A 60,948-nucleotide genomic window follows, 5' to 3' on the forward strand; every position below is an offset into this window, starting at 1 on the left:
ATCCCCTTGCTGAGCGCTAGGTCTGAGTCCTCCAGGGCCAGCCATGCTTTTGGAATCCCCACTGTTCAGAGCTGAAAAAAAACAGTAAGAATATATACTATATATTGCACAATGGCATCAAGGGTCTGAGGCAGGGCCCCGAAATCAAATACATCAACATTTCTACAGCCCGATTCATCCCACTAAGTGGGAGAAATAGCCCATAAATACTATTACAACTGGCTTCCGGCTGATTTATATAGTCATAAAGTAATTCATGAAATGCTGAACTAACTGGAGACAATACATTTTCTAGCACTTCTTATCTGCAAGGGAAGCATTCGGCAAAGCTTCAAATACGCACCACCCCGGCAAGGCGGCCTGCCTGCGCGCACACATGCAATGGGCTGCTCGTGAGTCTGGCTGCCTGAAGGCCTTGCTGTCACATGGCTGTGGCCCTAGCTGCGGGAGCAAGTCTCAGGTCCTGGGGCAGCACCTACGAGCTGCTGTCCTCTCCCAGAGTCACCGGTCCCATAACTGAGCCATCTGCAGCTCAGTCATTGCCTGCTCGCTGATAAATGTCCTTGAAGCCAGCAATTAGCAGCTCACACACTATTACAACGCAGTCTAGGCGTCCTTGATGTCTGCATCATCAGCAACTTCTCTGTCCCTCAAGGAGGCACAAGAGGAACTTCATTCCCATGCTTCCAGGTCACTTTCTCCTAACTCACACTGTTGGTTGCTAACTTTTAACTTTTGGGATGTAAAACAAAAGCTGCTGTCTCCCTTCCCCTTGGCCTGCCTTAATCTCCAGGCCCCCCTCAGGCAGTGCTTAGCATCAGCATCGGTACCAAGGGGAGCTGTCCGTGCCACCCAGGCTCCGGGCTGTGTCAGCACATCCCACAGTTGAACTTATTCAGGAAGCCCGGGCTCCATCAGACGCAGGAGGCCTACATTTACCCACCCATGCCCAAAAAAACAGGTAGAGTCCCTCTTCTTGGAGTGTGGAACTCCCTTCACAAGCCTGGGAAAAGGTGAATGTCAAAAACATTACTTTTCAAAAGACATTCAGGAAGGGGATGCATTGAGCAGTCGTGCAGAAATAATCAACGTTCGTTTTCTTCCAGTTCAGCTTATCTGCAACGAACTCATGGTGCTGATAGAGACAGATTATCAGACCAGGCAGAACACACTTCTTAGACTATAAATTCATTTGCATAACAGAACTTGGGGACGCGGCACGTGCCCCACAACCTGCGGCTTTTCCTGTCACACTCGGCTGTGTGCTGGGTCAGCCGGTGCTTTGCATCCTGGAGTCCCGTCCTGCACCCTGTTGGCCCCTCTAAGGCCTTTCAAGAAATGGGGCCCAGGACCCAGCTGCCTTGTCAGCACCAAAGATGTGTTCAGATTGAGGTTTTCATCCCAAATAATCTTAACAAATTCATCACCATAATTTTCAGATGTTTCCCAATCGAAAGTTTTTTCACCAGATAGGCAGATTGTCTTACATCTTGACGCTTCTTCCATTTCCACAGCCAGCCTCCTGCACATTCCCGCTCACCTTTAAAGCTCAGTTCTCCCGGCTGTAGCCGGGCTGTTTTGTGACCAGCACAGCGCACTCCTTGGCACATGCCACTTCCTCCTTGCCAAGGCCACTCACTCTGCTCCCACTGAGCCTCGGGCCTCCCTCCCCACCCGCTGTTTTCCAGTTCCCTTGGGTTCTTGCTCATCTCGGAGACTGTACAACTTCAGCAGCTCATCCTTGGGTGTCCTAAGTCGCATGCCCTGGTGGGTCCCACTACTGACAAGGACAGAATTTCTATGTGCCCCTCCCACAGCGGCAATGGGTGTCTTTAACTCTTTTTTACGCATTCATAGTGCAATTGAACCCAAAGTCACAGAAGGAAAAATGAATTCAGAACACAATGTCAATGACCAGCAGAGAAGCCCGTGCCGTCAACTCTATGCCTGCGTCCGCTCAGCTCCTGCAGCAGCTTGAATCTTGGCCCCAAATTCACAGGAAAAAACTTGCAGTTTTCAGAACTTTTTGCATTTTAGAACTGCAGGTAAGGGACTGTGGGTCTGTTCCACCAGGGAATCAAGGAAGAGAGAGACTCAGGGTCTTGGGAGAGCCCACAGCCTAGCAGGAGAGAGCTGTCACATAGGGTCAGAGTGCGTTCAAGGAGCAGCAGCTGTGGTCCAGTGAGCAGCTGTGGAACACCGGGCTCTGGGCCCAGACCACTCCCCAAGGCAGGCATCATGGATGCAGTTAATGGATGGAAACTGCGTCCAGAGCAGGTTACACCCATGTGCTACACTAGCCACCAGTGTGCTGGTATTTGGAGGGAAAATGGGATTTGGAGATGGTCGGGGCAGCTGTTCCCATCACAGGCAGACTGCACAGGCCTGGGGGCAGGTGGTGTCAAAGGGAGGGCCACAGGCACCTGGGGACCTCAGTTTGTGCTGCCCCCACGCACCCCAGGGCCCAGCCTCTCGGCCGACCCAGGTACAGCACAGGCCTCCCCAAGCAGAGCCGTGGGGCATGGCTGTCTCTCCACCTAGATTTCAGAGGACAGAGCCTCCAGGCAGAGCTGAGGCTCAGGACCCCAATCCCAGAGAGCCACTGTGGAGGCAGGGCCAGGCCGAGATGCCGTAGGGGTGGGGACACCCAAAATCATGGGGGCAGGGCCACTCAGAGTCTTAGGGGCACAACCCCTGCCCAGCAAAGCCTGGGTGCAGGACCCCTGCCCCAGCAGTCGGGAGGGCAGAGTTTCCAGCCAAGGAGGATTATTCCCAAGCCTCAAACTCTCATGGACTTTGCTGTGATTTGCCCAGCCCTGTGACCCCTTCCTTCTTTATGACTGCTCCCTTTGGGACGGGCCTGTGCCACCCCACCACTGTATTCAGCAAGCACACGACTTGTCCTGGTGACACAGGAGAGGAATCAGCCTTGGGGTGAATGTACCTAGACTCACCCAGACCTGATGTAGGTGAGATTGAAATGAGCCTCTGGCCTCAGACTTCAGGCCAGGCCTACCTGTGCAGGCCTGGGGGCAGGGAGGTGTCAAAGGAGGGGCCATGGACACCAGGGGACCTCATTCCAGTCAGACTTCGGGCAACTGGGGTGGGGGTGAGTGTGTTTGGTGCTAAGAAGGACATGAATTTTGGGGGCTGGGGGCAGAATGCCACAGACTGAATGTGTCCTCCCAAAATTCCTATGCTGAGGCCCTGACCCCGAAGGTGATGGTGTCAGGAGGCGGGCCTCTGGGAGGGGACGGGGTCATGAGCGAGGGGCCTCAGGGTGGTTGGGGCCCTTGTGAAAAGGACCCCAGGGAGTGCCTGCCCCTACGTGAGGACATAGGGAGAAGGTGGTCATGGGAAGAGGGAACCAGGAAGCAGCCCTCACAGACATGGGAGCCGCAGGCGCCTGGTTCTCAGACCTGCCTGCTCTCAGACCCCGGCCTCCAGGGCCGTGAGGAGGGAATGTCTGTTGTTCATGAGTCCCCGTCTGGGCTCCAGCGAGGGTTCTGGTTTGCTGATCTGTTAAGGCAGCCTGAACGGACTGAGGCACCACAGATGCTGCTGGAGCGGCAAAGCAGGGTTTCAAATCCAGGTCTGCAGGCGAGGAGGGAGAACTGTGAGAAGCCAGTGAGCCAGGCCCCAGCAGGAAAGGTGGCCTGAGGCTGCGGACAGTCTCAAAGGACCAGCGGGGTGTTGAAGGGAGGGGGGCAGCCGAGCAGCAGATGCAGCACATGTGAGGCCTTGCCAAGCCCAGGTGCTCGGGAGCCACAGAGGGCTCCAGGCAGGGAGTGACAGGGCAAATGTGCATCTTCTGCAGAGCCTGTCAGAGGATGAACAGCCCACTGGGAAAGAAAAGGGGGAGATGGCTGTTGTGGACTGAATATATCTACCCAAAATTCCTGTGTCAAAACCCTAATCCCCTGTTAAAAAACTAAATTCAACTGAGTAAATCTGTATATCTAATTGGCTTTATTCAATGATTCATGAATCAATTGGGCAGCATCTCGTCTACCAAGCCGAGGGGAGCTCTGAGGGGTTGCACAAACTGGACAGATTTTAAAGGCAGGGAGGCAGAAAAAAATTAATTTATTAGCAAGGGATATATTGCTTTAGACAAGGTCACCATCCTCAGGGGAAGGAAAGGGTCTACGGTTCTACCACCGACCAGGAAATTCCAGTTTGACTGGTCAAAGGCTACATTCCTGGGGCAGGAGTTGAAACTGTAGTTAGGTTAAGTATTAAGTCTTGGTTTACTGATGTGGGGCCTTAAAGTGATGACACTTTGAGCTTTGTTTTTTTAATACCCAATGTGATGGTATTTGGAGGCAGGGTTTTCAAGAGGAGACGAGGTCCTAAGGGTGGGTGGAGCCCTCACCATTGAATTACTGCCCCTGTAAGGGACGTGAGAGAGCCTGTCCCCCCCCCCCCTGCTTCTGCCATATGAGAACACACAAGACAGCCATCTGCAAACCAGGAGGACAGCCCCACCAGGAACCAGGTCGGCCAGCATCTTGATCCTGGACTTCCCAGCCTCCAGCGGGGTGAGAAATGAGCATCGGAGCCACAGCCCGTGCGTGGTCTCAGCAGCCTGAGTGGACCGGGGCAACAGTACAGATCCTCCTGCGGCCCAGGCACACCAGCGCACGGCCACACGCAGAGGCCAGTGAGAGAAGCTGGAATGGGTGCGAGAGGAAGGGAACCAGACAAGCAAGGACAACCGCGAGGACCTCTGGTCTGGACGACTGACGTGGCCTACATGCTGAGCAGGAGGTCTGGGGGTGAACACAGTGGCCAGTGGCTGTTAGATTAGCTGGAGACATGCTGAACTCAAGGTGTGTCTGGCGGACTTGAAAGCGGAGATCTGTCTTCCAGTTTGGGCGCCTGCCTCTGAATTTGGCAGATCAGATATGCCCCCCAAATATCAGGTAGTGGATGGACAGATGGATGGATGTGAGGACAGATGGACAGACGGGGGGATGCATGCATAGGTGGACGGATGGATGGACAAAGGGATGAAGGGCACTCTCACATCAGTTCCTTGTTGTACAGCCTTGCACTTTGGCTCAGCTCCCACCCACCGACCTTTCTCTGCTTCTGCCACTTCTCCCAGAGACCCCACAGATAACCCCCTATTTCCCTCCCTGGCCCGCGTCCTGCTGCTGCACCCTCTGGATGCAGTGCTACCTGCTGGACTGGCATCTGAGTTGTCACTTATCTGCCCTCACCCTTGAGTCCCTGCTTTGCCTAAGCGAGGGTTCTGGTTTGCTGATCCAACTCTTCCCCAGCTGGGGGATGCTCTGCTGCCAAAAGAGATGCTATTCAAACAAGTGGATTCATCCACACATTGGGGCTCAGCAAACAGCACCCGCCCAAGCACAATGACTCAAGCTCCTGCTTCTTGCACAGCCTGCTTCCTGACCGCCTGCTTCCTGACCACATCTTGCCACCTGTGCTGTGAGGCTGCTTCTGAGACCATCCAGTCCCCTAGTGTCTTGCCAATGGGTTTCAGCCCCAGGCAAGTTCACTATGGATTCAATGTGACCAAAGAAATTGACAGCAAAACGTTCTTGGGGTGAAAGGGTTATACCCAACTTTATTTCCAGGTGGCAGTTCAGTCACTAAAATTCGGTTCACTCAGAGCAAGTCTGCATGCAGCAAGCTGGTCTCTGCCTCTGGGCCCCTCTGCCGTACAGCCGCCCCACACAGCCACCCTCCGGGCCTCTCTGCACAGTCGTCTTGCACAGCCGTCCCGCACAGCCGTCCTCTGGGCCTCTGTCCTCGGTGCTGCCACCACTCCAGCTTCTGCTCTGCTCTCCTGCAGCCTTGTAGCCCTGCCACTGTGTCGTGCCCAGAGCACTGGACAGAGCTCTTTTTAAAGAGTTAACAGCCATGTGTGCAGTGAGCTAGTCAACCACAGTCAGGTGAGAATCCTGGCCACAGGAACTCTCATTTTATCCACACCTGGCTTCCTGACTCTGGCTTGCTCACTGCCCAGGCTCCTCTGAGGGGTCCTGCTGTGGCCCCCAACACTGCTGCTCCTTTGTCTGTGGCCCTCAACCTGCTTTCTCAATAATTGGGTTCTTAACCAGCAGGCAACATCCAGGACCCTCAAGGCTTGGGATTCCTCTTAACTTTGAGGGTAAAGACCTCTTTGGGGATCTGACAAAATTATGGACTGTTTCCCCCAGGAAAACACACTTGAACTACAATTGTGTATACATGCTCCAGGGTTCCGTATATATATGCTAACTGTATACACATGAATGAATCCCAAGGATGTCACTCACCTGGGCCCCTCCCCTGAACTTCAGATGCTTACACACCTGTGCTGTCTGGTATAGCAGTCGGTAGCCACATGTGGCTACTTATGTTTAAATGCACATTAATTAGAATTAAATAAAATCTAAAATCGGGCACCTTAATCACACTAGCTTCATTCCAAGTGCCCAAAAGCCACAACAGCCAGTGGCCATCATGTCCTTGGACAGCACAGATGTTGGGCATTTCCATCATCACAGAACATTCCACCTGGCAGTTTGTTGCTATGTATTAATGCTGCTGGTCATTTCAACTTGAACGTCTGATAGGCCACTCACACATACGCTGCATCAGTCATCTGTCCTGCAGGGATGCTATGGGACAACGCTAAAACCTCAGTGGCTTCCAGAAACAAATATCCTCCCAGCTCCCTTGCTTGCAGGGCCCCTGGTGGCTGATTCCAGCTGCAGGTGTGGTCAGCCTGTCCCACGTGGTTCTCATGCAGGGCCCCATCAGCAGGGAGCAGACACCTGAAACCTGCTCTTTCAGATGTAGCTGGCATTATATCCTCTCACATTTCATGAGCCGAATCGAGGTGCAGAGCCAAGTCCCAAAGCCGTGGATGGGTCATAACGTGTCCTCTGCCTGTGGGGACCCAGGGGCAGGCAGGTAGGACAGGTGAGGTGAGGTCATACAAAGATAACCCCATCTCCCAGGAGGCCAGAACCACCACCCCCCAGGGCCACTCCCCCTCAGCTCCTGCTGGATGGTATGTATGGTGGCATCAGAGCTGGCAAACCAGCTCCCCCAGCAATGAGGTGAATCGTCCGAGCTCCTTACAATCCCTTTGAAGCACCAGGAACACACAGCTTAAACAACAGACATTCATTCTTTCTCCGTCCTGCAGGCTGAACATCCAAGACCCAGGTGCGGGCAGGGCTGGTTCCTCTGAGGCCTCTCTCCTGGGCGTAGAGACTCCACCTCCCGTGTCCTCATGTGGTTGTCCCCAAGCCCACCCCCGTGTCCCCCCGTGTGCACCCTTCTCATAACCTTTTCTTATAAAGATACCAGTCAGATTGGATCAGGGCCCACCCTAGACATCTCATTTTAACTCACCTCTCTCAAGACCCCACCTCCACATCACATTCTGATGTGAGAGTGAGGGCTTCCACACATGAATTCAGGGGGACACAGTTCAGCCCATCACAGTAGCCGTGGTGTAACTTGCAGCCCAGGGTTCTGACAACTGCACTGGCCCCCAGCACTGCTGCTCCTTGGTCTGTGGCCCTCAACCTGCTTTCTGCAATACTTGGGGTTCTTAACCAGCAGGCAACTTGCTTTCTGCAATACTTGGGGTTCTTAACCAGCAGGCAACTTCCAGGACCCTCAAGGGCGTGGAATTCCTCTTAACTTTTGAGGGTAAAGACCCCTTTGGGGATCTGACAAAATATGGACTGTTTGCCCCCAAGAAAACACACTTACCTAAATTAAGTAGGCCTCACTTCTCCCCTGCCTACCTCCTCCTCTAACCCCTTCTCACCCCTGCTCTTGTGCCCCTCACATCCGGGCAGGACTCTGATGACATGCCCCCTGAGAGTCTCGTCCTTGGTTATCCAATCAAACACCCAGATAAGGACTGCAATGATGAGACTCCACTGATGTAACGAAGGTTGCAGGCCTTAAAGTGGGGAGATTATCCAGGACTATGCAGGTAGGCCCAGCCTAGTAACTGGAGCCCTTAAAAGCAGAGCAATGCCCCTGACTAGAGGCAAAGGTCGACGAGACAAGAGGCCCAAAGCATGAGAACAACACAACCCAGTCTCTGAAGGGAGCCGTAAGCCAGGCAGCACAGGTGGCACCTAGAAGCTGACCCACTGCCAGCAAGGAAATAGCAAATTCAGCCCTCTTGACTACACGGCCTCAAGTCCTACCAACAACCTGAGTGAGCCTGAAAACAATTCTTCCCTGGAGCCCCCCAAGAGTCGGGTCTGGCCAGCCCCTTGATTGCAGCCTTGAGGGGTCCAGGGTGGAGAAGCCTTGGAGACTACCAGATTTCTGAACTGCAGAACTGAGATACTCAGTACGGCAACAATAGGAAACTAACACACCATCCTTCACACAGCCCTGGGTGATCCTTCTAAAGCACCAGTGTGAAAACAGCTCCCTCTTGAAATTCCCCGATACCCACCACCTACGGTGGTTCTCAAATTGTGTCCAAAGGAACCCCAGGGAGCCTCACAGCGGCTTGAGATTACATAAGCATAGGATTATCATGTCTTCACATCCACCCATTTTCAAACCTGTTCTATATCAAACTTGAACACACTACAGACTCCCAAAATATTAAAACATTTATTCCAGGATAACTTATTTTTGTGCAGTCTTCATCCCAGAATAAAACCGGTGTTGTTCATCTATTTAATTATCAAGGCCCTTATGTTGCAAAGCAGGATGCATTTGTCCCCTGTACTAAAGAGCGCACGCAGGCTAGCAGGCTATTGGCGGCATGACTGCTAGGAAAGCGCTCGGGGCAGCGGCCTCCAGCTGGATGGTCACAGGCAAAAGCGCAAGGCGGATGAAAAGGAGGGACTCAAACCGTATCTTCTTGCTTCAAAAAAATAAAAACAAAATAAGCTAGAAAAATTGGAAATGGCCACGTCTGGAGCGGCAGGGCCTCGCGTTCCCTCGGTCTGTGACCCGAGCTCGGGATTTCAACGAGAGCGCGCCCCGGGCGCTCCCGGTGTCCCCAGGCCCACTGCGGCAACGGCTCTGCGGGCACCGCCCTCCGAAACCCGTCGGGCCTTCCCGAGAACGGTCCCGAGGGCAGCAGGGGCGGGCATCTTCGCCCGCGGCGGGGGCTCGGGAGACGACGCCCCCCGGAAAGCAAGCACCTGCAGGAGGGCGCCCGCGGAACCCGCCAGCGGCCCCGGCGCCTGCGCGGAGATGCCCACCCGCGCCCGCTTCTCCTCCGCGCCTACTTCCCCCGGGACGGTTGGCCCGCGCAGCTCGCCGAGGCGGGCACCGGCAGAAGGTGCCGGCGGGCGGCTCGCGGCTCCGTGGCGGAGAGGGCGGCACTGCCTGCGCGCTCCAAGTCCCGCCCACGCGGAGACAGCGCCTCGCCCGATTGGGCAGAGCCACACGCCGCCGGAGCGGGAGAGCGTCGTCGCGTCCGTGACGTGTCCCGCGGGCGTCGGGCAGGGACGGCGGCGTCGGCAGCAGTGTCGGCGGCGGCGGGTGGGAAATGGCGGAGTACTTGGCGTCCATCTTCGGCACCGAGAAAGACAAGTGAGTGAGAACCGCCTTCCGGGGCTCGGGCCGGGAAGACGGGCGAGCGCGGGCGGGCGCGGCGGCGGGGCCGGGGCTGCGGCGGGCAGGCGGGCGGGGGAGGGGCGCGGCGGCCCTTCCGGCCTCGGAAGCCGCTCGCCGCCGCCTCGTGGGCTCTCGGGCGGGCGGCGGGCTTCCGCTCGGCGGCGCGGCGCGGTCTCGGTGGACTGGGGTTCCTCGGGGCCCGCTCGCCTGTGGGCGACTCCGGGCCCGCGCCCCCGGCTCTCGGAAGCGGTCTCGAGTTGTGCTGAAGTTGTCAGTATTAACCGGGTTCTCCAACTTTGAGCCTTCAGTGTCGAGTAGGGTACGCTGGGGTACAAACCTCGCCCCTGTTAAGCCGTTAGGTAACTTAAGGTTCTGTTAGGGTTGTATCCGCTTAACAAGCCTTTTGCGTGTTTAAGCTATGATCGGGCCGGTCATAAGAACCCTTGATTGGACTGGGTTAAGTAGTCATAAAAGACGTAGGCTGCTTTTAAGATGTACAATTCAAATATATGGAAAAAGGTATCCTCCCCGCCCTTTTAAAGATTGCATGCCTTCCCCAATCGGGTTAAAGGTAAAATTTTTTAAATTTTATTTCGTCACCTTGGCATGTATTCATTTCCAGTGGATTGAAGTTTAGACTACCGGAAATGTTTTCGGACATTTGGAAGATAATTCTTACTTTGAAAATCTAAAGACTAAGCATCTGGCTTGATCTACTTTTTGAACAGTGTACCATCTTGGCGTTCTTCACAGTTGTACAAGAATTATGTGAATATACGTTCGTAACGGGAAACCCTAAGTTTGTCACAATGTTTCATACCACTTTTTCAAACGCTATTTAAGTTGTTTCTGTTTTACAGGGTGCAGTCTGGTAAAATGTCTTACACGTGATTGACTCTCCTGTGTTGCTTGGAGAGGGGGTTATATTTTTTCTTAGCAAAAATCACAAGAGAAAGTCATAATCACTCTAGAAGTATTTATTGGATGTCATGCCAAAGCCAATTTCTGGGGACTCAAAGTGGATAAAATCTAGATCTTGTTCTCAAGGAATTCAAGGAGAGAAGGGATACTTGTCCTGTAAAAGATACCTCTATGCGTTAAATTTAACTGAAAGGGGTTTAAATGCAAAAAAAAACAAAACGTGTAAACTGTTGTGGAAGGGGTGTGCTCCCTGGATGCTGTGGGCTCGCAGAGAAGGCATTTGGGGGAACGTGCTTTGAAACATGATCTTGAATGAATGGATCAGATGTGCTGGGAAAAGAGGCTTCTCTGAGCATAAGCCGAAGTACATGTGTGGATAATTTCACCCTTTAGCTTATTTTCCTATGGGTCCTGTTTTCTGCTCCATGAGGTTTATTTTCCTTGTTCTTGTAAAAAGCTATGTATCAGGTGGTATCTTCACTCTTATTCTATAAAACTCAGAACTTTATTCCAATAACATTTTTTATATTCCTGCTATACATAACCACATTTCAGCCTGTCAGAGCTATATGGTAGAAGTCATGACTTTATTTCAGGACTAGATTATTTAATCCAGGTTACTCATATTCTCATTTTAGGGAGATGGGGGTTTTAGTTGCCAAGAAACCAATATCAACTCCTAAAAAGTGATGATGATGATTCTTGGTAACTTTTAAGCTAGAGGTAAAATATGTCTCTACAAATTAAAAGTAGGTAAATTATACTTTCAACATTAAGGACATTTTCTAAGTGCAATTATAGATTAATCTTTCTAATATGTAATAGTCACACCTTTTATATCTTTTTGTTTTATTTCAGTAGTTTAATAAACATCACTGAAGTTTATTGCTAGAAAAGTCGGGACTAATACACTAAACTCAATCATTAACTGGACAGTATGAAATGAAAGCTATTTCTGGAAGTGCAGTAACAAGGACTGTTTTAATTCCATAGAATAGTTGGATATTAATTTGTTCAGGCAGGGATTTTGCCCATTCTGGGTATTTTTTAAGTAAACTCTTTTTTTTTTTTTTGAGTGGACTCCCTGAAGACATAATGTTATATATATACAAGTTAGATGATCTAAACTAAGATCTAAAAGTTTGCAAGTAAATACATAATAATTATTTTCCTCTCCTGATAAATTCAGGTGTTTTCATCTTTATTGCTAACTAATAATAAATTAATAGCTAGTTTGATCTTCATGGTCCATCAGATTTCATTGAGATCCTTCAGTCTTACCTCTGGATTGGCTACCTAAACATGGCACTTGCTAAAAAAATGAATCTATAGGGTAACCTTCCTGCCTCTGCAAGTCTAAATTTGAATGGGACCCATCTAATAAGATTTCATAATCCATCACAGATCTTCCAAGCCACCTGGTACTGCTGTTACACTGGCTGGATTGCTAATTTTGATCTGAATTGTCTGAGTATTTAACAGTATTAAGGGATGGCTTTTCTTTGGTGACAGAAGATGACCTTAGATAGTTCTACAGGCAGGTTGAGTTCCCTACTGGGTCTTCTCAAGTGTATTTAAACCAAGAGAATTACTACTTTAGGCCTATTTTTGGATGTTTGCTATTGGTCTAGTGTCATTGTTGAGAGGAGCTAGAGTTTGTTTTTTTATTTAAGTAATTGCATTTAATGAGCACTGTGAAGGAGGCTCCCGTGCATTATGTCCAATCCTCAGGATAATGCCAGGTTGGCATTTTCCTCATTTTATAGATGGCCCCTGAGACCCAGAGAGGTGGGTGGCTTGCTCCAACCCACTCAGCCAGTAGCAGAGTCCGGATCTTGACCCTCCCTGCACTGCGTTGGTGTCTTTGAGAGAGGGGAAGACTAGAGAACAGAGATTCTAAGTGAAATTCAGTCTTAGACTCATTCAATACATGTTCAAGAGAAAACAAGCGATCAGTGAAAGTAGTTGAAAGGAGGGGGTTTGAAAGAGAAGGAATGGGTAGAATTAGAGCCCTTTGCATTGACAGCGGTGTATTTGCAGTGAGCCAAGTGAAGCTAAGTGGTCCTAAACCACTGGAAGGGGGAGGGTCTTGCCACCAATAAAAAACCACATACCTATGTTTTTGTGAAGTAAAAGAAGAATACTTTGATAGCCTATATCATGCTTATGTATCTCCTTCTGTTGGTTATTGTCTCAGGAAAATAATCAGCTCTTATTTTCCTTTACAGAGTCAACTGTTCATTTTATTTCAAAATTGGAGCATGTCGTCATGGAGACAGATGCTCTCGGTTGCACAATAAACCGACCTTTAGCCAGGTTTGTTTGTTTTTCTTTTTTTTTTTCTGTTTTCATGTAAATTATCAAAACTTCATGTACTTTACAGAGGCAGTTAATAATTCCCATGTGTTAAGCAGGTCACTTTTTTTCTCTAGGTGTTTTATTTTCCACTCGTGTTCATAAGTGAATGTCTTATTTAAATGGGAATGAGGCAGGTGAACCACCCACAGTAGAATGTATGAGAGCACCAGTTCCTCTTCAAAGTTCTTTTTAAAAACTTTAAAAAGAGGTTTTAACGTTTGCATGTTGGCTGTGACTGGCACTCTCTGCCTTGTCACCTTCCCTGCCCCTCTAATAGACATGGGTCCAGAGGGGCAGCCACACCAGCATTGACGTGGCCTCTTTCCACTCTTTCCGGTAGGTGCAGAGCGGGCTTTCTGCCCTTTGCCCTCTCCAGGCAGTAGAGGTGGCCTGTCAGCAGACCCACCATGCTGTGCACTTGGGTCCCTGGTTCTCCTGGGTATGTCCTCTATAGATCTCTAGTTGAGGGAACAGCAAGTTGCATTGTAACACAGAAACATTAAAAATTAAACTTAACATTGGACATTTATTTTGTTATTTGTAGCCATTCCGTTCAGCTCATAGACCAGTACCTGTTCTCTTGGGCTTAGCTCTGTTGTGAGTTCAGATCAATCAAAAATAGTGATTTTTGATGTTTACTTTTGGTTAATTGAAGAAAAGGCAGGGGTTTGCACCCATGCATGATCACTGACAAATGAAAGGGGGAAAGCACCTCTCATAGGAACAGAAGACCCCGCCCATGTTTACCCAAACATTGGGAATTAGAAAAATCTACATATTGGTCTTTCTAGACTGAGGTCTGTTGAGCAGCTCCTAGCCAGCCCTAAGGTCTGGGTGTGAGCCGCTGAACCATGGGGTCACTGTTTTGTGTGGCCCTTGGAAGTTGCTGGACTCTGCCCTGGAGCGCACATCTTTCTGTTCATGTTTTAAACTCCTAACAGAGCAGACATTATGTTTTACTATAAGTATTTAGGAAAATCAGCCAATTGCTGTAAGAAAGAGAGATTAGTATTTTCTAGTTTAAGCCCATAGAAAACCCCATAGTTTAATGTATTTTTAGAAGGGGTGGTGATGGCTTCCTTCCCCCACTACCCCGATGGCCAAATGGTTAGTATAACAAGAATCTGCCTTTTAATGGTTTTGAATATATCTGTTCTTTGAATTTCAAAGTATTGGAGAACTTGCTTTAAATTGTCTGCTTACTGTAAATTTTTTTTTAAGTGCTTTGACTCATGAACCAAATCTCCCCAGCAATCCAGTGGCTGTAGATTGGGCAGTAACCAAGCATCTTAAGTGGCCACTGAATTCTTTGATTGGAGGGGCATTACTTGGAGATGTACCAGGTGTTGGGCTGAGAAATTGTCCCTTTACAGAAGTTTTCTCTAAGCTACCCCAGAGATGCTTGGTTTGTTTTCTTTCTGGGTCCATGACTACCTCAGCAGTTAATATGAGTATGTGGGCAAAACAGGGCGGTGGTTCCATCCAGTTGGGTGGGTGAGTTGTAGGTGTGAACATGGGTATCATGCTTGGATTTGCCTGGTTGGGTGGTTGGTTTTAGGTGGTCCTGCCCACCCCTGATTTTAGTGGAACTGCATTGCTCCCTTTAATTAAACAGCCACTGCCAGATGGCCTGAATGAGAACAAAAATGAATTTCCTATTGTGACTGGGCTCAGTAAAACTTACGCCAGAGTTGTCACACACTTGTGATTCCAGCTGAAAATTGAGTCAGGTCAGCTTTGGGAAGCTTCCAAGGCCTGAGATAAGTTGACTCCGGGCAGTGCTCACAGCTGGGAGAAGATGCCAGGCCCTGAATGGAGGGTCTGCATGCCACGCCTGGGCCGTCTGGCTTTTGGGCGCTCCTCCCAAGCGGGACTCCTTTCCCGCAGCAGGCCTGTGCCAGGGGGGTACCTACACGGCCTCTCCCCTAAAACATAACTAGAAATGGGGCTGACTGGTGTCTGTGAAACCACTTATAGAAGGCTTTGACAGGTGTTGAGACATTTTTCCTAAATCATTTGGTTTATTGGTTCAGCCTGTAAGTCTCTGTGGGTTTCTTTTTAAGCTGCTTGCAGTGATGTGGACATTAAGATTCATGTACTATATTAGCCTACTAACTTAAACATGGTTTGTTTTTTCAGACAACTTGATATTAAGAAGAACGGTACAATGTAAGGTTTCAAGTCTGCCTGATCCAGTTTAAAGCACAAGGGCTAAAAGGATTTTTCCCTTAAAAGAAGGATTGGAAAAGAACAAATGTTTAAGCTATTGTATTATGTAAACAGAGGTCCTGCCAAGCAAATGTAACGTGATATGTGTCTGTGATGCTCAGGAAACCCATTGGGTGCACCTGTTTCCTGCGAGACCAGAGAGCTTGATGGACTGCATACAGTTGACTTACACATTTGGTTTTTAAAAATAATTTTGTATTGGGAATATGATTATAAGGTGAATTTTTTTACATCTTAGTGGCTGCTAGCTTGAAGTATAAGAAAACGTTAGTGTTGCATTATTTATCTTGGATTAAAATACTTCAATAATGTGGGACTACTCAAAAATAATTTCTTCTTGGTTGCTGGCTGACTTGACCTAAGTCACTGCTCAAACTCTGTTTTCATAATATGATGGTTTGGGTGTATTCTTCAGAAGACAAGTGTCTGGCTTGCGGGAAACAACAAACAAGCATTGAGCCATTTGCAAACAAGTTGTCTCTTTGCAATTGTCTGATATATGCACAGCAGCCAGTAGAATTCCCCTTTTTATTTTTTTTTCCCCGCAGACCATCTTGATTCAAAACATCTATCGTAACCCCCAAAACAGTGCACAGACGGCTGACGGCTCACACTGTAAGTCCCACAGTTGGAGAAATTTTTTTCAAACAATGGTGTTAAAGAGCCCACTCTTAATTGAGACAAATAGTGTTGGCTTCTGAGCTGCTGACATAGAGCTGTTGCAAACAGGACAAGGCGATGGACCCAGGCCCTGGTGCATACAGCAAGAACTTGATAGTCGGCCACGTTCAGGAGGCTGTGCTAGGGAAGGTTGCTGGCTGGGCTGCCGCCTCTTGTTGGCATTTGTTACTGAGAAGGGGCCTGGCCATGTGACATTTGAGCATTGTCAGCCAATCATTGGTCTTTACAGTGACTGGACCCCTGGCTTTATTAAGTTCTTTCTGTAACATTAAAAATCTTAGGAGTATTTAGGAATCAATAAGGTAAGTTGCCCAATAAGTGTGGGTTTTATTTCACCATTACAATTTTTCTTCCAGGAAGTGGAGATTTCATGATATGTAATTATTGTATTTCTCTAATGCAGTAGTTTTGTCATCAGTTTGGCACTTTGCTTTCTCAGTTTGTTAAAAGTTTTCTGTAACCTCTAAGAATATTTTGGTAGTAGTCTCCCAAGTTGTTTGCACTCGTAACTGGATTGGAACTTTGAAATAGAGAGTTTTTACATTCTGTTACCAGAAATACAATATCAGCATATCATGGAATCTCTGTCATCGCAGAGTTAGGGTGCTCCAAGACAGCCATCAGCTAAAGAGAACATCTCTGCTTCAAAAGAAAATAACTTACTCTTTTTTCAGCACTGAGTCTTGACTGAAGTGATCGCCACAGGAAACCGGTTAAGTGTTTAAATTTAATTTTCCATAATATAAAGTTGTTGCGTTTTGTATTTCAGACCATTGCCCTCTTGAACATTTACCGTAACCCTCAAAACTCTTCCCAGTCTGCTGACGGTTTGCGCTGTAAGTTCATACAAGTTCCTTCCCTGGTTCCCTGGGCTTGCGTGTCAGAGCTCAGTGTCCACTCCATCAGTCTGCCGCTGTAGTGTCAAGGACCGCCTTCGCTAGAGGTGTTGCGAGCTTTTGTCCCACTGACCCCATGGAAACCTGTTTGAGATTGGGGCTCCTGCCCACCTATTTAAGAATGAGCAAAGTGGCTGGAAAAGATGCCCTCTCCAACGGCCTGGAGCCGCTGCTCTTTCTTCCCTTATTTACCTTGACCGTCATCCCAGGGGGAGAATGTACTTGGAAGTAAATGTGGAGTTACATTCTTCCCTCTTAAAAGCAACAGTATTTGAAAGTTTCTTTTACTTTAAAAAGATTGTTCTGAAAATATTTTTCAGGTTTTATTAGACTTTTTTCCTTAGACTCCATTTCGAGGTCATGGTGTAATTGTGAGAGCATCATTCAGAGGTGCTTCTCCAGTGAGGGCCTTCTGAGTTGCACTGATCCCCTGAATTGTCCTCAGCACCAGCCCTGTGCCAACTATCTCCAAGTTCAGGAGCTAGTCCATTACATTTGGTGGGGAAAGAGAGCAAAACCGGGCATTCAGCACATTACCAATTTCTTCCCATAGTGGGAAATGCTAAATTTCAGTTATGCACATTGCATTTACTGCGGGGTATCTTTTAGAGAACAGACTATGTATTACTGCGATTGTAAATGTCGAGAAAGCTAAAACTTAAACTTATAACTCTTGAGCTGTAGATTCAATTTAATCCTCTGGATAAATTGAACTGAATATTGTGGACTCTTGTTAAATTCAAGGGGTCCAAATCAAAAGGTAGATGCTTCTCATTCACCCATTTGTTCAAAGCTGTAAAAATGAACAGATGGCACTCTGACAAGGCACCCCTGAACAGCCCAGACCCAGATCAAGTATCCTGGGCCTGGCGCCCCTCAGTTTGTAGGTTGACCCATACTGGGTAAAATTACCCCAACAGGCACCCCCTGGGGCCAGCTGGTAGGCGCCCTGGTTATGTGCATGGGCAGGTATGTCTGTGCACGGGGTACTTGTAAATTTTCCTGCCAAGACACTAACTGGTTTTTATTGCTAATCCTGACCTAAATAGTAGAGAGTTAGTTTCTTATCTGAACCTAGTGGTAGTGGGATTTATTTGGTAGCCCTTGGTTCAAAACACCTGGTTTTTGTTATATTTCTTAAGGAAATAAGAAACTTCCTACTGAGGTGGAGGGGAATGTTTATATATGGACTTATTAAATAGTTTTTGTACAGCCCTGCCCTGGAGTAAAAATGAATGAAAGTAGATAACTGAGTAACAACAATTAATAATCCTTTGCCCTGATGGTCTACGTGGGGACTGCATATGCTTTATTGACAGAAGAATGTCGTGTTAGTTTCTTTGTGTCTTTATCTGCAATGCACAGTACTCTGATTTTGCGTATGCTACAAAATCAAAGCTTAGCCATACTAAATTGTCCAATTCTGGGGTCCAGATTGTACAAATTAAATGAAGTCCTGAGTTTGCACTCTAGGAAGAAAATCAATCTAAGTTGATAGAAACATTTGGCAACAAACTTTTCCAATTAAATTTCAACCAGGCAGTTCATCATTTTCCTAAAATGACTGGCTTTTTAACACATCTTTTCATCTGTAGAAAAATAAACCTCTTGTGTTTGGATTAACCTGAAATATGAATCCCAGTTTAAGAATGTTTCTGTAAGAAAACTGGGTATTTTTCAAGTTGTATTAATTAAAAATAATATATATTGAGTCATGTACATGATTTTTCAGTTGACCATGTACATGATTTATCAGTTGACCAGTTTTAATCACTCATCTCTGCCTTTCAAGTCATTTTGCTTGACTCAACAAAATTTAAGCAGAGGGCAGAAGATAAAATGTATCAAGCATTTTCCAAAACCAACTTTCCAGAAGTTGCTGAAATACAGTCATCTGTTACATAGTAACAGGATAAAAAAAATCACCAGAACTGCTCATCACTGCTAAAATTTTGAGCATGTAAACATTTATCTCTTCTCATTTTTTTCTGGTGTGAAGAAGGAAATTAATTTTGAACATTAAAATATGCCCTTTGGATTGGGCTTTGCTGGACTAGCGTCTCTGTTGTTTAGTTAATTCCTACTCAGGGAAGGAGATAAGTACGTTCGTGATGGCTCTTAAATTGACTGGGCTGTCAGGAGGAGGGGTTGCCTGATTCATTCAATAAACTGTGGGTTCTAAAGCAAGCTGGATTCCTGGAAATTCAGAAGTTCCTAAAATGCAGGGAGGCCAGCACCCCACCCACTACAGATTAGAAAGCACATGTCAATCATTTTCACAATCAGAAGTTTGAAGTTCTTAGCCTTAAACTTAACAAGGTTATCAAGAGAGCTGGGATGCTGCTCGAAGGCACACAGTCTGGAGGGAGCCCTGTGCCACAGCCCAGATGCCCTCGGTGGCACATGCTGGATGAGGCTGCCAGTCCAGGAGTGTGGCCCATGGGTGGGAACAAGTGAGGCTAAGCTGGCCCAGCCTCGAAGCTGCTCAGGCCTTTGCAGCCTCCCTGACCATCAGTTTACTGACACACCAGCCTTATGGCTTCTCAGATTTAGGTTGAGAGAACTCTAGAATTTGAATGGTAAAGTTTGGTAGAGAGAATGACAGTGGGGATAGAATGTAAATTTGCAAAATCTACCCACAACTGAACATGATTTCACTTAGTACATGTGAATTATGAAGAATAAACCTGGAGAACTAGTTTTGGAACGTAAAATAAGAATGCTTTCTTCAACAAAGCATTGTAACCTTCCCTTCATTCAGAGGACATTCAAAATACTGTAATTGAACTTGGTAATTACACTACTGAGTCTTTATGGTCATTTGGGTTTTAATCACATCAGAAAACTCTATAGTATTCTGTGTGGCTGATAATCTGTGAAGGAAACTAGTCAGGAACATAAGCTCTTAATCACTTACCCTGATTTCGGTTTTCATTTTAACCTAATAAAGCAGGGGAAAGCAGTGATTACTTGGCCTCTATTTTAAATCTTAAAAAGAAGAAAATTTTCATTTAAAAATTTACTAATTTGAGAGCAACTTTTTCCTCACACTTTCTGAAAATGTGGCCCTTTGATGCTGATTAAAACTTGTGATTTTAATAGCCAGAATTGAGACTGTCGTAAGGGGCATTTAAAAATCTGGCCACACTTCAGAATTTTAACAGTGAGCTGTGATGCAGTATCTCCAGTGCTTGGGGAGAAGGCAGCTCTGTTGTTTCTCTCTAGATAACCTAATGTGTCACTGTAGCAGTTTGAGTTTGAGCACAGAGCTTGTGTGCCTGGTTCCCTGTCTAACCAGCAAGACCTCTGTTGTTTGCAGGCGCTGTGAGCGATGTCGAGATGCAGGAACACTATGATGAGTTTTTTGAGGTGAGATACTATTTGAAACCAATAGACCTGTTTACCTTCTGTAGTTAGAATTACAGAAGGGGTTAAAACTTCTCCACTAGTAAAAATATTTAAACATGAATTATGTTCATTGACTTACCTTTAGTCTCTGATCCTTAAACCACTGTTCCTCCTTGCAGGAGGTTTTCACAGAAATGGAGGAGAAGTATGGTGAAGTCGAGGAGATGAACGTCTGTGACAACCTTGGAGACCACCTCGTTGGGAACGTGTATGTCAAGGTAGGGAAAGTTCACGCGTAGGAGTGGAGATAAGGATGCTCGCCTTAACTCTCAGCTGTTAACCTTGTGGTCGCCAGTGGTCAGTACTGTTCATGGACTGGGGTGCACTGGCTCAGGCCTCCACAGGCTGTGGCCCGTACATGGCCTGGGGGTGCCAGGAGGATAGAGGGCACCGTGGGCATTGTCCTCTCAGTCTCGGGTATTGTTGCAGGTTTGGGTTACAAGCTGTCTCAACTGGGGGACAGAAGCTGGTATATGTTTGTTTGTTTTTTTAAACTTTCATTACCTACACAGAGCATCCCATTTGCTCTTTTTGACCAATTGAATTTGGAAATCAAGGCGACATTTACTGTGGTGTTGGACCGGCACAGAATGAATCTAATTGTAAATACAGGCTCTTAGTTTTCAAGTTGCTCTGCATCATTCCACCTTAGTTACTTCGCACAAGCATACTTGGATCGGTATTTGAAAATGTGTCACTACAGTGTGGGTGCCAACCGTTTTTGTGTCATCTTCTCAGTTCCGCCGCGAAGAAGATGCAGAAAAGGCTGTGATTGACTTAAACAACCGTTGGTTTAATGGACAGCCTATCCATGCCGAGCTCTCCCCTGTGACCGACTTCAGGGAAGCCTGCTGCCGCCAGTATGAGATGGGGTAGGTGTCGGGGATGCTTCCCCGGCATCAGGATGCGGGAGGGACGTGACGGCGGGCGTGACGTGACAGTGGGCGTGACGTGACGGCAGTCGGTTCTTGCCCACAGAGAGTGTACTCGCGGAGGCTTCTGCAACTTCATGCACTTGAAGCCCATCTCCAGAGAGCTGCGGCGGGAGCTGTATGGGCGCCGGCGCAAGAAGTGAGTACAGCCATGTATGTGGTGGGCACGTGGCTGTGTTCTGGGGGTCCCAGAACGTTTTTTGAGCAAAGCTTGGCTGAAGTGTCATTTTTGTTCTTTAAAAGGCACTGCCTAGAATGCAGTGCATATTTTAAAATACAAAAACGGGCTTCTTAAAGAAGAATTTCCCCTGTACACACTTTCCTGCTTCTCAGGTAGGGATCAGATCTTCGGAACGAACCATAAAAATCAGGTTCATGCGTGCAGTATTTAATTTTCTCAGGCCTCATAACTCCCCTTACAGTGTGTTTCTGTTGGGGTGTCTTGATCTGTGTTGATCTGGGCACGGGCCTTTGGTGGATGTCGGGGGGAGGGGGTTGGCAAGGCCCCTGTGGCCCACAGCAGAATCAGGTACAGCCTGCGTCTGTCTAGTCCTGGTGTTTAAATGCAAACCGTGTGCCACAGGGCAGAGAAAACCAAGACATCAATATAAAGAATCACTTGTTCTTCCTCAGGTGAAGCACAGGCCCCAGAGCGGTCCTCATCCCTCTCCTGTTAGACACATACCAGCAAATGCAGACGTTGTTGGTGATTCTGTTTTACTGTCAACAAAAGGCATGGGGGGGAAAGAACCCCGTTCTCCCCTGCAAAACTGGCCTGATGGACACAGTTGCTAGTGAGCGTCTGAGGGGAGGAACCTGTGTGTGTCAAGGTCACCTTAAATTTAAATCTTGATTTCTGTGACTGCTCGAGTGGGTGCTCCAGAGGCAGCCGCCACAGCCCGGGTGTCCTCCCCTCCAGGCGCCTGCCGCTGGCAGTCGCACAGGGGTCAGGGTGCCCCTCGGTTGGCGCCGGCCGTTCAGTGAGCATGTTTCTCTTCCATGAGTGTCACTAATTCCGTGAAATCCATTGTAAAACATTGGCACCGTGCCTTCTGCTGCCTCCTTGGTGTGAATGCCATGGCTTTGTGTCTCTCCCTCCATTGCAGGCACAGGTCCAGGTCCCGGTCCCGGGAGCGTCGCTCTCGGTCTAGAGACCGTGGCCGCGGTGGTGGCGGTGGCGGCGGGGGACGAGAGCGCGACAGGAGGCGGTCAAGAGATCGTGAAAGATCTGGGCGATTCTGAGCCATGCCGTTTTTACCGTATGTCTGCTAGAAAGTGTTGTAATTGATTGACCAAACCAGTTCATAATGGGAATTTTTTTTAAAAAACAACAAAAAAAAACAAAGATGGGTTTCTGAATAAAATTTGTAGTGATACAGTATTCGTGGTGTAAATTTTTTCTGGCGGGAAGTCTTTCCTGTAAATCCGTCTTCCTTTACAGGCCTGCACATCGTCCGTCCTTGAGGTAACGATCAATATCCATCATCACTTTGTGTGTTTTTAAACTTAAAACACCCGTCCAGTGAGGGGAATCCCTCTGGGGAGAAGTCCCACCTACCTGGTGTCTGTGGTGACAGGTACCCAGTGTCTCTCCCCCAAGCTGCTGTGAAGCCTGGCCTGGGCACCTGCTGTGCACCCTTCCTAGTTTTAAATAAATGCTCAGGTGTAACTGTGCACCATGCTGGCATCTGTAGGAAAGCCAGTCTTGATAAAATGCAGTCAGTCAACCCGTCAGTGTTACGTTTTTTTTCGTCTACTCATGAGTTTTCTAGTTTTCAAGAACTGCCACACCTTCCTGAATGTAAGTGGGACATGAACCCACTGTCTGTCTCTGGGTCGCACTGTCGCTGATGCTGCAGCGTGCAGCTCATATCCCAGCTGGCAGTGACACACATGGCCTTTCTGCACACCCTCCTGCCCTGTACTGCTCCCTGCACTGTCTGCATCTTGAGTGCTTGGAGCAGTCTGGGTGCAGGGAGCTGTCACCCTGTTCCAGGTCACACTCGCCTCAGCTGGGAGCAGAGAAGGTCATGCCTAAAGGCAGACCCAAACAGGACCCCAAACGCACGTCTCCTGCCCTGCTGGGCATTCGTGTTCCATCATGGGACCCCAACACAGCATCAGCGAGCATCTGCCCCGTGTCCTGTTGGCAGCAGCAGGAGCTCGGAGTGGGCATTATCTCCGTTCTTGGTCTAGGAGGATATACCTCTGTGCCTAACTGCAGGCCTGGGTGTTTGGAAGGAAGCGTCGCTTCATCTGTTTGTCTTAGGAAAGTGGTTTTGTGGTGAGATTGGAAAAAGTGATTGTAGTGGCTGAGCAAGAGTTTTGTTCAGTTTTGGGGTCTGCTAAGATGAAGTTTCATGTATTTTTGTGCTGGTGGGTAGGTGGGTTTGAAGAAAGCAGTGGCCATTTTGGGTTGGTGATCTTGTTTAAATCCTTTTAACTCCAGATCCCTGGACAGTCAGTCCCAGCACTTCAGTTTTTCTGCCTAAGTTTGATCTAAGTTGTGCAGATTGCATCATGTCCACTGTGTCTCGGGGAGGAAATATGCAAAGATTTTCTTTGTATTAACTTTCATTAGAACTCCCTTTTCCTGTGAAAGTCTATTTAAAATGTACATGAAAACCCTGTCAGAAGTGGTGTAAACAGTACCGCTGAACTTGGCTGACCAAGAGGAGCAGGAACAGTGCCTGCATGCCATGTGGGGTGAGGGTGCTCAGGTACTGGATGCCAGCTGTGTGGGCAGAGCAGCCCAGTGCAGGAGCCTGGGCGCCCTGGTGCCGAGCTGTGTCTTTCACACGGGCCCTGAGTCCAGAGAGGTCATCAGAGGTAAGAAAATCCCCTGAAAATAACCGATTTGTAACATGCTCAGGCCCAGACGGCACCCTGGGCATTCCTGTCCTGACTGCGATGCCCGTGGGGACCGCGACCGCACAGGGAGCAGCTGCTGCGCTGAGCTCAACAAGGGGCCCGCGTCTTGGCTGACTTGAGTGGGACTAGGTTTGCTTGCAGTTCTGGTGTGTGAGGTGTGAACAGTAAGCTCACTGATTGCATGTGTGTGGCAGTTAGGAAAGATCAGTTTTAGGTGTGTGACTGATGAGTGGAGTCACCAGTGCCCCCTCACCGTGATACTCACTCCCTTGGCACTAGTATTGGAGGCGTGGTTGGCGACATGAACTGCAGGGTTTAAACTTCAGTGGTTAATGACCACTGCCTCACTTCTCAAGTCAGGATTCCTTATTTAGCAAAAGAGGATAAAACTGCAAATTATTTCTTAAAAAAAAAAAGGCCTTGACTGAAAGAAAGCATGTGAGCCTGTTCTGAATAATACTGCACATCTACCCTCCAGGGCTCCGCTGTGGGCACTCAGGCTGGGGTCTTGGTGCCCAGAAGTCACGGGGACCTGGAGGGTGGCACCCCCTAACAGTGTCACTGTTTTGCCCAGTGGTTCCCAGGCTTGTGGACTTGAACAGACCATGTAAATTTTCCCAAAGACACAAACCTGGTGGCCAACATAAGGGTCTGACTTGTAACCTGCCAAGCGGGTGTTCTGTGATCGCTCTCTTCAAATTTCACCATTTAGTGAAGGAGCACGTGAAATTTTTACAACAGAAAATGTTAGACAAAAGGAGAGTCTGGGAGTGAGGCCCCAGGTACTTCAGCCTCATGTACTTGAGTCTGCACCCCTCACACGCGGCGAGGCCTTCCGTACTGCAGTCTCGGAAGCGAGGCCCTCGAGTCAGCCGCTCGGCCCCAGGAACATGTCCCCACAGTGCCTGCCTCACCTCTTTCCCTGGTCTGGGTTTGGCATCCGTGGGCTTGGGTAGCACCCTCGGGGAGGCATATATGTGCCTACCACAAGTCAGCAAAATGGAATAAATAGCTGGTTAGCATTTAGAATATTCCAGCTGGCCCTTTGGGGCAAAAACAGGCAAGGCTGTACTCCGGAGCAGTGGCTGCCCAGACAGAGGAGGCGGTTCAGAAGCAGCCTCTCCTGAGAACTCTCGGGACCAGACGGGGAGCTTGGGGCCGAGTCTGGGCCCATTCGGGGCCAAGTGGGTCAGAGTCTCTGAAGGCGTCTATGAAGGCTTTGGAAGGAGCAGAAGGACTGGCTGTGAAGTCTGACTCCCTCGCCACTCCAGACAGGCAGGGGATGTTGTAGCAGCCATGCCCCAAGGCAGGAGGGACCTTGTCGGATTGGGCTCTGTCACAGTGCATCCTCATAGCCTTTGGGAAACAGGAACAGCTTTGGGAACACTGGGTGAATTGACCAGGCTGTCCCTGTGTGAGTAACAGACAATACAGAGGCAGTTTCAGCCACAGCAATAGAAGGGATGATGAGTGCCCAGAGGCGGCCTGAGCACTAGCTTCCTCGGCCTGGTCCGGCTGCCCTGTGGCTTGCAACACCGCAGGGGAGGAGCATGGGGGCTGCAGCTTCTTGAGGCCTCAGGCTGACGTGGGCAGGCACAGCTGCTTCTGCCCGGAACACCCAGCATCTGCCCATCTCGTTGACCCAAACTGGTGGTACTTGTTTTCCTAATCAGAAAATGAACAGCTTCCAGACCGTTTACATGAATATGATACTGATAAAACCTCACAAACAGGACAAACTGCAGGGGAGTCGATTCTGAATGTGGATGCAAAACCCTAAATAAAGTATTAGCAAGCAATCCAGAGGCATATTGAATGTGTCAGTTAAATGGGACTTCCTCTAGGAATTCCCAAATATTTATTTGTCCTGTTCACGTTTTCTTAAACTCCCAGTTGTGCTTATGTTGCATCTCTTAGCTGGCTCCCTGGCTGCCATACTTCTCATGAGATGCGTGACTCACACAGCAAAGTACTGAAAACAAGTCACTCTAGAGCAGTGACGAGGCAGACGTCCCAGGGAGAAGCCCCGACTCCAGAGGCGGCCGCCGCCAACAGCCCACTCAACCCTCAGCTGGCCCGGCTCTCCGTCCTGGAGGGAACAGCCCTCTCCACATTATAATCACTGCAGTGTCGTGGCCTCACTGAGCTTGAGAGTTTCACCCGCATTTGGGTGCCAAAGAATGCCATTTGGTCTCGCTTTGGCTCAGCTTGTTTGCAACATTGAATACGTTGTTGGACACACGATTTGAATTGTATCTTGAGATGTGTCCGTGTAAGAAGGGCGTAGAGTGGTTAACCTGTGGTGCTGCCCAGCCGAGAAGCTGAGAAAACAGGAGAGGAGGCACAGGGGGCAGGACCGGTGGGCTGGCTGTGCGGTGCCACCAGCCCTGACCCCTCTGAGCTGTGTCCCCTCCCCGCCTGCCCAGGAGGACTGCGCCTGCCTGCGGTGCAGAGAGCGAGGAACCCCTTGCTGGCCCTTCAAGCCATCTGATCAGAGCAACGCGGGGACTTCCTTCCACACGTCAGTGGTCAAAGCAAGTCACGTGGCCTCGGGACCGTGCGGGGGCTGGGACACGGCGGCGCACCTGCAGCTCCCGGGCCACAGCCGCTGGAGAGCAGGAAGGAGACGTGGTTTACAGGGCCTGGAGGCCCAGGGAGGCCGGAGGGCGGGTTATTCTGAGTGGTGCCAAGGGTTTGTGCAGGAGGAGGCATGTTCTGACCCCGTGTTTCAAGGAGCATCTCACGGCTGTGGGGGCCTGCTTAGCCCGGGGAGGGCCAGCTGGGGGGCCCACCGAGGATGCAGTCTGCTTGGTCTGTAAGGCCCCATGGAGGGGGCACGGTGACAGCCACGACGGCTTTACATCTCACACCCCTGATGGGCCAAGAGCCCACACCCGCTGCCGTTGGCCGTCTGCACAGCTCTCTGAAGCACCTGTTCAAGGTTTGCCCCGTTTTTAAAAATTGAGTGGTTTTCTTTTTCTTACTGATTCCTAGGAGTCCTTCACAGACTGCCTGGAGAGGACCCTTTGCTGGTGCTGCATGCGTCCCGGTTTGTGACCGGCTTCTCCCTCTCTCAGTGGTGTCTGATGAACACGTGTCCTTAAACGTGACCTGGTCCCGTGTGCCTGTCTTTTCTTCTGAAGCACCATCCTGGTTAAGACAGCTTCGCCTCCCCAAACTCCTGCTGATGCTCTGTCCTCGCCATCAGCTCTGGCGGCTCACCTTTCCCACGGAGGTCTGTGACGTAGCTTCGGTCACTTCGTGGGTGCGGGTGAGACTGCGTGACGTCCAGCTACTCCAGCACCGTTGCTTCAGTGTGAGAGCACCTTTCCCTGCCGGGCTGAGGGTGCCTTTGTGGGGAATCGGGTCACCACACTATGCAGACGGGTCCCTCTGGGTTCTCCCCCATCCCGTGAGCCTCTTCCATATCCTTGTGCCCAGCATATGTTTGAAATAAGATTCAATAGGATTTGCTGGCAGGTCAGATGTGGGATGCCAGAGAAGGGGCAAGGCTGCCTCCTGGCCTTTAACCTCTGTGAACGTTTTTCCTTTGGCCTTTACCAGCTTTATTACTGATAAAGCCGATTGGAGAACATGAATTTGGGTTCTAAGGCCTAAGAACTTGTAACTGCCTCCAACCATTGTTTGACCTGGGACAGCCCAGCCTGAAGGACAGCCTGGGTCCACGGAGTGCACAGTCACCAGGTGGCTGCCTTATGCTGGGTGTGGGAGGGCGTGGGAAAGAGCCAGCCCCCAGGTGGGCACCTTCCCAAAAGAGCAGTGCCCTGCAGTCCCGAATCGTGGGCACATCGGTGTCAGGGCCTCATCAGCCCCAGGTCAGCTGCTCTGTGCCGCCTCCCCTCGGAAGGGGCACCTCCAGGAATGGTCAGGGGTGTCCTTATGAGGTGCTACTTCCTCACAGAGGCACAATTCTGGGTTTAAAGCAGTGTGGCTGCCCCCACTGTATCCCCCCTCACCCACTGCCTGCCCATAGCTCCCCCACGGCTCCTGGCTCCACAATGGTTTTAAACAGGTGAGAACCTCACAGGAATTGCGTCAAAGGTCACCTACAGCCGAGGCTGGGACTCCCGTCTGCCCCATCTTTGAGGCACAGAGCCACTCCTGGAGGGTTCCCAGCAGCTGCACAAGAGCCCGAATGAAAACAGTGCAGCAACCCGAGACTGCCAGGATTGGGGAAACATGCCCCCCACCCAAGGCAGAGCCCAAGAGAGGGCACACAGAGCCGCCCATGTCAGAGCCCAAGAGAGAGCACACACAACCGACACCCCCTTCCCTCTTCACGGCGCGAGGCACTGAAGCTCAAGGCCCCTTCCTTCCCACACCTTATGTAATGGAATCTTCTCAAGCAAACAGTCCAGAGGCCAACCAGGTGCTGCCTTCCCTGCACCTATTCTAGAAGCAGCAGGACTGGCCATAAATAGCCACTGCAAGTGCATGTGGCCTGTCAGGTGAGGCCCCTGCCCTGGGATCTGCCCGACCAGCCCGTCCCTGGGGCGGGGGGGGTGGTGATTCCCGCAGGCTGGGTGACTCACAGATGGCACTGTATGGCTCGTAGGGGATATACCCTTTGTGCCCCTCAGGACTTGACATACAGTGAGCACAGGAGCTCTCACCCCGGGAAGGGGCCCATCTCAGGACAGACTCAGAGGAGGCAGGCATGTCCAGGCCTCCTTGGCTGGAGCCTCCAACTCAGAAAACCCACATCCACACCAGGCAGCCAGATACTCAGCCACCTGCTTCAAACCCCAGATCCCTTTTTTAAAACAAGTTAAATAACATGAAATTGCCAGTCTTTTGTAGGTCAAACACCAGTGACTTAACATTGTTCAACCTATCCCAAGGCTGGGTCGGCTGCCACGCAGGAGAGGCTAACTCCCACACCTTGGGCAAGCCACTCGTGGTCCCTGGGCCTCATCATCCTCTTCTGTAAGGTGATGGTTAAACAGTGCCCACCTCCTGTAATTGTTAGAGAGAGTCCATCCATTACCTGTGCAGCCAGTGCTCGGCTGATTGTTGTTAGTAGTAATAGTAACTGAAGATAGGGTTTGGGGACAAGAGCGGGCAGAAGGAATCACTAGCAACCTGGTAGGCATGCTTTACAGAGTGAGGATTGACAGGTGTGTAAAAACTTACTGAATACACACCTTACACTCTGGGAATGACAAAACACTGTTGGGAAGAGTAAAATGGACCCAAATAAATAGACATCGCATTCCCCATGTTCATGCCCAAATCCAAACAAACAAAATACTGAGGAATAAATTTAACCAAAGAAGTACAAGTATGTTGAAAATTCAAAACATTGCTGAAAGAAATTAAAGAAGACTTAAGTAAATGGGTAGACATCTCATATCCACGGATTGGAAGATTTAACATTGTTAAAAAGGTTGTACCCCTCCCCCAAAGCAATCTATAGATTCAACACAACCTCTGTCACAAGCCCAACAGCAATTTTTGCAGAAATGGAGACACTTATCATAAAAAGTTCATAGGAATTCCAAGGAAACCCACTGCCAAGACAATCGTGAAAAAGAACAAAGTTGGAAAACTTGCACTTCCCTATTTTAAACTTAGTACAAAGTTACAGTAATAAAAATAGTGTGGCCCTGGTATAAAGATAGACATTTAGATCACGGGAATAGAAATGCAGGTCCAGAAAGAAGCCCTTAGATTTATGGTCAGGTGATTTTTACAAGAACAGCAAGACCGGTCTTTTCAACAAATGCTGCTGGGACAACTGAAAATCCACATGCCAAAGAGTTCTTACGTCACACTATTTACAAAAAGTAACTCAAAATGAATTTAAAAACCTAAATAAAGAATTCAAACCATAAAACTAGTGGAAGACAACATGGGGGTGAATCTGCATGACCTTTGATTTGTCGGTGGTTTCTTAGGTATGACACCCAAAGCACAAGCAACAATAGCAAAACAAAAAACAAAAAACTGGTGTTCATCAATATTGAAAACTTTGGTGCATCCAGAAAGTGGAAAGACGTCCACAGTATGGGAGAAAATACTTGCAGGTCATATCTAACAAGGGTTCAGTATCCAGAGGAGATAAAGAACTTTTAGAGTTCAACAACAAAAGACAAACAACTCAATTTAAAAGTGGGCAAAGGACCTGAATAGACTTTTCTTCAAAGAAGATTTACAAATGGCCAATAAGTACATGAAAACCACTCACTGTCATTTCTCACCAGGGAAATGTAAATCAAAGCCACAGTCAGATACCCCCCCGCACCTCCAGGATGCCTGTGATCCGGACAACAAATGACAGCCCATGCGAGCAAGCCTGACGCACTGGGGGCCTCACACACTGCCAACTGGGCAACAGTCTCACAGCTTCTCAACAGTTTAAGCACAGACCTACCGTGTGACCCAGTAATTCTCTTCCTAGGTATACACCCAAAAGGAATGAAAACAAGTGTCCACACAAAAACCTGTGCGTGAGCATCACAGCCACATTAACCACAACCACCAACACAAATGTCCGTCATCTGAGGAATGGATAACAAAATGTGGCCCATCCACACAATGGCATTTCATGTGACAATGAAAAATGAAATACTGACACATGATACAATATGGAGGAACCTTGAAAACATGCCAAGTGGAGGAAGCCAGTCACGAAGGACCACATACTACACGGTTCCATCTGAATGAAATACCCAGAACAGGCAAACTGGGAGAAACAAGCAGATCAGTGGCTGCTGGGCCGGGGTGTGGAAGGTCTGGTGTGGGGTGAGGCTAAGGATGCAGGCTTCCTCTCTGTGAAGATGGTTGCCCCACACCGTGGAGATACCAAAAGCCACTCAACTGTGTGCACTTTATACAGGTGAGCTGTATGGTATGTGAACTGTGCCAAATAAACTTTCCAAAAAAAAAAGTCGGAACAAGAAATAGCAATTATTTTTATTGTTTAAAATATTGTCTAAAGCTTATAAATCAAGAAAAAGAAATACACAATATCATCTACATTATGGAGATGAATACCATAAGAATAAACACAAATAACAAAAACATGACCAAAGAGATTGGCTCGGAGACCTGGAGCCAGGCTTCATTGCGAGGTAGAAGTCTTTCATGCCCGCTGCACCATACCTGGGAACACCAGCCGCAGGTCCCATAGTGCAGCTGGCATCTCCCTGCTGGCTGGCACCCAGTCCAGTCACCTTTCCTAAGCTGCAAACCCTCCCGCCAGCATGGAGGGGCCTCTGGCTGGTGGGCAGCAAACTCCTCCCAGCAGACATCTGTTGTGTCAGTCCTGGAGGCTGCGGGTCCAAGATCAAGGTGCCGTCTGCAGAGCTGCATCCTCCGAGGCCCCTCCCTGGCATGTAGCTGGCTGGCTGCTCCCTGTCCTCACGCGCCTTTTCCTGTGTGGGCACATACCTGGTGTCTTTTGCATGTCTTACAAGGATGTCAGATGGGCTCTGGTCTGCTCTGAGCTGAATGTTGTGGTCCCTGACCCTGACCCCCCCCACACACATGGGTTGTTGAAGCCCTGACCCCCGTGTGATGGTGTCAGGAGGTGGGCCTTTGGGAGGTGATGAGGTCATGAGGATGGAGCCCTTGCGATGAGATTAGTGTTCCTGTAAGAAGAGCTAGCAGGGAGCCCCCCACCCTACTGTGTCTGTAAGCCAGGAAGCAGGCCCTCACCAGCCAGCACCTTGATCTTGGGCGTTCAGCCTCCAGAACTATGAGAAATGAATGTCTTTTGTTTAAGCCAGGGCCCTGCTCTTGTTAAAGAAGAAATAGCTGACAATTTTCAAACGGTAAGGAAGCCTTCAGAGATGGGACTGAACTTTGAACACCACAGGACAGCTGGACTTACAGCCAAGGGGCAGGGCGGGCCAGCGAGGGAGGGGTACCCAACAGCAAGGCCAGGCTGAGTCACGCTAAACTGACCCCACAGGCTTCTGCTGCAGGTGGGCCAAGGGCTCGCACATCAAAGGTGGGGGCCAAAGGTGGGGGCTGGGGCCGGGGCAGTTGGTCAGATTCGGAGAGTAATTAGATAGGGCAAGGTGGGGAGGGGTGGGGGTGCTGGTGAGGAAGAAGGTGCAGAGGCGCCTGAGCACAGCCGGGCACAGACACACCCTTAGTCACGCTAAGGGCCTCATTTTCCCCTCAGTCACCTCTGTAAACACTTTATCTCCAAACACATTCTCAGGTATGGGGGTTGGGACTTACATATGAATTTGGGCAGGACACAGTTCAGCCCATAACAAGGACCCATGGAGAAAGGTCCCATCCCCAGAGATGCTCAAAGAACAGTGGGAAATAAAAAAGACACAGGGTCTGGCTTGATATCCATGGCCTTGTTAGTGTCAGTGATGGTGGTAAAATAATCCATTAATAAGGCAAGAATACACGAATCCACTTGATAGAAAGTAATTGTTCCCCTGTGGCCAGAGGAGTGGGGGCTGCTGGCAGGCATAGGGCTTTCTCTGCAGTGACACAAACATTCAAGTTGAATTGTGGTGGCTGCACAACTCTGGGAATACTAAATATTAGTGTTTATAGACTGAAAACTGAAAGCCATTGGATTGCGCTGTCTCAATGATAGAATAAATATATATATTTAAAAAGGATCTATGAATCCACACTAGCATAAATAAATGAACAGATAAATAAGTGGGGAAGAAGAATGCCAAATAATAAATGTAGCAGTGATGAAATTAGAAAAATCACCACTGGGTGACCATTTTTATTGAACTTCATTCAGACACAAACCACTCATGGAAGCTAAAACCAGAGTGTTGGCTGAGAAATGGCAACGTATTTTCCATAGTTTCAAAGTATCTCCCCAAAGAATACTTATTACTTACAAAGAGTAAAGATAGTAACTTTACAGTGGAGAAACCCAGTGGTTTAAGTTGACGTTGCAGGAGACAGGATTCACCGACCACATGTGTCCTGACAGTGGACACCAATTTGGAGTCACTACGTTGGTCTCCCAACAAAGGGCATCCCTAGGGTCCAATCACAAGGAAACAGGCCAGGGGATGTTATATAAAACATCTGGCCTGTACACTTCAAAAACATCTGTGCCTTAATACAAAGAATGACTATGGAGATAGAGCTGCTGAACTCGGCATGTGGCAGTGATTCACTGTGGAGGGCGCTCCACATACTTGTTATCAATGTTAACTTTTGTTTTTAAAAGACCTTTTTGGAAACAGTTTTAGCTTAACTTCTTGATTCTGGCAGTTGTATTGTGGTTATGGAAAACAATCCTCTCTTTTCAGGAAATTCACATGAAGATAGTTAGAATAAAGGGACATCATGTCTGCAACTTCCCAGCCATTCAGGAAAACCAGATAGGGAGAGGATAAGGAGGTGACAGTTACTTAGATTCAAATCATGGGGACAGAGACAGGTGGAGTGTAAAGGGAATGTAGTAACAACTGGAAAATCTGGGCGAAAGGCCTCTGGGAACTCTTTGTACTATCCTTGCACTTTCTGAGTCTGAAGTGTGACCTGACACTTGCCAGCGTGCACGGCAAGGGACCCAATTGGCAGCCCTGCCCTTGACTTGTCAGTCCCTAGAGGCCACAAGGACCTGCGGGCCAGCCCGGGAGCCTCGGGAGGTGGGCTCCGTGGAGTCAGAGCACACTTGGGCTGGCATAACAAATTTCTGCAAACTTGGATAGATTGAACCAGCACAAATGTACTGTCTCTCATTTCCATAGGCTAGCAGCCCAAATCAAGGTGTGGGCAGGGCCCTGCTCCCTCTGAAGGCGCCAGTGGGGGTCCTTCCTGTCCCCCACCTTGTGGCTGCCAGTGGCCCTCACCTTGTGCCAGCACGACTGGGATCTCAGCCTGTGTTCACACCCATGGCCTTCTCTATGCAGCTGTCCAAATTTCCCTCTTATAAAAGGACACCAGTCCTGTCGGGTGTAGCAGCCCCCTTCCTTTAGCCAATGTGGCCTCATCTGAGGTCATTTATACCCTCAAAGACCCCAGTTCCAAATAAGGTCACCTCCACAGAGTACAGGGGTTTAAAAGTTTCACCTTTGCAGATCTATGTATCTGGGATTCTTATACTACTCTTGCCTCTTTGGGGGCAGTTTGTAATTGTGCCAAGATACCGTAATTCCGAGCATAATCAAACCTCCCCAGCTGGAAACCCTCCAAGGGCCCGTGTCATCAGAGCTGACGTCCAGATGCAGGCCTCTGCTCCAGGGTCCCCGAGGCCACGCCGCCCAGCCTCTCCAGCCACACGGACCTTCCCAACTCCTCTGACACCCTGAGCTGGTCCGGCCCCCATCACTGGCAACTGGCTGTGCACAGAAGGAAACAAAGGAAACAAAAAACGTGGCTCCTCGGGTCTCCACTCACGTGTCACCGTCAGAAACACGACCCGACCACTGACCTCACAGCGGCGCCCATGCCGGTCTCCCCACACTACCGGCTTTGTCCATCTTCAGATGAGTCCTCGGGGGCTCAGGTCTTATGTGGAACGACAGAAGCACCGCAGGGGCTTCCCTCCGACAGTGGCAGGGTGGCCAAGTTCGTGGGCGCGCAGCCCCAGCCCAGCGAGCACGGCAAGGGACCCAACTGGCGGCCCCGCCCTTGACTTGTCAGTCCCCGGAGGCCGCGAGGACCTGCGGGCCAGCCTGGGAGCCTCGGGAGGTGGGTTCCATGGGGTCAGAGCGCAAGGGTGGGTGCCCGGCTCCTTCCCGGCGCCAGCCTGGAGTGCGCGGCTGGCAGGGCGGCTTTGGAGCCTTCCCTGCCCCCCGGGAGCGCTCGCCCGGCTCGCCGGATTTGTGGACAGTGGGGGCGGGAAACGCACGCAGGTAACCCCGCCGCCGGCGCCCGGCGCCCACCGAGTGCGCGCCGGCCCCGCCCGCGGCTTCGGCTCCGGGGGTCCCGCGACCTGAGGGAAGCGAGCCCGGTGCCCGGAGGCCGTGCGACCAGGGCGGCGTGAGAACCCGGCAAGCAGGTCATGTACGGTTGTCCTCTCTCCAGGCAGCACGTTTCAAACTGACAATATTCATTTCGCTCTCGAAGAGCAGGCAGTCAACCAAGGAAAGCAGAATCGGAACGCGCAGTACAGAGCGATCACGGGCCCCGGATTCCGCGAGCCGGGGGGGTCCCGAGGCGGGCCGGGGCGGAGGACCTGGACGGGGGCAGGTTGCGTCAAAGGGCGGTGGCTGGTGGGGGCCTGGGTGGGTGGGGGCGGGAGCTCGGGATGGGCAGCGCGATACGGGGCAGCGCGGGAGTGGGCAGCTCCGGGAAGGGGCAGGGTCCCCAGGCGGGAGGGGTGAGGGCGGAGCCCCGGGCGCGCGGGGCAGGATGGGTGGGGGTGGACCTGGGGGTGGGGGCAGGGGCGGATCCCGGGGAGGCGGGGCGGGGGCGGGGCGCGGCGGACCCGCGCTGCGCACTCGGGATTGGCTGGTGCCCGCCCTTCGCACCCACCTTGCGTCCAATCGCCTGCGCCCGCCGAGGGCCGCCCGTCCCGCCACCAGCCGGCAGGGCTGGGCCTCCGCGTAGCAGCTGCTTGGGCTGCAGCTCCCCGGGTCTGAACGCGCCCAGCCCGCCCCTCGTTCCCGCATCTCCGTGCAGGTGAGCGCCCGCCGGGCCAAGACGCGACCCAGTCCTGGGCCGAGGGCCCGGGCGAGGGCCGGGCGGGGGTCCCGGGTCGCCCCCACCCTCTGCCGGAGTTGCATCATCCGCACCTGCACGCGGCAGAGCAGGCTCGCGCCCTGCGCTCCCCGCGGACCCCCAACCCGGGACCTTCCCGCTCCCAGAGTCCAGACAGTCCTGAAACCCGTGGTTCACGTGCACGTGGCCCCGGGCCCCTACCACCCAACTCCCTAACGAGCACACCTGGGTGGCGGTGGGGGATTTCAAGCCCGAGAACGTCAAACTGGAACTAAGGAGGGGTTTGGGGGCGATGCGCTATAATGGTGTTGATTATTGAGTTTTTGCTGCATTTTAAATGGGAAATGGCTGTTTCGAAATTTGCTCTTTCTGCCAATTGTATGGAGTGGGGGTAGCAGTTGGTGTAGTTGCACAGGTGGCACTCGAGGTGGTGCCTCTGGGGAAGGGCGCTGGGCACGCGGGGTCCAGCCTCGGGCACATACTGGAGATGGGTGGAGGTTGCCCTGCGACCTCCACGCCCCTGAACCGTAGGCGAGGCGGATGGCTGACCTGGGGAATAAGATAGGGACCTGGGGGAGGGGCAGCGCCGCAAAACTTTCAGCCGTCGAAGGATTACCTGGAGGTGTTGGTCCTAAAGTGCCGAAGTGCCTCTCGTAAAGGCCGGCCGAGCGGGCGGTCTCCAGGTCCCCTTCAGGGTCTTAAACTCGCACCCGAAAGCTCCCACTTTGAAAGGAGAGTTTACTACCGTTTGCACCCTCGGCCCTACGAACGGCCCGTCCCGGCCACCGGTGCGCGCGTGCACGATGCCCGCGGGGGCGTCGTGAGCCCAGGCGTGTCTTGCGGTTTAAGGTGGGCAGGAGCCAGCCGGCTGGCTCCCCTGAGCCCGCCTCCCCAGGCCGCAGGTGCGTCGGCCCGCCGGGCGCGGTGGCCGCGGGAAGCGGAGCCGGGCCTTCGGGTTCGGCCCCAGGTGCCAAGCGAGCATCCTGCCAGGTGCCTTTGGGTCTGCAGAGACTCGGTGGGTTTCCATCTGTGTCCCAACGACCGCCTTACTGGGCCTGGGGTTGCCCCAGGAGAGGCGAGTTCACCGAAAAGGAGGCGCGGGCTGCCGGGTCCGGGTCCACGCGGGTTCTGGCCGGGCCGCGGTTGTCCGTCTCTCGTTGGGAGGGAGACCCGGGCCAGGGGCTTCTGCGAGATGCAGACGTCACCTCCCGGAAGGCAGCCCGGGCGCACCGCGGGGGGAAGGCGCTTTCCGATTGCGCGGGGGCTTATTAAGGGTCGGAAGAAAGACGCGGGACATTCTTGGGTGGCTTCGGGGAACCTGAACCCTGGGAAAAGAAGTCGGTGATCCCAAGACTTGAAAGAACCACGACTCTAGGGACGTCTGGGCCCAACGGTGGGAGGCTGGTTTCCCCGGAAAGCCCCCAGCTGCGCGGGCCGGTGGATTCCGACGGGGCACGACCCACAGGGGCGGAGAGGGAGCGGGCCTGGGTCCCTGTGGCCATCTGCCGGGCGCTGGGAGGAAAGGCACCCTCGGGGGCGGCCTCTGGGGCCTGGGCGCGCCCGCTCCCGTGGAAAAGGAACGGCCCCCCACCCTCGGAGCCCAGAACCCTTTGCACCTTCACCCCACTTCCGCCTGGACCCCCGACCTTTTCACAGCAACACGGCCTCAGAGGTGTCCTAAGGGCAGAGGAGGTGCACGGAGGACGCTGGGGTCCCAGGAGGAGATCACCCTGGGCCACATCCCCTACCACGAGTTCCTCGCGGTGACCTTCCAACCCACTGTGTTCCCAAGACTTTTTTAGAGCAGTTTTAGGTTAATGGAAAAACTGAGAAGACAGTACGGACAAGTCCCATGCTTTGCATCCCCGTTAAGGACGTCTCTTGTCAGTAGGAGCATTTGTTACACTTCATGGCCCTCATGGAATCACTGGTGACTGAAGCCCATGCCCACTCAGACCTCCTCGGTGTCCCCAGCATCCTCCTTCTGTTCTGGGGTTCCATCAGGAGCCCCTCATTTTCTTGGTCCTGGCTCCTTATGGTCGGAGCTGTGTGAATTTTCAGGCCTCCGTCTGGTGGTGATGATGGTTGTGTACAACGATGGACTTCCTGGCCCCCATGGAAAATCAAAGGAAGAGGAAAGGGGGCTGAGTTCAGCCCTGGTCTTTCTGAGGATGCAGGTGTGCGGGTCGGCTGTCTCATGAATGAGCAGCCGAGCCAGGTAGGGCTGCCCCAGAGCCTCGCCTTTGGCACACTGATGCCAGTCTTCCTTCTTTCCTTTTTTTTTTGGTCTCATATATTTTAAGGTTTCATGTGATTTTTTAAAATTGTGGTAAAATATGCATGACATACTACTCATCGTTTTAACCACTTACAGGTACGACACAGTAGTGTTACGCACATCCGGGTGTGCAACCATCGCCATCACCTCTGCCCCACACTTTCTCATCCTCACTAACAAAACTCAGCAGCCATTCAACAGTGACTTCCAGCCCCTGGAAACCTCTGTTCTACTTAATGTCGCTATGAATTTGCCTATCGTAGGTCCCTCATCTAGATGAAATCATACAGTATTTGTCCTTCTTTGGACAAATTTCATAAGCAAAACGCTTTTTGAGGTTGTTCCATATTGTAGCATCTATCAAAATACCATTACTTTTTTTTATGGTAAATATATGTCTGTTATTATTTCCATTCCATTATTATTTTCATCGAATTAAAATGTAATCTTTTTAAAAACTTTTTTGAGCTATTTGCCATAAAAAATTGTATATATTTAAGGTGTATGACTTGGTGTTTTGATATATGTAGACACTGTGAAAAGATCACTACAGTCAAGCTAAATAAGGTGTCATCTCTGCAGTTACCTTCGTGGGGGTTGAGCATGCACTCACACAGGCCCACATGTGAGAAGATGTGCAAACTTCCTTTTTCAAGGCTGAATAGCATTCCACCATGTGGGTGTACCACATTGTGTTTATCCGTTCATCAGCTGATGAGCCCTTGGTTTGTTCCCTCATTTTGGCTGTTGTGAGTAATGCTGCTGTGAATGGTGTGCAAATATGTGTTTTCCATTTTTTTTGGATGTGTACTTAGGAGAGGAATTGCTGGGTCACATGGTAGTTCTATGTTTAACCTTTGGAGAAAGTGCCAAACTGCCCACAGCAGCTGCTGCCTACATTTTCTGCCTGTTCTTGCTGAGCTAGTTGGGTGCGTGGAACCTCACACCCAGGAGGGTGGGTGAGCGGAACTCCTGAGTCCAGCGGCATCAAAGGCTGCTCTGCAGGCTTGCAAACAGCCTAAACCAACGAAACCTCTCCCCTCTCCCTTTGCAGATCCCAGCATGCCTTCCGAGACACCACAAGCAGAAAAGGGGCCTGCAGGGTGCCCCCACTTCCCAGGGGCACACTCAGGGAATGGAAGCATGGAGAAGGAGCCCCCCAGGGACAAGGAAGCCAATGATCGCCTATGGATCCGACCTGATGCCCCAAGCAGGTGCTCCTGGCAGCTGGGCAGGCCTGTCACTGACTCGCCACATTACCACACTACCTTGTAAGTCTGCGTTTATGATCACAAGATGGTCTGTGCATTACCTGGAAGGAAGAGTTTGTTACCTGGAAGCCACATAATCAGTGGGCCTGGAGTATGAGCCCCTCTCCTTCTAATCACTCTGGCCAGGTGGTGAGCTGGGTGGGGGGTTTATAGATGGGCTAGCCAAGGCTGGTTCGTGCTGTGGCCCAGCCACTGGGCCAGTGCCCAACAAGTAGATGCTGAATAAATAATGGATCTGCCCAAGTCACGCCCTCTGAGTGACTGGGAGGGTGCTGTTTCTAACTCAGGTCCCTCTGGCCACACACTTGTGTTGGAGTAAGTATGAATCTATCCAATAATTAGCATCAAGCCTGTACTTTTCTACCTCACTCTATGTCATGAATGCTTCTGGTCATGAAATATTTTTCCATAGTGGACTCTTGCTGTGGTTGGGAAGAGACCATTCGATTAAATAGATTATAATTTTTAGGCCTGCTATTGGATATTGAGATGTTTACAGGGGTCTTGCTGTAAATCACTGCAGTAGAAAGCAGTACACTCATTTGGTCGGTGCATCTTTGCAGAGCACCAACTATACTCGTGCCTTCTTCTAGCTGCAGGAGGTCCGTCTGACACTTAGATGGAGTTCACTAAATCTTAGTATTGTCTTCATTTCCTCTGTGTCCTTGCCCAGGAGTAAAACAAATGAGTCAAAGAATATGCCTTTTAGATGTTTGATTCTTATTCTTTATTCACCGCCCTGCCAATGTTTATGATTATTGATTCTGAAATCAGAGCTGGGCGCTGAGGGGGCTGAGGGGGCTGGTGTGCACTCCTCAGTGCGGCTGGTAGAGAGAACTGAAAACTTGTAAGTCAGAAGCTCTGAGCAGGACGTGTATCTTGGTGCTGGGAGCTCAAGAGGCCCAGGTGGCTGCTGGCCAGCTGGGATGAGCGTTTGCTGCCGGAGGAAACCAGAGCAGCTGGTGAAAGGCCTGTGGGAGGTGGGGTGTGGCTGCTGGTGGCGGGAGGGGCAGGAAAGAGACCCGGATGCCCAGGGTGCTGGTAGCCTTGGGCCCTAGGTGGAAGTGTGCTCTACAATCCAGGCCTAAGATAATGGTACCCCTGTACGGCCTCACCTGTGGCCTGATTGACCCTGTTAAGCCCCTAAGTGGGTGCAGTCCCGTTCTGAGACCTGCCCACGCAGCACACGGTTTCAGGGGCAGTGGAGCAAGGTTCCTGGAGGGGGCAGTCCTCGGCACTCCCCGGGGAGCATCCAGGAGGGGAGAGGGCAGGGTTGCCAGGCCAGGTGGCTCCAGGATGGCCGCAGGGATGGCACCTGGCTGGGCAGAAGGGGCCTGTGTTTGGCTGTCTGGGGAAGGAGATTGATTCCACGTGGTTCCCAGGTGAGGGGGGCTTAGGAGGCCCGGAGTGGAAGTGACAGCAGGGGAGAGGTGGGTGGGCCTGGTCCCAGGTAAGGAGTCTGGCTTATTCTCAGACGCTGTGGGGCGGGAGGCCCCCTAGCTGTCGGAGAGAAGACAGCCTGGAGGAGGGGGCTCCAGGCCGTCCCAGTAAACCCTACCCCCAGCTCCTGCCTGGAGCACCTCAGCTTCTCAGGTGACCTTCTGCCCCGAGGCCTGGCGCTGAGTCAGGGACCCCCGTGCTGCCTGGTGGCAGGTGGTCTCCTCAGATCACAGGCCACTCCCAGCCCTGGGTGCCCCCAGGGAGGGCGCAGGTGTTCACCCTCTCCTGCCTTAGCTCAGCCGGAGGACCTGGCCTCCCTCCGCAGTAGGGTTAGGAGCGCTTTACTGCAGGACTTCTCCCTGGGCCTGGTGCCTGGCTTTGCCAAACCTGCCTCCGGCCCGGCCTGCGGTGTCCCCTTTAGCTGCCCACCTCCTCAGAAGGCGGCTGTCGGGGTCCTGCTTTCCTGTTGCTGCCAGCACTCCTTAGCTGCCTCAGGGCCCCCTGAGGAGCCACCCCCCAGTTCCCCTCGTGAGGGGCAGTTCATGGCTTCCCGGGTGGTGACTGGGCCCACGCAGGCTGGAGGACCCTGGATCGGTAAGTCAGAAATCCAAGCGTGCAGAGAACTATTGCACTTGAAACTTGTGGTCAGCGGTTCACGCTCTCAGATGACTATCTGGTGAGCCCTTCCTTGGTGCAGGCGGGAGGGGGTGTGGGATCAGCATCAGCCCGAGTCAAGGACCGAGGGCACATGGGGCACTTCAGGAAATGCCTGCATACCATTTGCACACATGCATTCAGGGGCTGGGCCATCGCACACACCCCTGTCACCTGCCACCAGCTTGTCGGGTGGCAGAACCTCTGGGGAGAGGAAATGGTCACCAGAACGTGCAGGGAGACGGTGTCAGTGTCCGTGATAAGGAGATTCCACTCTGATCATGGAGGTCCATCTGGGAATGCATCCGGACCCCAACTCAAGGGCAGAGGCCACCAGCCAGGATTTGTCCTCCATGTCAGTCCAGGCCTCACACCACCTGTGCCCGACATTTTTTGAGGGATGCTTTGCAGTCTGTCACTGCCCAAGGGGTCTCTGCTCTGGGGTCGGCACCAGTTTTCTCATCAAAGAGAAGAAAAGGAGGTGTCCCAGGGTGGGATGCTGAGAGATGGAGGGGAAGGGTCGGTCCCAGGAAAACTTTCTGGGAAGATGGACCAGAACCTGTTGTTTCTAAGTCAGTGTTTAGCTTTTTTATTTGGAAATAACACTTGCAAAAATAATTCAGAGAGGTCCATGTCCTGTCCACCCAGCTGCCCAGTGATTCCATCTTATTTTCAAACCCAGGAATCCACACTGGTGTGGCTGCCTGTTAGCTAAACCCCAGACACAGGCTGCTTGCATAGGCTGTTAGGTATCAGTGTCACCTTCTACCCCATGTGCAGGTTTGCGCCATCGCCACTCAGATTTCCCATTAAAGCCACTGCTTTTGATTTATTTAAAACAATGTGCTGGACTGCCAAGCCTAGTACTGTTTTGTTTTGTTTTCTGAGTATTCATGGACTTCTCTATTGTAGGCCAAAAAACCCCAAAATCTTGCCAGATATCCTGAAGAAAATCGGGGATACCCCCATGGTGAGGATCAACAAGATCGGGAAGAAGTTCGGCCTGAAGTGTGAGCTCCGTGAGTACCTACCCCTCTCCGCCTCCCACTGCGGCTCGGGGGCCCTGGGGTGCAGCACAGACCCTCTTGGGGGCAGAGGCGCCAGGAAACAAGCTGGTCAATAAGTGACCGAGACCATGTCAGGCAAGATTGGGAAGAAAATATAATTCTGTGCTGGGGTGACAGAGCTCAGGTCAGGGAGCAGGGGACTGTGAGCTGCGGCCGGAGAGGGCGTCACCCGGGAGGAGCAGACGGGTGCCAGCAGGGGCTAGGGCGGGGGTTGTCAGCTGGCAGGAGGCAGTTATGTCTGTGCTTGGCTAGCTTTGTGGGGTCAGGCAGTCCGTCCATCCTTCATGAGATGGTGGGCCTCTATAGGCTGGCTGACCTTGTCCTCGACCTACAAGTCTCCTCTGAGCTTGTGGGGAAAGGGCGTCTTCCCAGGAGCACAGAGGGTGTGGGGGTTCCTCACCTTCTCTCTTCTCCAGGGCATGGAGCCCACAGAGAGGGGGCCAGGCACGGGGCTGGGGAGGGGGGTCAGGGTATTGAGCATGGGGTGGGGTAGGGGCTTGAGCGGGTCCTACGGGCACATGGGAGAGGCTCACCAACGCTGATGACCTGGGGCCTCGCCAGCCTGTCCCCCCCTCTCGGGAGAGACCCCTCTCCCCGGCCCTGGGCACTGCTGTGGGTAGGCTGGCTGCACAGGAGCAGCCCCAGGAGGCCCCGACCCCTGCGGGGCCTCTGTGCCCGTCCATCAGGTCACAGCTCCCAGCAGGCATGGGCCTGCTGCATTTGTGTGCGGCAGTAGCCCGAGGCATATTTTAGTGTGTCCATTTTACAGGTGGACAGACTGAGGCTCAGGTTGGTTACGTGGCTTGTCTCAGACCCTCAGCTGCTCAGCTAGGCCCCTGTTTCAGTGCTGGCTTCCCATGGCCAGTTAGAAAGCTAACTAATGGGAGGACCGCAACTGGTCCTGGGGCACAGGCCTGCTGAGCAGTCAGACATTCAGGACCCCCTCCCCACCACACACTCACACGTCCCATCATCCCAGGGCCTCTGCCTGGTTCTAGGGGATGGAGACTGTCTAGTGGTGGTTTTCAGAAATGAGAGCAAAGGAAGAGGGAGGTCATTTGCCAGTGTGACTATAGGCTGGTCTGGGGTCCATCTGGACACATGTGGTGCAGTGTTTCCCCCTTTCACATATTTTTAAGAGACAGGAGGGCATCCTGTAAGGAATGGTGAGCAGAGGCAAGGGCCTGAGCACAGGAGGGCATCGCACCCAGCGGACTGGGTGGGGGATTTCTCCCAGGGGAGACGGGAGCGGGGGAGGGAGGCAGGGCAGGGCAGGTGAGGAGGGAGGTGGGGGGAAAGTCCACGACGGGGAGGCGGGGGGAGGGGTGGGGGGAGGGAGGCCGGGCAGGTGGGGAGGGAGGCAGAGGGTACAGCCGGGAGGGAGGGGTGGGCAGCCGAGGAGGGCTGCCGCTCCCAAGCGGCTGTGGCATGAGCGCGGTCCAGGGGCCATGGCTTCCGGAACCAGTCACCCGGCAGGGCACTCAGTCTGGTTGGGCATCTGCACGTCCAGCCAGCTGCTGTCTATGCGGCACCCGCGGGGACTTTCTCTGGTCTGCCCTCTGGAGGGGCTCTGTGAATCCCTTTTTCCCATTCGCTTGGAGGTGCCCTTGGTTGGCAGGTGGATGGCGCAGGGCAGGAGCTCCGATGGGCACCCCAGTCCAGGTGCAGGGGTGCAAGGTGGGAACGGAGAGGGGTTGCAGAACCAGCAAAGGCCTGCCTGTGCATCCTGGGGCGTTTCGCGTAATGGGGAGGACACAGCAGGGGTCAGGGCCTCTTCCTTTATCGTGATTCATCTCTGGCTCCCAGTGGCCAAGTGTGAGTTCTTCAATGCCGGTGGGAGTGTGAAGGACCGCATCAGCCTGCGGATGGTCGAGGACGCCGAGCGGGCCGGGACCCTGAGACCCGGGGACACCATCATAGAGCCGACGTCAGGGAACACAGGTGGGTTCTGATGGGCCAGGAGTGTTCCCTGGCCTGGGGCGACCCTTGCTGCATGTGCTGGCCTGTCTGGCCAGCCTAGCACTGTTTGCTCAGCACCCAACGCATGTGTGCGGCTACATGCCAGGCCTGCTGTCTTGACACCCTGCAGTCCCAGCCTGCGCTGATGTCCACGTTGTTATGTGAGCAGGTACACCTGCGAGTAAAGCTCTGTGTTAGTGTCCCAGAGCCAAGGTAACAGGTCCCAGAGGCCCTGGAGCCAGCCACAGACCAAACAGCTGAATCCACAGAAAGTACTGCCCAGGTCCGTGACCCAGGGGCCCTCAGGGCTGTTTCCGCCCCCGAGGTGTGTAAACACGTCTTCTCCGTGTCCTTGATCCTTCCTCTGCGTATCTATGTCCTGATCTCCTCTCATAGGGACACCAGGCATTATGGGATTGAGCAGGACACACCCACGTGACCTCATTTTACTTTAACCACCCCAAAGACCCCATCTCCAAGTACAGTCACATTCTGAGGTCCTGGGGGTGAGAACTTCAACTTAGGAGCTGGGAAGGACATGATTCAGCCCATAGCACTCTGTCCCAGTACCCCAGATCCACCCCCTCTTGCTCATAAACACACCCACCCATCCCAGCTGCCCCCAGGTCTCCCTCATCCCGGCATCACTCTGGAGTCTTGCCTCCACCTCACCTAAATCAGGTCTGGGTGAGGCTCAGGTGCATTCACGCTGAGGCTGACTCCTCTCCAGCTGTGAGCCTGGGTGCGGAGCCTGGACGGCACAGGACAGACAGGCCCGGCCCAGAGGGAGCGGTGGGGAAGAAGGAAGGGGTCCCGGGGCCCCGCAAGTCAGACATGGCAGGGCAAATTCCATTAGATCTTACGGCTTGAGGATGAGCCTATCTGGCCCAAATCTCTGTCCTCTGGACGTGCGCCTGACTCCTATGGGACTAGGGAGGAGGCACCCGCACCCTGGCCTGTGCCCTCCGGGACCTGCCAGCCTCCTACCGCCTTGGGGTTTCTTGCCCCTTCTTTGGGGGTCACACATGTTCACACGAGCTCCATGTGTTTGCTCTTGTGCCATGGCTGCTGCTCTTTACCCCATGGTTCCCAGGATGCATCGTGGGTGCCCAGCAGAAGCTGGGGGGCTTGGCGTTCACGCTCCACACCCCTGCTTTTCTTCTCTGTGAGCATGCCCACTTGTTATTCCTCCTTGCATCATTTGCAACCTGCCCTGTGTTTAATGGCAGAAGAGGATGGCAGGGGCCTGTGTGCAGTCCTTCAGAGCAGCCGCCCTGCCTGTGGGACTGGCTGCAGGTACTTGGGCAGGGTCTGAGGGTGCCAGGGCCCCCCTAACCCCATGTGCTGTCCCCAGGGATAGGACTGGCCCTGGCCGCCGCCGTGAAGGGCTACCGCTGCATCATTGTGATGCCAGAGAAGATGAGCATGGAGAAGGTAGGCCGGCGGGGCGGGCGCTCTCCTGGGGACCCGGCCCCCGCACGGCAGGCCTGGTGAGTAGATGAAGGCCACTGCGTCCCCCTGCAGGTGGACGTCCTGAGGGCCCTGGGGGCCGAGATCGTGAGGACACCCACCAACGCCAGGTTTGACTCCCCTGAGTCGCACGTGGGGGTGGCGTGGAGGCTGAGGAATGAGATCCCCAATTCTCACATTCTGGACCAGGTGGGCCCCGGGCCCGGGGTGAGAGCACTTGGCTGTGTGACCTAGGCGGGGGGTCTTCTGTTGGAGTGTGGGGTGGGGATGCATCTGCAGCAGGGGTGGGGCTGCAAAGGTGGCTGGCAGACTGGCACCTGGTCTCCTGCTTCTGCAGCCTGTGACTGCAGGATCCGCCCAGCCTTGGTCCCTGCTGTCTGTGATAGCTTCAAGGGGCTTGTGCAGCACGCAGGGTTGAGGGCCCCTTGCAGAGGATCCTGCAAGCCATCTGCAGGCATAAAATGCGTAAAAATCTTTTTACTGGGAGCTCTTCTATCATTCATTTCACTTCTGGGATAATTGAGACATCACATCTTCTGGAAAGCTGGGTTTAATGTGTTTTGTCTGTGAGGTTCCTAAACCTGCCCATGCACTGGCCCCGTCTTCCCTGAGCTGCTGGGATCCTCTCTGGTTTACACCAAGCTGTTTGCCTGAAGCTGCTGCCAATTCAGTGTATTTGGTTTCACTCATGGCCTCTTTCCTGTCTTTACTTTTAGTACCGCAATGCCAGCAACCCCCTTGCTCACTATGACACCACGGCTGAGGAGATCCTGCAGCAGTGTGATGGTGTGTCCTTACCCCCCACCCATCTCAACTGCATCCCTGGTTGCCTGAGTGTACAAGTCACTTACTCCTTGATAAACTCCTATTCAGCCTTCAAAACCCAGCTCCAAAGTCCCGTCTCTGGAATGCCTTCTACAGCATTTCCCTAGTGTTTTCCCCTCTCTGTGTGCTCTCTTGGCCTTTGCCTGTGCCTCTCCCTAACACCAAATGCATCGTGCAGTTCTATTTATTTACTCAGAAGTCTGTCCTCCAGACCTGAAGGAGCTTCTAGGGCAGGAATGAGGGTCCAGGCTGATGCTGGGCCCACAGCTGGGCCTTCATGTTGCTGAACTCAGCGTCAGGCCCCAACTTGGGGCACTGACTTCAGCATCAGGTTTTCTCATCTCTAGAACTGGGCTCACGACGCCTGCAATTAGCTTGCTCCCTGTACAGGCATGAGGCTCCTTGGAACTGTTCCAAGTGTCTGGTACCAAGCCCTGAGGGGGTTGTGGCCGTGTTTTCTGATGGGCTGTTTCCCTAAGAAGTTGAGGGAGAAGTTGCAGGTGGTTGGCACCCTTGGCTTCCTGTTTGCAGTCTGGCGTCGGCACTGTCTCGGGCAACCGCGCTTCATGCCCAGGAGTCCAGCAGTGCAGCCCAGGCACTTGCCCAGCCAGGTTTCATGTGTGAGAATTCTCTCATTTAGCAAAAACAGCCCTCTGCCCCGGCACAGTGCCCGCACTGACTTGTCTGCAGGACGCCTGAGCTGGCCACTCAGCAGTGTAAGAACCTGGGTGATTTCTGAGCCAACCCTGAGTGATTTATTCTATTTCTGTTATAATTCAGTTTACTTATCCATGTCATTCCAAACCAGACTGCATCAGTGGCACGCAGTGGGGAACCTCCCTGGGCCCCAGCTTCCCTCCACTGCTGGGCCCGGCTCCCCAGCCGCCGTGCCCTGGCCCCCCCACCAGCTGCCATACTCTGGCCCCCCATCGCCATGCCCTGACCCCCCCACGAGCTGCCGTACCCTGACCCTCCCAGCCGCCGTGCCCTGGCCCCCCCACCAGCTGCCATGCCCTGACCCTCCCGGCCGCCGTGCCCTGGCCCCCCCACCAACTGCCGTGCCCTGACCCTCCAAGCCACCGTGCCCTGGCCCCCCTAGCCACCAGGCCCCACCCCAATGTGTAGAGCACCTCCAGATGGGCTTTACAGATTCAAGCCAAACATGCATTTCAGGGGCTGCCCGGTGTTTAGCAAAGACTTAACCTCCCTGGGCCCTGTCACTCTGAGTGTGTTGTAAGGGTGAAGGCCTGTGATGGGAATCTGTTGGCATTTGAGAATTGGTTTTCTTTTGTACCTTTCGATAACCTGCCTTCCTTTCGGTGGAGTGTTTTCACTTATCATGAAGTGCGATGGGCCAGCCGGGTTACAGCCCAATCCTGTTCTCCCATCAGGGCAGCTGGACATGCTGGTGGCTTCAGCAGGCACGGGCGGCACCATAACAGGCATTGCCAGGAAGCTGAAGGAGAAATGCCCTGGGTGTAAGGTGAGTGACCCAGGGACTGCCAGGGGTGTGGAGGCATGCCAGAGCCTGCCCTGCCCAAGACAGGTAGGCCTGGGTGTTCGAACGCAGCTGGAGGCATGATCATCAGGCGTCTTGGCGTTGGGCCTCGAGTGCTTAGAGCTGAAACTTCTTCCTGGCATCCGCTTAGCCTTGCATCTTACATGGCATGTGTATCTGCCCCTGCCTGGGAGATGTTCGGAAGACGGTGTCTGGTGGATAAAGGAACTCAGTGATCCAAGACCTGGGAGCCCACATGAGCTGGGGGTGGCCTCCAAGGATTGTTCCGGAAGCTCTAAGCTCAGAGGCTCCGGCCCTGCATCTGCTCCACCTGTTTGGTGTTAAGAGTGGACCTGGGGAGGGGCTCCTAGAAATAGCTGTCTGGTGGTGCAGAAAGCATTGCCTGCTCCCTTCATCTCTCTGTCCTCTGGGAAGTAGTCAGTGTCCAGCACTGTCCCCAAGGCTCCGGCTGTCCCATGGGGGTGTCCTGCTCAGGAGTTGCTCCCCTAGGAAGCCACTTGCTGTCCCCTCTGCCCTGAGCTGGACGTTCACCTTGTAACCTCCCTAGCGCCCAGGCGCTGAGTGTCACCCCTGTAGGCAGGGAATGGGGCTCACGCCCCATGGTGAGTCTTCACCGGGGCCTGTCAGGGATGGGAACGGCCACCCCAATAATAGCCAGCCACGTGCAGATGAGACCTGAGGCCTGATACCACCCATTGTGCAGATCATTGGTGTGGATCCCGAAGGCTCCATCCTCGCGGAGCCCGAAGAGCTGAACCAGACAGAGCTGACAGCCTACGAGGTGGAGGGCATCGGCTATGACTTCATCCCTACAGTGCTGGACCGCACGGTAGGTGGGCCGGGGTGCGGCCCCTGCCAGGCGGGATCCCAGTGGCCAGTTCCAGCTCAGGGCATGTCCTTTCATGTCCGACGCCCAGCTGGCCGCAGGGGCCAGGACTGGCTTTCCTACTGAGTGTCGTCAAGATGAGGTGGCTCCCCACGCTGTCTCAGTCAGGCTCGCCTCAGGGCCCTGCGGGCAGCTCCTAACCATCACAGCAGGTACCGCGGGGAGGAAGGCCAGTGAGTGCGCAGGCTCCCCAGCGCCTGCGGTCACGCTCGCACACGCTGCAATCTGCTGAGTGTGCAGCTGCATTATGTGTAGGAAAACGGTGTGCATACCATAATCCCAAAATACGGTTAGAATGTGCTAACCACTGATCCCAGGTCAGCATAACAAGTGTAATAGTGATGAGAAAGTTTGAAATATTGTGAGAATTACCAAAATGTGACATAAAGTGAGACAGAGCAGGCAGAATGGTGCCAACAGACTTGCTAGATGCAGGGTTGCCACAGACCTTCAGTTTGTAAAAAGCGCAATAAAACGAGGTGTGCCTGTATGAGCCATAACCCCGTGGGGCAGAGACCGTGGTGGCATGGCTCCAGCTTTGTGCACGAGTCTGGCCCCTGCAGAGGGATGGAGCTGTAGGCGGGGAGAGCAGGTGAGTAGGGCGAACCTGGGAAGAGAAGGGCCCCAGAAATGGCTCTTTCTAAGGCCCAGAAGGGTGCTTTGGCCCCATGGACCTAGAATGGGCCCTGCTGGGAGCAGGGACATACAGCCGATGCGGTATGGGGGTGCTGGCAGGCAGTTTCAGTAGCTCCAAGCAGAGCATGTTGGACCAGGGAAAGTTAGAAAGTTCCAGGTTTGTAGATGGAGAATGAGATCCCAGATGGGGTGTTGGGCCTTGTCTGTTCGCCAAGGTTGTCTGTGGGGCTGCAAACGGGCTGTGGGCCCCTGCCCCGCCACCTCGCTTGCCCAGGCCCCTCCCGGAGCCCGTTGGTCTGGGTCCTGCCTGCAGGTGGTGGACAAGTGGTTCAAGAGCAATGACGAGGAGTCCTTTGCCTTCGCCCGCATGCTGATCGCGCAGGAAGGACTGCTGTGTGGTGAGTGGTGGGCAGGCTGCAGAGGACAGATGGGGGCCCTTGCCCTCTGCCAGCTTCCTGTCCAAATGTGGGAAGGTCCCCCTCACTCCGAGGCCGCGTGACAACAGCAGCATGCTCCTCAGGGCCGTTCTGTCAGGGGTCACGCTCATCCTCCCAGGTGGGCAGGTCTGTCCAGAACGCGGCTAGAGTCTAGGTGTATGTTCCTGGGGTCGCTGGGTCCACGTGCTTTGTTTTCTGTGTTTGACAGCCTCTCTGAGGACAGTGGGTGGCACAGAGGCCCGAGAAGGGAAGGAGCCTGAGGTGCAGGGGCTGGGGACACGCAGGCCCCCGACAGTTAGGCAGGAAGCAGTCAGTGGGGCCAGCGTGTGGGCTCTGCCTCCAGCGTGGCCCCACCATGAGGGGTGTCCTGGTTTCATGGTCGTCTGTGCAGCTGTTTTTGGGCAAGGCCAAAGTGCTCAGGACACCTTTATTTTTGCAATCAAGACCAGCATTGATTTCCCCACTGACAGGTGTCCGAGGCTGGGATGGGGTGCCAGGAGCACCAGGAGAGGTTGGAGGGGGTCGTGATGCAGGCCCCCCACTGGAAGGAGATGGGACAAGCTTTGCGCAGCTCTGAGTCCTGTGGGAGGCCCCGAGGCCCAGTGGGATCTCAGGGGATTTATGCCCAGAGGGGTCTCCACTGAATGCCCCTTGAAGTCTTGTATGGGGAGTGTAGTGTCTGGTCACTTGTAATGTGCTTTCCTCTCTACCCTGTCACATGGGGTGGGGACAGAGAACAGGAGGGAAGTCAGCCCTCCACGTGACTGGGTCTGAGCACAAGCCATTTATGATTGGAAGGTTTCTCAGATGTTAAGGAACGCACACCTGTTCTTCGTGATCATGTGATACTCAGTGTCCTCGGACTCCCTGTTGTCCATCCTCAGTGCTGGGAGAAGGCCCTTTTCCTGTGGGGACACCTTGGGGGCCACATTTCACCTGCTCAACAGCCCAGAGGGGCCGCAGGGGCAGAGGCGGAGCACCGCCTCTGAGAACCGGTCCCTCCGGCCCTGACTCAGAGCTGCTGGGCGGGGCAGGCCCAAGCTTGCGGGGCAGGTGTGAGTGGTCAGTGACACGCGCCCAGGGTCAGCACAGCTACACCTGGGGCTCCAGCTCAGGAGTGTTGCCTGGGGCTCAAGCCCCATAGTGGCCCTTTCCCCAGCAGAGCCATCCCCGTGCCTGAGAGGAACCCCATTTGCTGCAGGGCCTTTGCATTTCCTTGGTGAGGTGGAGGGGTCTCTTAGTGGCACAGAGAAGATGGAGGGACAGTGAGAGGGAGGGTCCTCCCGGCCCGAGCCCAGCTCCTCCCGCCAAGCAACCTCAGCTGGTGGCTCCCAGCAGCCTTCCCAAGTACGTGCTGGTGTGCCCGCACGCCCTCGTACCAGCAGGCCTGATGCCTGGCCTCCTGCAGGTGGCAGTGCCGGCAGTGCCTTGTCGGTGGCCGTGAAGGCCGCCCAGGAACTGCAGGAGGGCCAGCGCTGCGTGGTGGTCCTGCCCGACTCTGTGCGGAACTACATGTAAGAAACGCACCCCTCCCGCTGAATTGGCTGGACCATGGTCTGGCCCCCCTCCACACCCAAGCTCCTGCTTCTTCTTGTGGACGCGTGTACAAGTCAGACTCAGAGGCCCCTGGGGTCCAGGGGTACCTAGCGCGTCTGTGCTGGGTCCTGACTCCCAGGACCACAGGCCAGCTCCCCAGAGGCCTGCAGCCTTCTGCTCTGAGTCCCCCGCTCCGCCCCACCTCACTGTCTCCAACTGTGGGCCTGGGCTGCTCTGCTGTAGGCTTTGGGGGTGGGGCAGAAGTGGGCCTCTAGAGCCCCCATCCTACCCTCTGGGCTTTTCTGTGCTGAGAGCTGTGGGGGTGGTGCGTCTCTGGTGAGCTCAGCTGCCCCAAGTTGGGGTTCCAGCTGTCGGGTGAGTCATGTCTGGGTGCCCACTGCCAGGCAGCCCTGAGCCCAGGGTGCCTGCTCCCATGCAGCTGTGAGAGTGCCCACCTCCCCGTGAGCTGGGCAAGCCTGTGCGAGCACACAGGTGTGCAAGCATGGGGGGGGAGCTGAGGGGTGCGGGAATGACGGCGTGGGCTGGCACAGCGGGTCACCTCTGCTCCCCACTTTGCTGCCTTCAACCTGCCTTTTTAGGGCGGGTCTCCAGCAGCCCCCTTGGCCTGGCCTGGTGTCCTTGACCCTGGGTGGGACAGGCTCCCTCTGCCACAGCAGACATAATGGGACGGGCAGGGGCCGCCCACGAACCCCGAGGATGGCGAAGGTCCGGGCAGAGTCCTCCCTGTGCTCTGAGCTCATCCGGCCCAGACATGTGTGCCCCAGATGCCCCGTCTTCCCCAGTTTCCAGTTCGGGTCCCTACTGTCTGGCGCCAGACCCTCTTCCCAGTGCCTCCGGCCAGCCCTGGGGGCCTCTGCTGGGCCTGTGGGGCCCAGGGAGGGGTGCTGGGCCTTCTGAGCCATGTGCCCTCTGTGCGCTTCGAGGCCATAGTGAGACCTACGGCCCGCCCTAGCGACTTCCTGCTGCCGGCAGGTCCAAGTTCCTGAGCGACAAGTGGATGCTGCAGAAGGGCTTCCTGAAGGAGGAGGACCTCACAGGAAGGAAGCCATGGTGAGGCCGCCCCGAGTGGACACTGAGCTGTGCCCCATGCTCCTGGCTGTCCCCCGCATAGCCCTGGTGACGGCGTGCATCCTGCGCCCTGGCTCATGGCCCTGCCTCCCTGTCCTCTCCCTTCAGGTGGTGGCACCTCAGAGTTCAGGAGCTGAGCCTGTCGGCCCCGCTCACAGTGCTGCCCACGGTGACCTGTGAGCACACCATCGAGATCCTCCGGGAGAAGGGCTTCGACCAGGTGCCCGTGGTCGACGAATCAGGGTCAGTGTCAGCCGCCCCACCCAGAGCACTGCCCTTGGCTCTGCCAGGAGCCACCAGCCCGGGTGCTCTGTGTCAGCCATGCTGGATGGCAGCCATGAGGCCCCCCACAGCTGACCAGCTGGCCAGTTCCTTTGCATACAGGTGTTCAGAGACGGACGTTTTTGTCCCTGAGCACCCCTGGGGGGTGCTGGCCATGTTAACTCTTGGGCCCTTAGGCTCCGGCCTGCCCCACTGTACTCAGCAGGAGGGTGGTGGGTGACCGGCCATGCTCTTGGATGTGTCCCCTGCTGGAAGGCCATGGCACATGCCCAGGTCACCAACTAGCCCAGTTCTCCCAGGACTGTCCCAGTTCTAGCACCCAAAGTTCCATGTCCCAGGACACAGCCGGTTGGTCACCCTTGACACCTGCCAGAACAGAGCCACCCGAGGACTCGGTGGTTTGCCGTCCCCATGCACTGGATAGGCAGCTCCAGACAGGGCCTCCTGTTGCTGCTGTGTTCCTGCTGTGTGTGGGCACCAGCAGATGCGAATTCTCAGAGGAATCCCACGTTTGGCCATGGACCACACTGACACAAGGGTGCTGTGGGCATGCTCTGTCTAGGGCAGGGGGAGAGGCACCTACCTGACCCCCTGCTCCATCCCCTGCTTCCCCAGAGTGATCCTGGGCATGGTGACTCTAGGGAACATGCTGTCATCCCTGCTTGCCGGCAAAGTCCAGCCGTCAGACCAAGTCCACAATGTCCTCTACAAGCAGTTCAAACAGGTACGGGCCATTTCGCTAGAGCAGCAGGTGCGAGACCCTGGCGCCCTCCTCAGATGCAGGTGCAGAGCTTCCCCCGGGAGGGTGCCGGGCCCCACCCACACTGCCCCAGCTTCACAGAGAGGCTCCAGAGGGGGCAGGCCCTAGGCGGTGAGGGCCACCCTTGTGCACCCTGTTTGGGCCCTGCCGGGGTCACTGGCAAGCCAGTCATTGCAGCTGAGTTGGGTACCTGCCAGCGTGGCCATTCCCGGGGTGTTGGGCCCTCGCTTTTTCTGTGTGTGGATTCTCTTAATGTCTGGCATGCCTAATTATTTAATTAGCTGGGACCCGTCAGAACCCGTGGTCATTCTGAGCATGACAGCCACTGCCCAAGGGGCCGGGCACGGCCCACTGGACGCTGCTCCCATACTGGTGTCGGGGTTTCTCACACTCTAACGGTCCCTGGGCCTCACCTGGCTCCTTCCTCCTGCGGGTCTCAGCCCAGTCGGGCCCTCCTCAGCTCCCCGAGTCCCAGGCACCAGAGCACCCAGAGCAGACATTGCCCCCGGCACCCATCCCCAGTAAGCTGCAGGGGGCTGCTGGGCCCCATGCCCCTGAGCGGGAGCTCGGTGCCCACAGTCACGGGTGAGCAGGTGGGCCTTTCCACCCATCCTGCCACCCACAGCTCTTCTGGAAATTTCTTTCCCTTCCCTTTATTGAGCCATAGTTGCCCCAAGGGGAACATATTCGGCACATCCCACTTGATTTTGACATGGAAACACACTCAGGAAACCATCACAGTTGAGAGGACGTGTGTCCATCACTTCAAGGGCTTCCTCGTGCCCCTCCGAGGCCCTGCCCCTCCCAGCCCATGCCCGGCCACCACTGCCACACTCTGTCACTGTTTGTGGGCATGCTGACTCACAGGCAGCCACACACTGGGTGCCCTGTCTGGCTCCTGTCACACATTTAACACTCTGAGGCCCATCCCTGGTGCACGGTGTGCATCATCCTTGCCTGACCCTGTTCCGTCCCACCCCGTCGGCTGGTTCTGCACCATGTGCACTCCAGCCCCTTGCACTCAGGGCGTCCGTCCTGCTGGGCCCTCGGCTTGTTTTTGTTTCCTAGCGGGCAGAGCTGGTGGCTCGTTCCCTCCCTTAGGCCAACTCAGACCTCCAGCCACACCCTTGCCCAAGTCCCCAGCCTGACTCGGCTCTTGTGCTGACCAGACCCACAGGCTCTCAACCTGGGGGCTTCAGTGTCCTGCCAGGGAGATGCTGGGTGGGGCTGGCAGGAGCAAAGCATGTTGGGGGCCACTGTGGGCCAGCGCTGCTGGGCAGGTCCCGCACACAAGGAGCCGTTGGGTCAGTGGGCGGTGACGTGTAGACCAAGTAGGGTGACTAGCCCGGGGCTCACCCTCACGCCCCCCTGCCATGGCAGGGCCCAAGGCCCCCGGTGCTCCTGATTGTCCCACCCGGGCTTTCTGTTGCATGTTCCCCAAATTCCCTTTCCCAGCTCCTTGGAAATGCCCTTCTCCCTGAAGCTGCAGGTGAGCCCAGTTGGATTCATCTTTGACAGATGGCCCATAGTGTCTCTCCTAGGGGTATGCAGCATGCACCCACAGGTGCGAGTGGGAGAGCGTACCATCGGTCTTCTGAGCAGACAGGGCAGAGCGAGTCCGTGTTCTCCCCTCTGTAGTTTTCCCTTGGTACCTCCTGCATTGATATTCCCACATTATGATCGACAACCAGTGTTACATTACCCGTAGCTGATGTTCACTGAGGGTCCGTTCTGTGTTCACAGTTCTGTGGGTGGTGACAAGTGTGTCCATGACAGTATCACACAGAGTAATGTGTGTACATGGCCCCAGATGCCCCAGCCCCACCTATTTCTTCATGGTCTTTCCGCTAGTTTTGCCTTTCCCAGAATGTCACAGACCAGGATCCATTCTGTGGAATGCTAACCGGCTTCCACTTAGCAACATGTACAGAATGTGCTGCTGTGTCTTCTGTGGTTGGTGGCTCATCCAAGGGTCTTCTGCACGTACCCTGACACCCTCTGAGTCCTGCCTTCCCTCTCTAAGTCAGCAGAAGGCTACGCATGGGCCTTCTGGAGCAATACCTACCTTGCTGGGTGCCTGAGGCTCCAGCCGGGCTGAGGCCAGGCTGTATGGCCCTGCTGCTGCTGACCCGGCATCTCTTCTAGATCCGCCTGATGGACCCACTGGGCAAGCTCTCGCACATCCTGGAGATGGACCACTTCGCCCTGGTAGTGCATGAGCAGATCCAGTGTAAGTGGGGCCCACGGGGGGCCAGGGCCAGGAGCGGGGACAGGAGCCCTGTGGGGCTCTGGCCACCAAGTCCTAACCCCAGGCTTCTGCACACGCTCTTCTGCCTTGAGCTCCTGCATGGCATGAGGCCCTTATCCCTCACAGTGCTGACCTTCAGCCACCCCAGCCTTGGGCCATGAACCTCAGAGGGCCCCCTCATGGCCCATGGGGTGCCCACTTCCAGTGAGACCATGGAACTGTAATTCCCATTCACAGCGCCATTCCCAGGCCTCCTCGCCGCATCACTGTAGGCCAGGGCTGTCCTGGGGCACCCCCATCTAACCCTCTCCCGTCCTTGGCTCTGCAGCACGGGACCCGGCCTTGTCAGGAGTAGTGGGGGGGCCTGCAGGTATGTACGTCTCGCCCATCACACGCCCCTTGGAAATGACTCTGTGGTCAGAATTGCAGTCTCCGAGGCCAGGGGAAGGTGTCCGGGGTCCCTGACTCCCAAGCTTGGGTGGGAGGCTTCTTCCTTCTGTCTGGTCTCATGCTCACTTGTATTTGAACATCCCCAAAAAGCAGTATGAATACAATTTCAGGGACTGTCAGTAAAGTTCTCTTGGGCACAGCAGTGCTTGGTGCCCTGCCGTGGCTGCTGTCCTGTTGTGCCACTGAGCCGAGTGGTGGCAACAGCCTGTGGGCCTCGGCTCTGGACAAGTGGCTCAGAGGGGGCCGCAGGACCTGGTGTGGGCGGTGCTACAGACGGGGCTCCCCTCCCGGGCCCACGGCACAGACCAGCCCTGGACAGGATTCTCCAGCGCGGCCCCTTGGCCTGAAATTCCCTGAAACATGGTAGCTGATCTCGTCTGGGTTTGCCTTGATTTAGAGGTGCTTTTAAAAGGCTAGCAGGGTGCCAGCTAGCACATGCCCTCCTCCCACCCTGACCTGTTTGACCTCTGCTTTCAAAGGCAGGAGAAGCAGGTGGCCAGGGAGGTGCTGGGAGATGGGGCTGGTGGGATGGGACATGACCCGCCCCTGCTCAGCTCTGCCTGCGTTGGGACAACTGTGTCAGTCAGGATTCTGCAGAGAAACAACCGATAGGATGTGTGTTTGTGCAGAGAGAAATGTATCATGAGGAATTGGCTCCCGCGACGAGGCCAGCAGGCCCAAGACCAGGGAGAGCCAGGGTTTCGGTCTGGTCCATAGCCAAGAAAAACTCCCTCTCACTCAGCCTTTTTGGTTCTGTTCAGGCCTCCGCCTGGATGAGGCCGACCACGCTAATGGGCCAACGTGCTTCACGGACAACCCTGTCAAATGCTATCTCATTCCAACACCCAGAACAGTGTTTGGCCAAATATCTGGGCACCCTGTGGCCCAGTCATGTTGACACACACAGTTAACATCTCAGCAAGCGTCTGGGCCCTATGGCTGCGTGGCTCGCAGTCCAGGGGCTGGCATTCATTCTAAGCTTGAGAGAAAGTCAAGGGTTTGAAGACAGAATCCTAGGCCGGAGATGTGAACTGATATAGTTTGTGCATGTGAACCATGTTGGAATCACAACAAGACTCAAGCCTTGGGTGCCGAGGAAGCCCCACAGGCAGTTTTGCAGGAGTAAGATCCCTGGGGATCTGGTCCCGCGTGCATGGCTCCTGGAAGCTGAGCCCCTGTTCCCTGCAGCTTCACCCAGGTGGCTTGTGTCAGGAGAGGATGGCATTTGTTTGTCCTCCTTGAGTGCCATCCTGGGCTCCTGCCACACACAGGTGCCTGGAGACACGTGGGCAGGCTCTGGGCAGGGGCTCAGGAACCCTCCTTGTCTGGGCTAGGCCCTGATGGCAGCAGTTTGGGGCTCGGCCTCCAGCAGTGCCTGGGGGTGGGCAAGGCTGTGTCAGATCTGCTCCATCTGGAGGCAACTTTAAACCCACGCTGCCACATTCCCTCCTCAGACCACAGCAGCGCGAAGTCCAGGAACAGGCAGATGGTGTTTGGGGTCGTCACTGCCATCGACTTGCTGAACTTTGTGGCTGCCCGGGAGCGAGACCAGAAGACAAAGTCAGGAAGTGCCTTGGGGGCCAGAGCAGCCGGGGCGGCCCCCCAGCCCTGACTCCCCACACACTGCCGGCTTGGCGCCCCTTCTCTGTTGCTTTCGTAAACAGCAAACACGTATGATCTCTGATCGCCTGGATAGGCATTGCTCTCACAATGGGTGGCGGTAGGTGTAGGACGCTTAGCCCAGCCGGCCGAAAGGTTACTGTTTCCTTTTAGATAAATCCATCTACTTATGGTTTATTAGATGTGATCTCGTTTTCCTTAATTTGACTTTCTCATAAAATGTTTCAACAGGGAAATTTCATTAAAAGGGAACTAAGCCAGGCAGGTGAACCTGTGCAGTGAGTGGGGCAGGGTGGACTAACGGCAGAAGAAAGTGCCTTTTCTAGAGAAGAATCCAGAATTGGGAAGAGCAGAAAAGGGCTGAGGAAGGATTTAGGGGTCTCCTGGCCATGCTGTTCACATGTGGCTGTTGGTTAGAGTGGCTTGAGTTTTTTAATTGAGGTGAAATTCAGATAACCTAAAATGAACAATTTAAAATGTGCAACCCAGTAGTTTTTCTTATATTCCCGATATTGTGCAACTGCCACCTTTATCAAGTCCCAAAATATTTCTTCACCCATTAGCAGCCTCTCCGCTCTCCCCTTCCCTCCTCTCCTGGCAACCACTAATCTGCTTTCTGTCTCCATGAATTTACCTGTTTTGGACATTTCATATAAATGCAGTCATACAATTTGTGGCCTTTGTGTCTGCCTATTTCACTCAGCATGTTTCTGATGTTCGTCCACATTGCAGCATGTATTAATTAGGACTTCATTTCTTTTTAGGGCTGAGTAATATTCCATTGTGTAGGTGAACTACATTTTGTTCATCCATTCATCCACTGATGGATATTTGGGTCGTTTCCACTTTTTAGCGATTATGAGTCATGCTGCTGTGAATGTTCATGTACAAATATTTGAACACCTGTTTTCAATTCTTTTGGTTATATACACAGGTCTGAAATTCCTGGGTTACATAATTTTGTTGGACTTTTTGGGGAACCACCAAATTCTTTTCTATAGCAGATCCCCATTTTGTATTTCACCAGCAGTGCACAAAAGTTCCGATTTCTCCATATTCTTGCTGACACCTGTTATTTTCTGGGTTTTGTTTTTGTTTTTTTTTTATATCCATGATGGTGTAAAATATTATCTCAGGTGGTTTTGATTTGTGTTTTCCTAATGACTAATGATGTTAATCATCTTTTCATTTCCTTGTCATTTGTGTATCTTCTCTGGAGAAGTGTTTATTCTAGTCCTTTGCCTGCTTTTATATTTTGATCATCTTTTGTTGTTTGACTATGAGTTCTTTATATATTCTTGATATTAGACCCTTACCAGCTGTTATTGGCAAAAATTTTCTCCCATTTTGTAGGGTGTTTTCCCTTTCTTGATAATGACCTTTGGTGTAGAATAGTGTTTTAGTTTTGATGAAGTTCGGTTTATCTATTTTTTCTTTTGTTATGCTTTTGATATTATATCTATTACTAAATCTGTTACAAATCCAAGGTCATGAAATTTTACCCCTACATTTTCTTCTAAGAGTTTTGTAGTTTCAGTTCTTACATTTAGCTCATTGATCCATTTTGAACGTTCATTTTTATACATGGTGTGAGATAAGGGTCCAATTTAATTCTTTTGTATGTGGATATCCACTGTTGAAGAGACATTCTTACCCCATTGAGTGGTCTTGGCACACTTGTTGGAAATCAGTTGGCCATATATAGGTAAGGGCATATTTCTGGATTCTTCTATTTGGTTCCATTGGTCTTTGTGCCAGGACCGCACTGTTTTCATTAATGTAGCTTTATAGTAAGTTTTGAAATCAGGAAGTGTGAGTCCTCAAAAAACAAAAGCTTTGTTCATTTTCAGTATTGATTTAGAAAGTGTCATGTATCTTAATGTATTTTTCTTCATGCTTTATGTGCTTGGAATTATTTGAGCTTCTTGGATTCCAGTATTTGACTAGTGATAGTTCCAGAAAGAAAAGAGAACAGAGGGAAGGAAACCACCAATGAAGTACTTCAAGAAAATGTCCTAGACTTAAAGACCCATCCAGGGAACATCACTGCAAAATGCTCAGTCACTTGTGACAAATCCAGACAGCTTCCCAGGGCTGTGGTGGGGAAATCCAGCACACCTGGAAAGTCCTGGGAGTAAGATATCGGGTCGCGTCCCGCCCAGGGCTCTGGTCGGTGGCGACAGCGATAAAGACACAGACCTGGTTCGTTCTCCAATCTTTATTCTTGAGTCTTCAGTACATGCCAAGCTAATGGTAGGCGAGAGCTCTCTCTTTATTCTTCAGTACATCACTTATATAGGGTAGCTAAGCCTATTGGGTGAGCGATCACGCATGACCTTTAAGCTGATAGGTAACATGTGCTATACTAACCAGAGAGCAGGAGCTTAGCATGAACGCGGAACTACTTATATGGTCTGGGAGGGGGATTTTCCTACTCGGCAGGGCTCGATGCGTAGATGTTCCACTGCCGGATGTGAGTGCCATCTTAGAAGGGCTGGGGTCTGACCTTGGCCACGGTTTGGACCTCCACATCTCCCCCTTTTTTCTTTATTAACAAAGAAATGGGGCTTAGGGGGATCCTGCCTGTCTTAGGTTGTCAAGGGTCCTAGTGCACTCTTACCCATCATTGGGAGTCAGACATCTTATGGTCTGTTCCCTGTCTTAGGTTGATATGCCTGGCCCTTGATCTTACCCGTCACTGGCTACGGATCCAGCATCTCCAGCCATATTCTGGGGGAGGCGCCCTCTTCTATGGCGGCCATGGCCTGAAGTAATATCTTTTTATCATGCTGTTGTCTGAGGTGTATTGAGCATATCGCTTTGCCAAGCAGGAATAGTCCCAAAACCATTAGTATTCCTAAGGTTACTGTTCCAGACCAAGCTTTCATTAGACTAAAGGCTGTATTAGCTAATTCTGCGATGGTTACAGTTTGTACTACATTGGCACTAACATTCATTATTCCTAGCCTTAACTGTGCAGTAAGTTCTTCAAGCTCACTAGTCCAATTTTTGGTTAATAGTTGTCCTAAT

General features: G+C 52.8%; 2 protein-coding genes and 1 long non-coding RNA gene across 9 annotated transcripts; 2 read left to right on the forward strand and 1 right to left on the reverse strand.

Moving 5' to 3' along the window:
• Positions 1-8,596: 8,596 nt before the first annotated feature.
• LOC140848356 (uncharacterized) lies at positions 8,597-9,390 on the reverse strand. Of its 2 annotated transcripts, none has more exons than XR_012129100.1 (2): positions 9,210-9,390; positions 8,597-8,866 (listed from the first exon to the last, which is right to left on the reverse strand). It is a non-coding gene; the product is annotated as an uncharacterized lncRNA (long non-coding RNA). The 2 variants fall into 2 exon arrangements; XR_012129101.1 differs by having other exon boundaries at positions 9,150-9,286.
• Positions 9,385-22,373, forward strand: U2AF1 (U2 small nuclear RNA auxiliary factor 1). Of its 3 annotated transcripts, none has more exons than XM_037014613.2 (8): positions 9,385-9,543; positions 12,717-12,804; positions 15,624-15,690; positions 19,972-20,021; positions 20,180-20,278; positions 20,799-20,932; positions 21,039-21,131; positions 22,099-22,373. In XM_037014613.2, exons 1-8 carry the CDS (start codon positions 9,500-9,502, stop codon positions 22,232-22,234), a joined length of 711 nt encoding a protein of 236 aa, XP_036870508.1. In that variant the 5' UTR covers positions 9,385-9,499; the 3' UTR covers positions 22,235-22,373. The 3 variants fall into 3 exon arrangements, with proteins under 3 accessions (XP_036870508.1, XP_036870507.1, XP_036870509.1); XM_037014612.2 differs by lacking the exon at positions 15,624-15,690 and adding an exon at positions 16,526-16,592 and having other exon boundaries at positions 9,386-9,543; XM_037014614.2 differs by lacking the exons at positions 9,385-9,543; positions 12,717-12,804 and adding an exon at positions 16,526-16,592 and having other exon boundaries at positions 15,670-15,690.
• Positions 22,374-34,165: 11,792 nt separating this feature from the next.
• CBS (cystathionine beta-synthase) lies at positions 34,166-58,590 on the forward strand. 4 transcript variants are annotated; one of them, XM_017652653.3, is made up of 17 exons: positions 34,166-34,519; positions 38,824-39,040; positions 42,047-42,153; positions 44,008-44,142; positions 45,515-45,594; positions 45,685-45,819; positions 46,347-46,416; positions 47,847-47,938; positions 48,678-48,803; positions 49,810-49,894; positions 51,342-51,447; positions 52,463-52,540; positions 52,667-52,801; positions 53,456-53,564; positions 55,746-55,830; positions 56,177-56,218; positions 57,753-58,590. In XM_017652653.3, the coding sequence occupies exons 1-17, from the start codon at positions 34,315-34,317 to the stop codon at positions 57,908-57,910; spliced, it is 1,965 nt and encodes a 654-aa protein (XP_017508142.2). In that variant the 5' UTR covers positions 34,166-34,314; the 3' UTR covers positions 57,911-58,590. The 4 variants fall into 4 exon arrangements, with proteins under 4 accessions (XP_017508142.2, XP_017508144.2, XP_017508145.1 ...); XM_017652656.3 differs by lacking the exon at positions 34,166-34,519 and adding an exon at positions 35,310-35,452; XM_073231280.1 differs by lacking the exon at positions 34,166-34,519 and adding an exon at positions 36,485-36,506.
• The last annotated feature ends 2,358 nt before the right edge of the window (positions 58,591-60,948 follow it).

The sequence above is a fragment of the Manis javanica genome, chromosome 3 (assembly GCF_040802235.1).
Source record: "Manis javanica isolate MJ-LG chromosome 3, MJ_LKY, whole genome shotgun sequence".
NCBI classification, from domain to species: domain Eukaryota; kingdom Metazoa; phylum Chordata; class Mammalia; order Pholidota; family Manidae; genus Manis; species Manis javanica.

Coding starts and splice junctions, on each gene's coding strand:
- U2AF1 (XM_037014613.2), top strand. CDS start 9,500: ATGGCGGAGTACTTGGCGTCCATCTTCGGCACCGAGAAAGACAA. Junction 20,022..20,179: donor ACTATGATGAGTTTTTTGAG/GTGAGATACTAT, acceptor TCCTCCTTGCAG/GAGGTTTTCACAGAAATGGA. Junction 21,132..22,098: donor TATGGGCGCCGGCGCAAGAA/GTGAGTACAGCC, acceptor CCTCCATTGCAG/GCACAGGTCCAGGTCCCGGT.
- CBS (XM_017652653.3), top strand. CDS start 34,315: ATGAGTCCTCGGGGGCTCAGGTCTTATGTGGAACGACAGAAGCACCGC. Junction 42,154..44,007: donor CGGCCTGAAGTGTGAGCTCC/GTGAGTACCTAC, acceptor TCTGGCTCCCAG/TGGCCAAGTGTGAGTTCTTC. Junction 44,143..45,514: donor GCCGACGTCAGGGAACACAG/GTGGGTTCTGAT, acceptor TGCTGTCCCCAG/GGATAGGACTGGCCCTGGCC.